The 60,948-nt window shown below is 42.3% G+C and overlaps 1 protein-coding gene, 2 long non-coding RNA genes and 1 pseudogene across 4 annotated transcripts; all 4 read right to left on the reverse strand.

Moving 5' to 3' along the window:
- Positions 1-18,915: 18,915 nt before the first annotated feature.
- LOC124035338 lies at positions 18,916-20,088 on the reverse strand. Its single transcript, XR_006838724.1, has 5 exons — positions 19,854-20,088; positions 19,644-19,696; positions 19,390-19,526; positions 19,100-19,237; positions 18,916-18,958 (listed from the first exon to the last, which is right to left on the reverse strand). It is a non-coding gene; the product is annotated as an uncharacterized LOC124035338 (long non-coding RNA).
- A 12,679-nt stretch (positions 20,089-32,767) lies between these two features.
- Positions 32,768-36,450, reverse strand: LOC124035878 (CD59 glycoprotein-like). The gene is made up of 4 exons (XM_046349692.1): positions 36,374-36,450; positions 34,159-34,240; positions 33,567-33,671; positions 32,768-33,478 (listed from the first exon to the last, which is right to left on the reverse strand). Exons 2-4 carry the CDS (start codon positions 34,211-34,213, stop codon positions 33,279-33,281), a joined length of 360 nt encoding a protein of 119 aa, XP_046205648.1. The 5' UTR covers positions 34,214-34,240; positions 36,374-36,450; the 3' UTR covers positions 32,768-33,278.
- Positions 36,451-41,783: 5,333 nt separating this feature from the next.
- On the reverse strand, positions 41,784-54,863 carry LOC124034869 (annotated as a pseudogene).
- Positions 54,864-55,704: 841 nt separating this feature from the next.
- LOC124035879 lies at positions 55,705-60,036 on the reverse strand. 2 transcript variants are annotated; one of them, XR_006838809.1, is made up of 4 exons: positions 59,864-60,036; positions 56,768-56,808; positions 56,393-56,584; positions 55,705-55,756 (listed from the first exon to the last, which is right to left on the reverse strand). It is a non-coding gene; the product is annotated as an uncharacterized LOC124035879 (long non-coding RNA). The 2 variants fall into 2 exon arrangements; XR_006838808.1 differs by lacking the exon at positions 55,705-55,756 and having other exon boundaries at positions 56,123-56,584; positions 59,864-60,033.
- Between the last annotated feature and the right edge of the window lie 912 nt (positions 60,037-60,948).

A 60,948-nucleotide genomic window follows, 5' to 3' on the forward strand; every position in this document is an offset into this window, starting at 1 on the left:
TTTGCTGATGACACCACAGTGGTAGGACTGATCACTGACAGCGATGAGGTGTAATGGTGTGAAATGGCTAGCTAGTTAGCGGTGAGCGGTAGTGGCATTTCAAATAGTGATGTCACTCGCTCTGAGACCTTGAAGTAATGGTTTCTCTTGCTCTGCAAGGGCAGGGGCTTTTGTGGAGTGATAGGTAACGATGCTTTGAGGGTGACTGTTGTCAATGTGTGCAGAGGGTCCCTGGTTCAAGCCCAGGTAGGGGCGAGGAGAGGGCCGGAAGCAACACTATTACAGAGGCAGCCTATAGTGAAGAGGTCCTTCTGTAGCTCAGTTGGTAGAGCATGGCGCTTGTAACGCCAGGGTAGTGGGTTCGATCCCCGGGACCACCCATACGTAGAATGTATGCACACATGACTGTAAGTCGCTTTGGATAAAAGCGTCTGCTAAATGGCATATATTATTATTATTATATTATATTATTATTATAAGAGGTCAGAGACCTGGCTGTGTGGTGCCAGAACAACAACTTCAGCAAGACATCGTGGACTACAGGAAACGGAGGGGCAAGCACGACGTCATCCACATCGATGGGGCTGTAGTGTAGCAGGTCGAGAGCTTCAAGTTCCTCTTTGTCTACATCACTAAGAAATTAACATGGTCCACACAGTTGTGAAGACAGCATGACAGCACCTCTTCCCCCTCAGGAGGGTGAAAAGATTTGACATGGGCCCTCAGATCCTTAAAGAAGTTCTACAGCTACACCATTGAAAGCATCTTGACTTGTTGCATCACCGCTTGGTACGGCAACTACAAGGCACCCGACCTCAAAGCGCAAGAGGGTGGTGAGTTCGGCCCAGTACCTTACTGCATTGTCCCTTTTTTGCACTAACTCTCTTGCACTGACTCTATGAAAACACTGGACTCTACTCGCACATACTTAGAAACCCAACTCACACACACACCTTTTTAGCACCAACTCTCCTGCACTGACTATAGAGTGGGGCAAAAAAGTATTTAGTCAGCCACCAATTGTGCAAGTTCTCCCACTCAACCATCACCCCCAGTCCCCTGTAAGCAATAAATAAATGGTATGGTAATAAGAATAATGTAATGACTGTCAAATAAATAACGAAACAAAACAAAAATGGGGGAATATAAGTATATCCATCCGAAGGTGTCAGTGATCAAACCTGGAAGTAAAAATATGCATCGCTCTGAGCACAGCCGGGATGAATTTAACGTTAAATGAGAGCTCTGACCGCCAGCCCTTGTTGAGCCCGTTTAATACGGTTTCACCCATTATGGTATAGTATGGATTCGAGTCCATCAGCAGACCCTAACACACAATGACAAGGCACTCAAATCTGTACGGGGGATTGGCATATATCCCTGGATAAACTTCTCTGCGTCCAAAACTGAGGAGAGCCAAATCTTCTCACCGGAAGGCGGGGTAATTCTTAGTCTTGCAGGGAAGAGCAAGGCTGGGCAAAGATGGAGTTTGTAGAGTTGGTCATGACATCTCTGTAGTCGGCGCGATGCTTTGCCACATCGGGCGCATAATCCTCATAGACACGGAATGGGTGCCCTTTATGTGACAGGTTGCCCCTCATTCGAGCTTTACGCAGGATAAGATCCTTGGTCTTGAAACTGTGACAACAAATGATTACTGGGCGAGGACGTTGGCCCGGTCCAGGCACTGGGACAAGGGAGCGATGTGCACGGTCCAGCTGGGCATCCGAAGCCAAAACATCCGATCCCATTGCATCCTTCAATAGCTTGGCGAAGAAGTCAGACCAACAACGCGAAGGTTATTACGTCTGGATCGGCCCTCCAGGTCCACCACTTTCACAAAAAGCCTCTGCACACTATCCTGCAATAACGTGCATAGCTTCTCTAACTCGTCGATCCTACCAGCGTTGAATTCAGAAGCTTTCTCAAGGTCCACAATACTCTGGCCATGCGAAGCAACCGTTCGAATGATGCTCTCGATTTTGGTGCCCAGTTCAGCAATAGTGGCCTTAAGATCCTCAGCTATAGCAACACGTAGCTCCCCCAAAGCCCGGGTAAGTTCTGTAAGTGTCACATTGTTGCATGTGCCTTCCGCCATGTCTGTCTCGTTGTTTAGTGGGGAGTAGGCCTCCGCTGTGGATTTATTGTCCTTTGGTCGCTTATTACTCGCCATTTTCATATAAAAAGTTACAATCTTGTATTAGAAAGAAACTTTTGTTGTAAAATGTGCCATAAAGTAGGTTAAATTAGATTATTTCGCAAAGAAGTTGCAGGAGCCTCTCACACACAGCCGTTCACTCCAACATGCTAGCTCCGCCCCACCAAATTATTGTATTTTTCTTGTCTATATTGAATACATAATTTAAACATTCACAATGTAGGTTGGGAAAAGTATGTGAACTCTTAAGGGATTTCTGCCCTAAGTTCATACAAAAGACGACAGGAAACTTCTTTGATCAGAGGTTAGTTTGTTTAATAAGGATTTCAAGCCGGATTGCAACCCGGAGTATACACTTACAGTAATTTGCAAGTAACACACTCAGTTCAAAACATGGTCCTTCCCCTCTTTATCCCCTACTGAGGTTCACCCCTCCCAGGGTGATGTCCCTTAACTTTAATACCATATAAGCTCATAATTAATAGTTTCTAATACAAAGATGTTAGATGTTGCAGTTACTTTCAAAGATGTTGCAGTTAGTTTCCCAATCCTTCTTCCTCCTATTGCTATCATGTGCTAGCAGATGTAAGACTGGAACATAGTATTAACAGGGGACAGCAGGTAGCCTAGTGGTTAGAGCATCAGGCCAGTAACCGCAAGAATGCAAGATCGAATCCCGAGCTTTCAAGGTAAAAATCTGTTGTTCTGCCCCTGAACAAGGCAGTTAACCCGCTGTTCTTAGGCCGTCATTGTAAATAAGAATTTGTTCTTAACTGACTTGCCTAGTGAAATAAAAGGTCAAATAAACAGGAACTGAAAGTATAGTTCACAAGCATATTACTTTTGTACAGTTGACCTCTTCATGCAGTTACAAAGTGTCTACCACTGATTCTTAACCTCAAGATTAAACAAAACATGAATCACTGTACTTTTGTAATTACAGGTGTTCCTATAATGGACAGATATTATAACATTTCTTTCAACCCCTAGGCTAATGACTTCTCCAAAAGCTCATTGGAGTCAGGAGTCAGCTAACCTGGAGTCCAATCAATAAGACGAGATTCGTTGACTTGACAAACTGGCAACAGACAAACAGAACACAGGTATAAACGCACAGGTTGATAATGAGGGAAATGGGCGACACCTGGAGGGGGATGGAGACCCCTAGCCTAGGGGTTCACATACTTTTTCCAACCTACACTGTGAATGTTTAAATGATGTATTCAATGTAGACAAGAAATATACAATCATTGGTGTTTTATTAGCTTAAGCACACTGTTTGTCTATTGGTGTGACTTAGATGAAGATCAGATCCGTCACACCCTGGTCTGTTTCACCGGTCTTTGTGATTGTCGCCCATCTCCCTCATTATCAACCTGTGCGTTTATACCTGTGTTCTGTTTGTCTGTTGCCAGTTTGTCAAGTCAAACAGCGTTTTGTTCTCAGCTCCTGCTTTTCCCAGGCTCTCTTTTTCTCGCCCTCCTGGTTTTGACCCCTGCCTGTCCTGACCCTGCCTGCCGACCTGTACCTTTGCCCCACCTCTGGATTATTGACCTCTGCCTACCCTGAGCCTGCATCCGTCCGGTACAGTTGCCCCACCTCTGGTTTACTGACCCCTGCCTGCCTTGACCTGTCTTTTGCCTGCCCCTGTTGGATTATTAAACCATTTGTAATTATGTGTCTGGATCTGGGTCTTACCTTCATACCTGATAAATTGGTCATCAAGTTTGATTTTATGTAGAACTCCAGGTAATTCCAAAGGGTTCACATACTTTTTCTTGTCACTGTATACACTCCTGTATGCCATATAACAGGAACCTATAATTCAGGGGGTGTACGGAATCACCATCGATCAAGCAAATACGAATCTAGTCTTTGACAAGATGACTATGTACATAAAATAACTAAATGTACATTTTTACAAGGCTTACCTCAACACCGGAAGATCAGGGTCTTCTTCTGAACTTATTGAAAACTGACTTCTGTCAGTTCTGCCTGTTCCCATATTCCACTGAAACCACTCTCCTGTCTCAGGACCTTTGTGTCCAGGCTTGGAGGTTGGAGCAACGAACCGCCCTTGCTGTCTCTGCCTGGCCGGTTCCCCTCTTTCCACTGGGATTCTCTGCCTCTAACCCTATTACAGGGGCTGAGTCACTGGCTTACTGGTGCTCTTTCATGCCGTCCCTAGGAGGGGTGCGTCACTTGAGTGGGTTGAGTCACTGATGTGATCTTCCTGTCTGGGTTGGCGCCCCCCCTTGGGTTGTGCTGTGGTGGAGATCTTTGTGGGCTATACTCGGCCTTGTCTCAGGATGGTAAGTTGGTGGTTGAAGATATCCCTCTAGTGGTGTGAGGGCTGTGCTTTGGCAAAGTGGGTGGGGTTATATCCTTCCTGTTTGGCCCTGTCCGGGGGTATCATCGGATAGGGCCACAGTGTCTCCTGACCCCTCCCGTCTCAGCCTCCAGTATTTATGCTGCAGTAGTTTGTGTGTCGGGGGGCTAGGGTCAGTTTGTTATATCTAGAGTACTTATCCTGTCCTATCCGGTGTCCTGTGTGAATTTAAGTATGCTCTCTCTAATTCGCTCTTTCTCTTGGAGGACCTGAGCCCTAGGACCATGCCTCAGGACTACCTGGCACGATGACTCCTTGCTGTCCCCAGTCCACCTGGCCGTGCTGCTCCAGTTTCAACTGTTCTGCCTGTGATTATTATTATTTGACCATGCTGGTCATTTATGAATTTGAACATCTTGGCCATGTTCTGTTATAATCTCCACCCGGCACAGCCAGAAGAGGACTGGACACCCCACATAGCCTGGTTCCTCTCTAGGTTTCTTCCTAGGTTTTAGCCTTTCTAGGGAGTTTTTCCTAGCCACCATGCTTATACACCTGCATTGCTTGCTGTTTGGGGTTTTAGGCTGGGTTTCTGTACAGCACTTTAAGATGTCAGCTGATGTACGAAGGGCTATATAAATACATTTGATTTGATTCACAACCTCTCCTTTGGGAATTCACCACCATAACTACTACAGCTATTTCTAAACTATCTTAAAGTAACATGTGGGTTTCTTCAGGGGGACTAAGGTTAGGAACACCTTTGAATGGTCTACAAAGCATGCCCTCAGGTAAAAGTAGGCTTTTTCAGAGAATGGTTGTATTGTTACTCCTCAGCATAATATGTTATCACAACTCTATTTAAAGTACATTCAAAACAAGCCGTCACGTCATTCTTGCTATTTGATGGGAACTAGCCTCTGTCCCCCTACATACCTCGTTTGCTCCTTCAGGCCCACAAAGACAAAAAAAGTTACCCCATTAACTGCTCCTCTGGGATTTGAACTCTCAAACCCTCACTTTGGGGAACAACCACCATTAACCATTACTCTACCAGACAGAGTCAAAATGTTAAGGGCTACTTAAAAATGCCCACAAAGACAGAGGTTGGGGAATGGTGTGGGGGCTTGCACTTCTTGGTTCAACCATTCCTCAAACTTCTGATGACTACAAGCATAGATTATGAATCTTCAAAACCTACACTATAGGATGGATGTTTAGGAATGGGGGACGAAATTCGAAAAGGTATGAGTTTCCAATTACCAGCAAATAGAACACCAGAAATGTTATACCATCATCTTATTATTGTACCTTTTTCCCTTAATTTGCCTACTATTGTTTCTAAGCTATCATAACATGTGTTTTTTTTCTCCATGGGTACCAGGTATCTGAACCCCTTTGAATGGTCTACAAAGCATGCCCCTAGGTAAAAGTAGCCATTTGCAGAGAAGGTTTGTATCAAATCCAAATTAAAGTTTGTTACACCATCACATAATCTGATGTGTCATTTCAATAGTGTTGTGATATGTTACAAGGTGACTGGATTCTTCGCCCTCTCTCTGACACCGCCTAGTACAGTGGGGCAAAAAAGTATTTAGTCAGCCACCAATTGTGCAAGTTCTCCTACTTAAAAAGATGAGAGGCCTGTAATCTATCATAGGTACACTTCAACTATGACAGACTAAATGAGGGGGGGGGGAATCCAGAAAATCACATTGTAGGATTTTTAATGAATTTATTTGCAAATTACAGTGGAAAATAAGTATTTGGTCAATAACAAAAAAAAGTTTCTCAATACTTTGTTATATACCCTTTGTTGACAATGATAGAGGTCAAATGTTTTCTGTAAGTCTTCACACAAGGTTGCTGGTATTTTGGCCCATTCCGCCATGCAGATCTCCTCTAGAGCAGTGATGTTTTGGGGCTGTTGCTGGGCAACACGGACTTTCAACTCCCTCCAAAGATTTTCTATGGGGTTGCGCACATCGGCTATGGAGAACATGATCAAACATTTGTACGGAACAGCTTCATGCTCACTTCAGTGTTGCTTTGCTCGAAGAGAGCATAAAAAGGCATTTCCACCTTACTCCTGCTTCGATTCTCTTTTGCTCGTCCTCCCATGTCTTTTTTTTTTTTTACCCTTGTCTGTTTTCTGGACTCCTTACCCCACCTGCCTGACCATTCTGCCTGCCCTCGAGGCTGCCTGCTACTCTATCTCCTGGACTCCGAACTGATTGACCTTTTGCCTGTGCACAACCATTCTCTTGCCTAGCCCTTTTGGCTTGTTTAATAAATATCAAAACTCTAACCATCTGCCTCCCGTGTCTGCATCTGGGTCTCGCCTTGTGCCCTTACACTAAATCTGTTTTTGCTTTGACATTGTTTGCTATTGTGTGTAGACTGATGAGAGAAAACCAATGTAAATCAATTGTAGAAGGCTGTAACGTAACAAAATGTTGAACATGTCAAGGGGTCCAAATACTTTCTGAAGCACTGTAAATATTGACAAGTCACCTTGTACCGAATATTTTTTAAACCATATAGGTAAATTCAGAAATGGTCATTTGAGACTAATACAGTCAGGATAGTATAACTTATCCCATCATACCCAAGACATTTAGCACAGTCTTTCAATACATTAGCTTAATGAAGAGTCAATGACTTTATACCATTATGGTAATTAAGGCTTTTTAATGTCACTGATGGTAAACACCAACTGTGTGCAAATTCCTTTTTCATCAATACAAAATGGTTAATGTTCTCTGTAGAAGTTGCAGAAAGGAAAATACCTACTGTAGGTATGTTGGCTTCCTGCCAATTGTTACTCAATTTTCTTTTAGGTAGTTTAAATTCCAAATTAAAACTAGCATGTGCATTTCTCTAATAACCTAGAGGTTCTTCAGTCAGACAAATGAAAACAAAACTAACAAAACATAAGCGAATGATAGTGGATTTCAGCGAACTTATGCCAACTCAACCATTCCCCATCTACACAGTTCAGTATTGCAATATGACATTATCAGGGTACACTGTTACTTTAATTACATTATATATTTTTTTAAACCTACAAGTAAAAGGATATAAAATGTACAAAAAGTACTGAGTAAAAATGGTTCATTTTAAAAATAGTCAATTTGTTACAATGTCAAATATCCTATTAACATTACAAAAAAGGACACTTAAATCAGTTACCTAATTTCTATCAGCATGTTAAATGCGCAACTAGAGGGAAACAAAATTGTAGACCACCTTTACTCTACACACAGAGATGCGTACAAAACTCTCCCTCGCCCTACACTTGGCAAATCTTACGATACTTAACCGGTATATACCCCCTGTATGTATGTATGCATGCATGCATGTATACATGTATCTATATTGTTTTTTTTACTGCTGCTCTTTAATTACTTGTTACTTTTATCTCGTCTGTCTGTTTTTTGTAACTGCACAGTTGTTTTGGAGCTCATAAGGAAGCATTTCACTGTATTCGGCACGTGACTAATAAAACTAGATTTGAATAGACAGTACAAGGCAAGCAGGGGTCAGTAACCAGAGGTGGGGCTACGGTACCAGACGGCAGGCAGGCTCGGGTTCTGGGTAGGCAGAGGTCAGAAACAGGAGATAAAGAGCTGTGAGATACGGGTTTAACGCTACTCCAGGTAAGACGATAGCGGCGGACAAACATCTCAGCAGTAGGTATGCCAACCTCTTCCTCCTGCTCGGGGAAGAGCGGAGGCTGATACCCCAGTGAACGGAGATAGGCCCATGGCAGAGCAGGGTAGGGTGTTGTGGGAAAACTCTAACCCACACCAGCTGCTGGCTCCAGGTGGTAGGGTTGGCGGAGACCAGGCAGCGCAGAGTAGTCTCTAGATCCTGGCCATTGGACTGGGGGTGGAACCCAGAGGACAGGCTGGCCAACGACCAAATGAGGGCGCAGAATGCCTTCCAGACCCGGGATGAGAACTGAGGCCCCCGGTCGAATACCATGTCCACGGGCAGTCCATGGATCCGGAGAGATTATATCTCTCTCTTCATTACTCAATGCCTAGGTTTACCTCCAGTGTACTCACATCCTACCTTACCTTTGTACACTATGCCATCGTGCCCAGAAACCTGCTCCTTTTACTCTCTGTTCTGAACGTGCTAGACAGCCAGTTCGTATAGTCTTTAGCCATACCCTTAGCCTACTTCTCCTCTGCTGATGTGGAGGTTAATCCAGATCCTGCAGTGCCTTGCTCCACTCCCACCACACAGGTGCTCTCATCTCATCTGTACGCTCTCGTTGGTCGCTTCATACTAGTCGTCAAATCCACTTGCTACAGATTATCTACAAGTCTCTGCTAGGTAAAGCCCCGCCTTATCTCAGCTCACTGGTCACCATAGCAGCACACGCTCCAGCAGGTATATCTCACTGGTCACACCCAAAGCAAATTCCTCCTTTGGTCATCTTTCCTTCCAGTTCTCTGCTGCCCATGACTGGAACAAATTGCAAAAACCTCTGAAGCTGGAGACTCGCATCTCCCTCACTAGCTTTAAGCACCAGCTGTCAGAGCAGCTTACAGATCACTGCACCTGTAAATAGCCCATCTATCTACCTACCTCATCCCCATACTGGTTTTTATTTATTTATTTTGCTCCTTTGCACCCCAGTATCTCTACCTGCACATTCATCTTCTGCCGATCTACCATTCCAGTGTTTAATTTCTATATTGTAATTACTTCGCCACCATGGTCTATTTATTTCTTAACTTACCTCATTTGCACTCACTGTGTGTGTGTGTGTGTGTGTGTGTGTGTGTGTGTGTGTGTGTGTATATATATATATATATATATATATATATAGACTGTTTTCTTTTGTACTACTGTATTATTGACTATGTTTTGTTTATTCCATGTGTAACTGTTGTTGTATGTGTCAAATTGCTACGCTTTATCTTAGCCAGGTCGCAGTTGCAAATGAGAACTTGTTCTCAACTAGCCTACCTGGTTAAATAAAGGTGAAATAAACCAATTAAAATGGCCCAGCCCATGGTGTAGCATGTCTCCCTGGCCGAGGGTAGTTTGGGGAGAGGAATGAAGTGGGCGGCTTTGGAAAACCGGTTGACCACAGCCAGGATGGCAGTGTTTCCCTCAGACAGGGGGGGGGGGGGGGGGGACTGTGACAAAATCCAAGGATATGTGGGAGCAAGGACAGTGGGGGTGACAGGCTAGCCTGGAGGAATTGGCCCACTCCAGGACCGCTGAGCGGACAGCGTCGGGCACGAACATCCGGTTATCTGAGGGTGGTAGCCGCGGGGTTATAGCGGTGAGACAAAGCATCTGACTTGACATTCTTGGACCCAAGCCAGTAGGAGAGGGAAAAGTTGAACTGGGTAAACAGCGCCCATCTCGCTTGCCTGGAGTTGAGGCAATTGGCGGTGCGGAGATACTCCAGATTTTTGTGGTCTGTCCACACAATGAACGGATGCTCTGCCCCTTCAAGCCTGTGCCTCCATTGCCATCTTCACCGCTAGAAGCTACCGATTCCACACATCATAATTCCTCTGTGGCGTTGAGGTGGTGGGAGAAGGCGGCCAGGGATGCAACTTCCAGTCCAGGACAGAACAGCCCCCACTCAAACATCAGAAGCCTCCACCACAAACTGACGGGAAGGGTCCGGATGAACCAGATCGGAGCTGTGGTGAATCGTGATTTTAGGTCCCAGAACACCTGGTCAGCGGCAGTGGACCACATGAACAGAACCTTTTGTAGAGGTGAGGGCAGACAGAGGAGAGGCGAGGATACTGTAATCCCAGATAAAGCGCCAATAAAAGTTGGCTAACCCCAAGAGGTGTTGCATTACATTACATTACATTACATTTAAGTCATTTAGCAGACGCTCTTATCCAGAGCGACTTACAAATTGATGCATTCACCTTATGACATCCAGTGGAACAGTCACTTTACAATAGTGCATCTAAATCTTAAAGGGGAGGGGTGAGAGGGATTACTTATCCTATCCTAGGTATTCCTTAAAGAGGTGGGGTTTCAGGTGTCTACATCCAGCTGCACCCTGGATGTAGGCCAATCCACCACCGCTTTCACCTTCTCGGGATACATCTGGACACTCCCAGCAGAGATGATATAGCCCAGAAAGGGAATGGTGGAGCCATGGAAATCGCTCCAGAAGGCGCTGGAGAAACTGCCGGACATGGAGAATGTGTTCTTGTGGGGAGCTGGAGAAGACAAGGATGTTATCAAGGAAGACGAAGACAAACTCGATTCAGCATGTCACGGATAACATCATTCACCAGAGCCTGGAACACGGCAGGGGAGTTTTGTGATGCCAAAGGGCCTGACCAGATATTCGTAGTGGGCGCTGGCCGTGTTAAAGGCGGTCTTCCACTTGTTCCCCTCTCGTATCCCCACCAGGTGGTAGGTGTTTTGAAGATCCAGCTTGGAGAATACAGTTTCCACCAGGAGTGGCTCGAACGCCGAGGAAATGAGTGGTAGCGGATATTGGTTCTTAACATCGTCATTGAGTCCCCTGTAGTCAATGCACGGGCGCAGTGTCTTGTCCTTCTCCACAATGAAGAAGCCTGCGCCAGTGGGAGAGGAAGGGGAATGGATAAATCCTGTAGCTAGAGAGTCCAATGTAGTTCTCCATAGCCTTCATCTCAGGTCCCGACAATGAGTAAAGACGTCCCCGGGGCGGAGTGGTACTAGGAAGGTCAATCCCGCAGTCATAGGGGCGGTGCGGTGGAAGGGAAGTGGGCCGGGACTTGCTGAAAACCTCCCAGAGGTCCTGGTACTCCGCCATAATTGCAGAGAGGTCCGGAACCACCGAGGACACAGGAATCATTACCTGGGCAGGTTGTGCCAAATTCAGACAATGGCCGTGGCAGAACGGACTCCAGCCCATGATTGCACTAGTAGACCAGTTGATGAGTGGATTGTGCTGTTGTGGCCAGGAGAATCCCAAAACCACAGGGATGATCAGCTCGGAAGCTAATGTGGCGGCCAAAAAGCTCTCGTCGACCCCAGTCAATGAGGACCCTGTCACATCTGCTCCTGCTACGCCCTCTGGTGTTCATCCGGTGTCTTCTTGACCTGCAGTTACTCCCCCCTGTACACTCTCCCTCTGTGTGATTGGAGACAGGTGTGCTGGAGTCAGCAGATCCCTACCAGCTGCAACTCGTTCCATAATCAAGACCTCTACAAATACTTAGTCCTGCCACTTCCACTCTGCCAGATCGTAATCTCTGCTCAGTCCGTTTATGATTCTAGCCAGTTATGATTACTCAAGATCATGATCCTCTGCTGTGCCAGTTTCCCTGCCTGACACAGTTTATCCTCTCATTGCAGTTACCGCTCTGTCTCTGGCTTCTGTTCCAAATCTCACCACCCAACTACCTTGCGTTGGATTTTACTCACCACTACCTTGGATTCCCCTCGGGACCTGTTAGCCTGTTCTACTCAGCCAACTCCAACCTCAGTCTCCATATTTTTTTCTGCAACTCATTCAGCTTCTCCAGATCGAAGTAACAAATATTTGTTTATTCATCCGAGTCTGCTCTTGGGTTCCTTTGTGTCGCTCCGCTTAACTTTAGAGATAGGGGGCAGCATTTCCACTTTTGGATAAATAGCATGCACAATTTCAACTTCCTGCTACTCATGCCAGGAATATATTATATGCATATGATTTAGGTGTGGATAGAAAACTCTGAAGTTTCTAAAACTGGTTCAATCATGTCTGTGACTATAACAGAACATATGTAGCAGGCAAAACCGGGGAAAAACTGTTCAGAATTATTATTATTTTTTCCCTCTGACCGTTCCCTCAGTTGTCTTTGCCAAGGGAAATTTGACAGCGCCCATTTTACAGTTCCTACGACTTCCACAGGATGTCAGTCTTTGGAATTGGGTTGAAGTTAATCATTGGTGCAAAGGACATCCTGGAACAACTTTACACTGTTGAGAGTTACGCAAGAGGGAAAAAGGGGCATGTTTTGTTTACTTGCTCTATCGAATACAGATTCCCCAGTCAACAATTTGATCGATTATTAACGTTTAAAAATACCTAAAGTTGTATTACAGAAGTAGTTTGAAATATTTTGGCAAAGTATATAGGCAACTTTTGAGATGTTTATTAGTGACGTTGTTTTGGAAAGCTGTTTTTTCCGGATCAAACCTGCTTTATAAATGGACATTTTGGGAATACATGGACGGAATTAAATAGGAAAAAAAGGACCAATTGTCATGTTTATGGAACATAATGGAGTGCCAACAAAGAAGCTCGTCAAAGGTAATGCATGTTTTATCTTTTATTTCAGCGTTGTGTAGCGCCTGCTAACGCTAGTTCTTTTGTTTACAACTGGTTCAGCTGGTTCAGGGGGGTGCATGCCATCAGATAATAGCTTCATGCTTTCGCCGAAAAGCATTTTTAAAATCTGACATGTTGGCTGGATTCACAACGAGTGTAGCTTTGAGTACCCTGCATGTGTGATTTAATGAAAGTTGAGTTTTATCGCGTTTTATTTGAATTTGGCGCTATGCATTTCCCGAGGCTATTGGCCACTTGAGACGCTAGCGTCTCACTATCCCTAAGAGGTTTTAACAGACCCGGAGAGATTTGGACTTGTTTCCCCACAGCAGAGTGACATGATGCGAGGAAGGGGAGCAGAAAAATTCTCCATATGGCCAACCAGAGTACTCGCTCCTGGTCTGGTCTGAGCCTGGTCTTTTACTGGAAAGGAGGACACAAAATTACCAAAAGTCCCTCAAGAGACAACTCCTTGTGCGGATCCTATTTTACCGTCCCACTGGTGACAGCCAAGCTAGTTCCATGGACTCGAAACAGTACGTCTGCCCTCTTCGGTGACTCAAGGAAGGAAGGTCGGGAACTCTCGGGTGCTCTCGGCCACGGGATCGTCGGGAACTTCCAGGATGACTGAGATGAGGTTGAATCCCTGAACGTGAGTGAAATCAAACTTCCCCGCAATCCCCCATCGATGTGCATGGTCTAAGAGATGAGAGCGAGTCAAGATCCGTGGTTAACTCCCAAGCAGGAAGCTTGTCCTTAACCTCCTCCGAGACACTGTGCAGGAACATGTCAAACAGTGCTTCCGGGTTCCGTGCACACTCCGCTGCCAGTGTGCAGAAATCCACTGCTTGGTCGGCCACCCTGCGGGCATCCTCCTGGAGCTGAATTAGCTTACAGGCAGCTTCTCTCCCGAATAATGGGGCATCAAAACCTCCTCTCCCACGAACCCCTCCAGGCTCACACATATGGCTTGCTGCTGTTGTCATATGGCGGTAGCCCAGGTGAGAGCCCTTCCAGACATAAACGTGATGAGGTAGGCTACTTTGGAGCAATCCGAGAGGAAGAGGTGGGCTGAAGCTCGAAAATGAGGGCACGCTAGGCTAAAAACGCCTGATAGGTGCTCGGCTCTCCATTAACTTTCTGGAGGAGGTAACCTGTGGTTCCCGGGAAGGTAGAGTGGCTGGTGGGATGGCGATACTAACCGGCGAGTGACTGAGGAGCAGTGGGGTTACCCCAGTGGCAGGCTGCCCTCCAGACAATCCGTGGAATTGATCTAGCAGCATGTCAAACGCCCAGTCACGGCAGGTCAGTAACTAGAGGTGGGGCTACGGTACCAGATGACAGGCAGAAGTCAGAAATCCAACGGGAGGCAAAGATCCAGGTCAACAGGCAAGCAGTGGTCAGGTAGGCAGAATGTTCAGGTGGGCAGGGTCAGGGGCTGGCAAGGGTCAAAACCAGGAGGGCGAGGAAGAGAGAAACTTAAAAAGCAGGAGCTGAGACAAAAACGCGGGTTGACCTGACAAACTGGCAACAGACAAAGAATACAGGTATAAATACACAGGGGATAATGGGTGACACCTGGAAGGGTGTCGAGACAAAGACATATGAAACAGATCAGGGTGTGATAATACCATCATCCTGATTTTTGTTTACAAGCTAAAATTAAAGCAGGAAGCACCAGTGACTGTCTATAAAGGTGGGCAGGCTAAAAATAAGTGGTCAGATGAAGCAAATGCTAAACTACAGGACTGCCCTTTCACACCTGGACAAAAGGATCACCTGTGTGAGAATGCTATTCATTGACTACAGCTCAGCGTTCAACACCATTGTTCCATTAAAGCTCATCACTAAGCTAAGGACACTGGGACTAAACACCTCCCTCTGGAACTGGATCCTTGACTTCTTGATGGGCCGCCCCAGCTGGTAAGGATAAGTAGCACATCCGCAACGCTTATCTTCATCAGAGGCCCCTCAGGGGTGCGTGCTCAGTCCCTTCATGTACTCTGTTCACTCATGACTGCACAGCCAGGTCCAACTAACACCATTATTAAGTTTGCTGATGACAAACAGTGGTAGGCCTGATCACCGACAACAATGAGATAACCTATAGGAAGTAGGTCAGAGACCTGACTGTGTGGAGGGAAGACAACCTCTCTCGAAACATGATCAAGACAAAGGAGATTGTTTTCTACAGGAAAAGGATGACCGAGCACTCCCCCATTCTCATCGATGGGGCTGTAGTGGAGCAGGTTGAGAGCTTCAAGTTCCTTGGTGTCCACGTCGCCAACAACTAACATGGTGCAAGCACACCAAGACAGTTGTGAAGAGGATGTGACAAAACCCATTCCCCCACAGGGGACTGAACAGATTTAGCATGGGTAATCGGATTTACAGTCCAATTAAGTGCAAAGAGTCAAATTCAACATTGCAAATGTGCAGCAGTAAGTCAGGCAAATAAGGCAGAATTTCAGCATGAGCTTTTAGATCATATCTTCCTGCTTGCCGTTCCATCAGTGGCTTCTGTTGAGTCGAATGGCAGCATTAAGAGCTTTAAATCGTGAGCATCCTGACAGGTTGCATGGTACTGCCTGGTATGGCAACTGCGACCTAACTAACTTCTAAATCGCCCTGGCTTTATACATCTACAGAAGTAAGACAGTTCCTGCTTCGATTGGCTGTTTAATAGCTTACTGATTCCATGAGCATCAAGCCTCATGCAACAGCAAAATGAATCAAACAGTGTGTTTAAGCATCAGACAAGCTCATTGCATATGTAATGGGTTTCTTCAAAAACATAGGGCGTATGTCTATATATTTAAACATTTAGACCAATCGATTGGTGGAAAGGACAGGAAGACTAACTCGACCAAGATTTTTTCCGTCTGGGACAGCCCTAAAATATACCTTCTACTGTAGTTGTAAATAGTTTACACCTCTGGAAATTATATCAATTTGACACAGTATCAACCCAATAGTAGCCTTGGTGTGCAGGTATTCAATTGTGGCAGGGTGAGCATATCCATTGTAAGGCAGGATTATCCATGTGTTGATTTTAAATGGTGATGGATATCCCAGCACAGGAGGTGTCGGATCAACTGGAGCACTCTGTGAAAGTACATGTCAACTAGGACATTGATTCCATTATATGATGTCACAGCTGAAAGGATAGCTCAGCAATCCACAATTTGGTTTGCTTAACTAGCCACTGCCATTCGATTCTAGATTAAATCATTGACAGACAATCCATTCAAGAGATTTAGCCATGAATGTGGCGAAGAGGGGAAATTGACAGTTTGGTGAAGAAATTACAATTAGCATTTGGCAGTGGCTTGTTAAAAGAACCTGAAGATTGAAGTCACTACCTGCTTTAAATGCAAGAAAACAATTTAAATGAGTGAAATTACTTATCCATCCCTTTAAGGTTCTAAACATATTCACTACAAAACTCATCAACCCCTTAGACCACAGTAATAGAAAGACCACAGCAATTGCCTACACTCTGACCATTGTTCATAGAGCAACGGAAATGTTTGGGCCCCTTCAAATATTGAAAAGGTAAAAATGCTTAGTGAATTGTCATGTCAACTGTGTGACAAGGAGTTGGAATGCTAACTGACCGGCCCTCAGGCTTGCTTTTGCGTAGCTTACGTGAATGTGTAAAATTATTCTCGCCCCCCCCCCCCCATCATCATCTGTTGCACAGAAACTGCAGTTGAGTTTCCTGTCAAGTTCTGAAAGAAAAAAGGAAGCATGTCTGCTATATCACATAATGCCTTAGGATGATATACTATATACAGTTGTCAAATACATGGTCACCCTTACAATTTTCTTAAATTATTGATTTCTTCTAAAAGATGAAAAAAATGTTTGTGAATTTGAGAAGTTTAGTCGAGCTTTGCGTCTTTCAGCAGTGGGGTCTTTAGGTTTACCAACAATCAAATTAACAATAAAAATAAAAATTACAACCTCCCTACAATCAAACATCAAACATGGGGAGGTTAAGTTATAGGTTAAGTTATAGGCTACTTTTTTTTTACCTTTATTTAACCAGGCAAGTCAGTTAAGAACATATTCTTATTTTCAATGACGGCCTGGGAACAGTGGGTTAACTGCCTGTTCAGGGGCAGAACGACAGATTTGTACCTTGTCAGCTCGGGGGTTTGAACTCGAGAATGTCATGGCCTGTTATACTTCCAACATTCATATACCTGCATAACACATGAATGGCTGCTGATTGAAAACGGCGTGCCTGAACAGAAATCAATGATAATTCTCTTCATAGCATACAACATTCATAACATGAACACAGGCTACCGGACCATAAATGTAAAAGTAGTCTCAACATTGACAGGTCAACATAACTTGTATGCCAGATATTGTAGAAATGGTCAAACAATATTTTTGCCTGACCATACAATAGATGTATGTACTCAGTGGCGGAAAAGTACTGGGGTGGAGAAATCAGAAGTAACATAGATAATTAAGATGTCTTATCTGCAGAATATGCTTATATGATTGAACTGTTGAACTCGTCATTAGAATGTCTCCTTTCCGACTCTGGTGTTGGCAGCTGCACTGCCTCCCTCATATGGGCCTCAGTCACCTGGGGGCCAGAGAGGGGAGAAGTTAGGCTTGTCTTTCACATGTCCCCTTTGCTATGCAGAATATCAGCTAGGAATATGGCAAAGGAGGTAAGAAGGAAACATTGTTTCCATATGTGAAATGTGTCTTTATTGTAAACCATGTGTGGCGTGAGTAATGGGGAACCAATCACTTGTCTCCACAGTGTGTGCATCAGTCACCTCCTCCTAGGGGAAGAGTTTTCACCTTGAACCAGGGGAGAGAAAACAAATTAACATATGTCCTAAGTTCTTAGTACTCAACAAAACAAGTTATTGGTATTGGGGCTTAAGGTCTGGCACAGGATGTGTGGGGTTAGTGTTTGGAACCATTGTACATCAGAGGTTGCACCTATGCTGAGATCGCTTCTGGGTTATATACTAACTTCACTCAGTGGGTTCTCACTATATCCACCTTGTGTGGGTATCCCTTGTCGATAAGTTACTTTGATAAAAAGTTACTTTGATAAAAAGTTACACTACCGTTCAAAAGTTTGGGGTGACTTAGAAAAGTGCTTGTTTTTGAAAGAAAGAGCTTTTGTCCATTAAAATAATATCAAATTGATCAGAAACACAGTGTAGACATTGTAAATGTTGTAAATTACTTTTGTTGCTGGAAACAGCAGATTTATTATGGAACATCTACATAGGCGTACATAGTACCATTATCAGAAAACCCATTTGGAATTATGTTAGCACAGTTGAAAACTGTTGTTCTGATTAAAGAAACAGGCCTTCTTTAGACTAGTTGAGTACCTGGAGCGTCGACATTTGTGGGTTAGATAACAGGCTCAAAATGGCCAGAAACAAAGAACTTTCTTCTGAAACTCATCAGTCTAATCTTGTTCTGAGAAATTAAGGCTATTCCATGTGAGAAATTGCCTAAAAACTGAAGATGTCTTACAACACTACTACTCCCATCACAGAACAGCACAAACTGCCTCTAACCAGAATAGAAAGAGTGGGGGGCCCCGGTACACAACTGAGCAAGAGGACAAGTACATTAGTGTGTCTAGTTTGAGAAAGACGCCTCACAAGTCCTCAACTGGCAGCTTCATTAAATATTACCCACAAAACACCTTTCTCAACATCAACAGTGAAGAGGAGACTCATTTCTGTCCTCTAGGCATTCAAAATGTAAGTACTTTCGGTGTCAGGGAAAATGTATGGAGTAAAAATATAATATCTTTAGGAATGTAGTAAAGTAAAACTGGTAAAAACAAAATAAACAGTAAAGTACAGATACCCCAAAAAACTACATTGACCATACCAGATGTGCTTCACCAGGTTCTCACACATATGGCTCTCCACGTTAGGGGAACCAGTAGGGTCGAGGACAATGGCAGAGTGGGTCCTGCAATTGCCATCCTAAACGCAAGCGGTAATGTCAAGTCAGTATATCAAAATGGCCTCAAACATAACATATTCAGGAATAGTACTGTCCAATCTCTCACTAAAATGGCCAATCTTGTGCAGTTTACCAAGAGTATCCAGTGGTAGTTTCCCACGTTGCAAACTCCAATCCAGCAACTGTGCTGCTCCAGACTGCTCTACAGGAATAGGAGTGACGATACATTTATACGGTGTGGCAGGCAATATTTTTTCAGGAAGGTGGCAGCTCTCCCTACATTGATGCCTCTAGCCTCTTATTTAGAACCATGACAAAAGCAACTATGCGGACATGCCTTTACCTTTGACAAGGTGATCTTGCGCATCGCCAGCCACCTTATCCCCATGCAGGATAATCCCTGCCACAAAGTGATCCACAATAAATCATCCCCCTCCACTTGAAGGTCAATCCTCTTCAGTTGGAATTAGAAGTCAATTACCTACAGCAGAATGACATATGGTTGGTCAAAGTTGACATGATGCCCAGGCAATACAGTCAGCTCAGTCAACAACTCTAATTGTACTTTATACGAACTGCACACATGGAAATGTCATACAATTCAACCATAACATGTGGGGGACCTTAACATACCTCCCCACTAAAGCCACTCATTGGGCTTCAACGTAAGGACGTCATGGAGGTGCAGGATGGCAAAGGATCCCTCCCAACAAAATTATTGCAGTTGCCCTGTCCACTCCATCCGACGACATTGCCCACACTTGCTTCACCTATACAAACAGATTTTGGGCATCAAAAATCGGGTCCAAACTGCCTGACAGTACAGATGTGATCAACGTGCAGTAGGAAAACATGCAGAATGTAACCAAAAGTCACATTCCACTTACTCTATTCTCCAATTCGTCATCCCTGCTGTGGTGTTTGTCAGACAGACAGGTGACTGTTGAATAAACGGGGACAGTTCAGTTTGGGACAGATCTGCATTTTGTGATTCCAGATATACATAAAACCCATGAGGACCACATGGCTTACTAAAACAGTCACCATTTTAACATACCCAAATAAGACATGTAACTAAATAGCAACATAAGACCAACCTGTTGATGAACGGTCAATTCTTCTTCCTGGTGTTTGGCTCCCATCTGGACATGCTCCTTGGTGGCACACTTATGGCCAGAGCGTTTTGCAGCCAGATGCCCTGTCCTCAGCTTTATTGGCATAGGGCGGTACACTTCCGCCAATGGCCAGTACAGCTGCCAGTCAGCGGACACACCTCTGGGAACTGTCAAATGCAGAGCAGGAGCACGTCTCCATTGGCAACAGAGTAACAACATGCTGCTTGTCTGAGAAGCCCTGGTAGAGGAACGATTTGGTGCTTGTCACCGGGAGGATACGTCCTTTTGACAAAATCATCCGGGCTAAGGCTGCCACTCCGATTTCTTCCATGACAACCTCTTCCTTGTGCCACACAGGACTGGATGCCTTCAGCAAAATACACCATGTCTTCCTCTGACATGTTGACATGTGGTAGGGGAAACTGGTGGTGAGCATTCACCTGGAAAATTGCTCATGGCACTCTGGGGTCAGGTAGAAATTCCCTAGGTTACAGTAGCCCCGCAGCACCTCCCTCAGGGCTTTGGTTTGGAGTTGGTAGAGTAGATAAACCACTGTCTACTCTGACCTTCCATCAAACCAATGCCTTGAGGACAGCATTGAAGCTCTCTGAGCAGTTGTTGGTAATTTCATCTGACTGGATGCCCAAGCTGTTGAGCACATATTGTGCACCCATGTCCATGGCGTCAGAGAGCAACTGATGGAAATAAGCCTCGAAATCAGGGCTCCAGTGGAGGCACACACTCTCCAGTGTGCATTCGTAGTCACTCCTTGATTTCGTGGCCAAGAGCTCTTTGATGGCCTGCTGGTAATCGGGCCACACCGTCGGCACCCTCTGACCCCATCTTCTGCGTCACATTGTTCGAGATGTGGTTCCAGCAATTGACTATCCTGGCTTGCTGCAGCACAGACTGGATTGTTCCCTCAATATCCACCTCATGGTCTGTGCAGAAGATTGAAGTTGATAGTTGGGGAATGAATGAAAGGATGGTGCGAAAGAACTCGGTTTTCCATGTGCCGGGTGGTGTGAATGAGGAATGCCAGGGGAAGGACGGGTACCTCTTGAAATGCTACATCACTGAAAACAAGGGGTGAAACAAAAATTGCAGAGGTCAAACGCTGTGTCAGTGAAAAATGTGTGTTCCTTGGTGTTTGCTTTTAATAACTGCCTTGGCCTCTTCAACCATTTATGGTGCTGCCACTACCAGAAGTGTTGCGGGTTGAGTCTCCATATGGGTGACAAATCCAGGGAGAATGTCACCCATCATATGTGTTGCCACCAACTCGTCCCGGTCCAAAACAGTGATGTCCCTTGCTCGACGAATTGTGTTCTTCACTTGTGCCAAGTTGGCGAGGTCGGTAATCTGGCATGAATGATGCATTTGGGGGTGGTGGTGGGTTACTGGTCATATCAGAGTATACTTTGCCAGGTGTTTCAGTCTTTCGTCGGGACATTTCATCTATAATTAAGGTAGCTGATCGGATTAAATCCCTTGCTTGCTGCTGTTGGCTGTTGCCGTGGGTTGGGGACATTGGTGTGCCTCTTCACCAAAGTAGTGAATTAGCACAGGAGTTTCAGGCTGGTGAAGCAACTCATACTCCCTTTTTTGGCGCCCTGGTGCTTCCTTTCCTGCATAGTACCGCACCCTTAGTTTTGGTGAACGGCGAGGAAGGCTGTGAGATCCCTTCTGAATCCATCTTTTTTGGTCCGCCTTCCAGTCCTCACATGAAGAGGAACTACCTGCAAACAGAAAAATGTATCCAGGCTTGGGTTGGAGTGGTGGGAGGTGGGATACCTTAGCGGGATCAAACGTTTCAGCTGCTTGTGCTGGTGTTAAAGGTAGCAGCCGCGTGGTGTATACTTGCTGGGGTAGTGATTGAGGGGCCCTGGGGATAGTGAATGGGAAATCTGGGAGATGGAGTGGGGTTGTGCATTGGCCATCCTTCCCTTACTCCACACGTCGTATAGTTGACGGCGATATCTGAGGGCGTTAGACCTTTCCAGTTCAATGACAATCACAGAAAATAATCAATTTTCTTGATGGTCGCTCGCTGCTGCAACTTCCTCTGGTGAGAGGCCTAGCCTTTCAACAACTGAGGCAATGTCATCAAGTTGGGGCCCTCTTTCTCTTTGGCATTCTGACAAGGAAATTTACATTGGTATAAGTATTGAGATTACACTTAGGACAAGTTTAAGACAGTTAACTAACTATATGGAATGTTGTGGAAAAATATCGCGAAGTGCGTCAAATAGTTTACTAAGCCAGACTCTGGTACATTCAGAATGAAATTGAGCTGTTTCATTCTACATAAATTACATCATTTTGAATCAAATCTGCATGCAGAATTTGACATTGAAGTTAAAGGAAATGGATTTAAAGTTAATTCTATTCTTTGAAAAAAATACCACCATAATCAATGATCATTTCTAAATACATGACTTGCCAAATCATGTCTAAGCAATGATTACTTCCAGGGAGGATGGAATTACGCTATCATTCATAACCAGTGGGCTGCAGGTATAAGCGACATAAAGCAGTAGCTAGGGGGCCAGCTACCAATATTATTAGGATTAATTTTTTTAAAGAATTCAGTCACTATTGTATTAGAGTAGTAAAATACACAAGGTGAAATTTAAATTTGGTTATGAATCAGCAGTTGGTTATCAAATAAAAAGTTTGTCACATACACAGTAATACCTAACAAAACATTTGTTTCTAGCTCCCACAATGCAGTAATACCTAACAATAGAAAACAATCTTAAAAATGTATATAATAAATCTCAGAACAAGTTGTGCAAGTCACATGTCAGCTACAAAAATGTAGATTGTCGAGCCAGTTGTCTAAACTTCTTATAATAATGGCCCAACAACGATTTTGTTAAGTCACTCTCACTCAGATATGGTTAACATACATAAGTCTTGACAAAACAGTATAGAATTGCAGGAAATTCCCTGTAATACTGCTCCATGGCAAACTGAGTCTAATTGCATGAAATGTATTCTATTTCTCTCCACTGTCGGGGGGGGGGCTAAAATGTTTTGCCAGCGAGGTGGGGGGGCACCCCAACAAAATCTCAGTTAGGGCCCCCAAAAGGCATGTTAAGATAACCTAACCTCATTGCAACTCCCCTCCAAGTCTCCGACCACTACCTTGTATCCTTTTCCCTCTCGCTCTCATCCAACACTTCCCACACTGCCCCTACTCGGATGGTATCGCGCCGTCCCAACCTTCGCTCTCTCTCCCCCGCTACTCTCTCCTCTTCCATCCTATCATCTCTTCCCTCTGCTCAAACCTTCTCCAACCTATCTCCTGATTCTGCCTCCTCAACCCTCCTCTCCTCCCTTTCTGCATCCTTTGACTCTCTATGTCCCCTATCTTCCAGGCCGGCTCGGTCCTCCCCTCCCGCTCCGTGGCTTGACGACTCAATGCGAGCTCACAGAACAGGGCTCCGGAAGGCCGAGCGGAAATGGAGGAAAACTCGCCTCCCTGCGGACCTGGCATCCTTTCACTCCCTCCTCTCTACATTTTCCTCCTCTGTCTCTGCTGCTAAAGCCACTTTCTACCACTCTAAATTCCAAGCATCTGCCTCTAACCCTAGGAAGCTCTTTGCCACATTCTCCTCCCTCCTGAATCCTCCTCCCCCTCCCCCCCTCCTCCCTCTCTGCAGATGACTTCGTCAACCATTTTGAAAAGAAGATCGACGACATCCGATCCTCGTTTGCTAAGTCAAACAACACCGCTGGTTCTGCTCACACTGCCCTACCCTGTGCTCTGACCTCTTTCTCCCTCTCTCTCCAGATGAAATCTCGCGTCTTGTGACGGCCGGCCGCCCAACAACCTGCCCGCTCGACCCTATCCCCTCCTCTCTTCTCCAGACCATTTCCGGAGACCTTCTCCCTTACCTCACCTCGCTCATCAACTTATCCCTGACCGCTGGCTACGTCCCTTCCGTCTTCAAGAGAGCGAGAGTTGCACCCCTTCTGAAAAAACCTACACTCGATCCCTCCGATGTCAACAACTACAGACCAGTATCCCTTCTTTCTTTTCTCTCCAAAACTCTTGAACGTGCCGTCCTTGGTCAGCTCTCCCGCTATCTCTCTCAGAATGACCTTCTTGATCCAAATCAGTCAGGTTTCAAGACTAGTCATTCAACTGAGACTGCTCTTCTCTGTATCACGGAGGCGCTCCGCACCGCTAAAGCTAACTCTCTCTCCTCTGCTCTTATCCTTCTAGACCTATCGGCTGCCTTCGATACTGTGAACCATCAGATCCTCCTCTCCACCCTCTCCGAGTTGGGCATCTCCGGCGCGGCCCACGCTTGGATTGCGTCCTACCTGACAGGTCGCTCCTACCAGGTGGCGTGGCGAGAATCTGTCTCCTCACCACGCGCTCTCACCACTGGTGTCCCCCAGGGCTCTGTTCTAGGCCCTCTCCTATTCTCGCTATACACCAAGTCACTTGGCTCTGTCATAACCTCACATGGTCTCTCCTATCATTGCTATGCAGACGACACACAATTAATCTTCTCCTTTCCCCCTTCTGATGACCAGGTGGCGAATCGCATCTCTGCATGTCTGGCAGACATATCAGTGTGGATGACGGATCACCACCTCAAGCTGAACTTCGGCAAGACTGAGCTGCTCTTCCTCCCGGGGAAGGACTGCCCGTTCCATGATCTCGCCATCACGGTTGACAACTCCATTGTGTCCTCCTCCCAGAGCGCTAAGAACCTTGGCGTGATCCTGGACAACAAACTGTCGTTCTCAACTAACATCAAGGCGGTGGCCCGTTCCTGTAGGTTCATGCTCTACAACATCCGCAGAGTACGACCCTGCCTCACACAGGAAGCGGCGCAGGTCCTAATCCAGGCACTTGTCATCTCCCGTCTGGATTACTGCAACTCGCTGTTGGCTGGGCTCCCTGCCTGTGCCATTAAACCCCTACAACTCATCCAGAACGCCGCAGCCCGTCTAGTGTTCAACCTTCCCAAGTTCTCTCACGTCACCCCGCTCCTCCGCTCTCTCCACTGGCTTCCAGTTGAAGCTCGCATCCGCTACAAGACCATGGTGCTTGCCTACGGAGCTGTGAGGGGAACGGCAGCTCAGTACCTCCAGGCTCTGATCAGGCCCTACACCCAAATAAGGGCACTGCGTTCATCCACCTCTGGCCTGCTCGCCTCCCTACCACTGAGGAGGTGCAGTTCCCGCTCAGCTCAGTCAGAACTGTTCGCTTCTCTGGCTCCCCAATGGTGGAACAGACTCCCTCACGACGCCAGGACAGCGGAGTCAATCACCACCTTCCGGAGACACCTGAAACCCCACCTCTTTAAGGAATACCTAGGATAGGATAAAGTAATCCTTCTCACCCCCCCTCCCCCCCTTAAAATATTTAGATGCACTATTGTAAAGTGGTTGTTCCACTGGATGTCATAAGGTGAATGCACCAATTTGTAAGTCGCTCTGGATAAGAGCGTCTGCTAAATGACTTAAATGTATGTAAATGTAAGATCTAAATATGGACAGAGGAGGACGTGGGACTTCATCCACAAATCATCTCAGAGTAATTGTTGATCTAGGATGTGTATGAGTCTATAATCTTATTCTTGTTGTAAACTGCAAAACTGATCCGAGAAGAACACTTCTACTCTGAGACACTTGATACGTAAGGCCCCAGGTTAGATTGAATGTTGACACTTGGCCCCTGGGGTTGAGTGGGGTCATATGGGTATCAAACTTCATGCTAATGAATTTACCTGGAGTAGGAGTGATGAGTTATTGCTGACGTGGATGACGCAGAGGCTCAAGTGTCTCTACTGTACGAGATATCTGTGGAATGGTACAGACAGTATACAGGTCAGAGGTCAAAAGTCTATTATATGCAAATAACACGATTGAGTTGTCGAGCTGACAATAGTGGCTCGCTCAATCTTTACATATACCCCTCCTTTCTTCCTCCCTAAATGTAATCACTGATTATAAATAACTAGAAGGGTTAAACCCATGTAGTGGAGCCCTTGGTTTGACTTGCCCAATCCTGTCTAAGCAGTGACCGCTTCATTGAGGGAGGAAGGAGTTGTGCAGTAATTAGTGCCAAACTTCTCAGTTCTCCCAAAGTGCACCCATTCAATTCTCAGCATGTAGAGGAAATATGGTGCAAACTCATTTTAGCCTAGCATATGCCAATCTAAAGCTTTTACATTTATGGAAAATAGTGAATAATATTATGTGCGCCCATCTGGAGAAGTGAGTGTTTGATGTTATTAAACTAAATTGAAATCATGATCATTAATTATTTCATAGACAGACATCCGACCAAATTATTGAAAAATATTTACAGGCCACTCAAAACTACAAATTAAGAAGACTATAAATGAAATGCTTCACCCACATTCAAAGTATGTCGACATGAACAAATATAGAGATGTGCAGAAAATATGTCATTTCAGTTGTCATTGATTGGCATTTCCCCTCATCTCAATTCACATGTCATGGCTACATCTTGTTGAACCTTTCAATTTAACTGCATAATAGACCAGCCAACATGGGACAAGTGCTGGGGGGGGGGGGGAACAGTCACATGCTAGATCAAATAGTGAAATACCAACAAAGTTTGGCATGATGTCATCCAGAATGTGGAAATTTAAGGCCATGTGCAAGGGGTCAAAGGTTACAATTGGGCAGAATGGGTAGTATCACCAATAACCAGAGACTGGATGCATTATTAGCATATTTGTATACAGTTATGCTTAAAGACATACATACACATGCACAGAAAAGACCCAGTTCATTTTTCACCCGTTAGATGGAATTTCTCTACCCCAAACTGTCAGTTTTAGTAGTTCATGAAGGTCTTCGGACAGGAAAGTTGTGGTTAGTTAATGGCCCACTTTCACCAAAATGGAGAAATGGCTTGTTTTTTGTATAAAAACAAAAAGTTACCTTTTCTGATAGGGTCTACTAGATCATAGGAGAATGGTCTTTAGTAGTACTGCAGACCACCAAGGTAGCAGACCCACTTTCAACATTTCTGTGTATTTCCATAACTGTAAAGGCAAAAAACTATTAGGGTAATGCATGCATGCATGCATGCACCCATATGGTGTTCGTCACCCCATCATTTCATATAGCCTGGATGACTGACTGACTGCAACAACCCTTTCTCAAACAGTTTGTCAGTTTGTCAACAGTGGGTGATCTAATATCCATTCAAACACAGGAATAGTCACAGAATTAGAGCAATACTATTTCAATTCCTATTGTGCCCCAAGGCCCTCAACCTACCACAGGATTTTCAAATTCAAGATATGTAATTTAAGGCACACGACACTCAAATAAAATTGCGAAATGTTTTCATTAAACTATTTTTGAAATGTGAAGATCAATCTAAAATGTAAGACTTGAGGGTCACGTCCTTTCACGTCATTTAGATGGTTGATGTGAATGCGCTGGCTTTGAAGGAGTCTGGTTGATGCACAATGGGACATGACATTGGCATGTGTGTGTTAAAATTATCTTTATATGAATTTTGGCATGTCTTGTGTAAAATGTGATGCTAGAACAAATAACCCTTACCAGTCACAGCGGTGTCAATGAATTGTTGGAGGCACGTTCCACGTTGCAGACGACTTTTAAGGCGAGTCGAGACTGATTTAGATTAACCTCGATTTATAAATAACCGCTTAATATGATTTGCAGCTCAATAATTCAGTCACAATTCACCCTTGTGCGATCACAGTCTTGACGCTCTTGAACACGGCAAAGGCGTCAATCTATGATTTCAAGCACTTATAACGAGCACGTGGTCCTTCTGTAGCTCAGTTGGTAGAGCATGGCGTTTGTAACGCCAGGATAGTGGGTTCGATCCCCGGGACCACCCATACGTAGAATGTATGCACACATGACTGTAAGTCGCTTTGGATAAAAGCGTCAGCTAAATGGCATATATTACCTAGACGACAGACACCTGTGTAGCATTGACGACATTTCAACTTGCAACAATGTGTGGTCAATTAGACATTAACGACCAGGAATGACTAGACACCTTGTAAATACTTGACTTGACCCTTTTGTGTAGTCTTAACATTCTGTTTAATCCCCTGTTTACTCAAAAATGACTCACCTTCACTGAACCCTGAAAATAAAGCAGCTTAATTGAATTGTAAAGGCCAAATCTATTATGCATGAAGAAACAACCAGTCATGCATCAAACTTTATGAATATCTGGGTTTTCCAGAAAGACTGCATTTAGTCAGTGGACACCACTTTTTTTTTATTACAACACACCTGTCATAATTGTTTTCTTCACTAAAGTAGAGGTTTCTTATCATTGCTAAAAGGTACTGCATAGGTATAAACATGTTTTTTTTTCAAGAGATAGCACTTGTATAGTGTAAAAACAATAACAGTCTTGAACTTTTTGGGCAACATAGTGATATGAAAGTCCATGGATAATAAGAGCACCTCCTCCCAGCTGCCCACTGCACTGAGGCTAGGAAACACTGTCACTACCGATAAATCCACAATAATTGAGAATTTCAATAAGCATTTTTCTACGGGTGGCCATGCTTTCCACCTGGCTACCCCTACTCCAATCAACAGCCCTGCGCTCCCCACAGCAACTCTGAAAGAGCTGCAAAATCTGGACCCCTTACTAATCAGCCAGGCTAGACAATCTGGAACCTCTCTTTCTAAAATCTGCCGAAATTGCTGCAACCCCTATTACTACCATGTTAAGACCTCTCTTTCGTATCGTCTGGGTAAGAGCGTCTGCTAAATGACTTAAATGTAAATGTAATGTAAATGTCTGAGATTCCCATAGATTGGAAAGCTGCCGCGGTCATCCCCCTCTTCAAAGGGGGAGACACTCTAGACTCAAACTGCTACAGACCTATATCTATTCTACCCTGCCTTTCTAAGGTCTTTGAAAGCCAAGTTAACAAACAGATTACCGACCACTTCGAATCTCACCGTACCTTCTCCGCTATGCAATCTGGTTTCAGAGTTGGTCATGGATACACCTCAGCCATGCTCAAGGTCCAAAACGATATCATAACCGCCATCGATAAGAGACATTACTGTGCAGCCGTATTCATCGACCTGGCTAAGGTGTCACGACTTCAGCTGAAGTCGGTCCCTCTCCTTGTTCGGCGGCGTTCGGGGGTCGACGTCACCGGCCTTCTACCCACCGCCGATCCACTTTTCATTTTCCATTTGTTTTGTCTTTGTTTTACACACCTGATTTCAATCCCACAATTACTGTTCCATTATTTAACCCTCTGTTCCCCCATGGATTTTTGTGAGTGATTGTTTATTGTATTTTCGGTCTGTCATGGTGTGCGTGTATTTGTTACTTTGTATATTTGACATTTTGAGTTGATTACTCATATCTGCTGTCCTGCGCCTGACTCTCTACACCAGCTATACATAGGACCCATTACATAAGGCTTTCGACTCTGTCAATCATAACATTCTTATTGGCAGACTCAACAGCCTTGGTTTCTCAAATGATTGCCTCGCTTGGTTCACCAATTACTTACATGCTGCCATCCTGCCCTGGTTGTCATATGGTGACAAGGACCATGTTATTTAGCTGTTCTTTGAAAAAAATGTATCTCTTTCACATTGGGCGATTTCTTCTTCATCTGAAGATGATGCATTGTACTCTGGGTTGTATTATTCTCCTTCAGATTACTCTTCCAAATCATTGTTCTCTTGATCCTCCAGGACAGTTGAAAAAAGCATATCTACGACCTGTTGGGGACTGAAACGTGAAAGAGAGCAAAGAGAGAACTGGAGGGACTGTAATCTGCGGCACCTTTATAGCCTCTGACTGCATTCTCCACTAGTAAACAATGAATGGTTTTATTTCAGACCAATAGACTTAGTTTATTTTGTCTGAATTTTTTTACATTTTGTCTGTGACTCGTCTGGGGTCGTGGAGGGGAGATGTTGCACATGCACAAGAAAGTTCTAGTTTTGTCTGAGTTAAATCAGTAGCACACAATCTAAAGTTCTCATTGTGTGTTTGTGTGTGTGAGAGAGAGTCTTTGTGGTTTTTGTGTTGTGTAAATGATTGTATAAATGCTGTGTGAAAAATGACCATAAGACAATCTTTGTACTCTGGTGGTGTACAGTTTTCATGGAAATATTAACAAAGGCAACGTTTCACTTTTTCTAATGTTGGGGTCACTCTAGGAAAAGTAATCAAATATAAAGTTGAGAAAACATGATTTAGGGGGTTTTCTCTGCTGTTAAACATAGTGGATCATTTGTTTTACCCTTAAGACAACACAAGGGTTAAGAGGCAGGGTTGGGGTGAATTCCATTTCACTCATCAATTCAGGAAGTACAATGAAATTCCAATTGACAACATCTTCAATGCTGTCAATAAGGATTTAAAAAAATAGGAATTGGAATTAGGTTTACTTTCTGAATTGAGCGGAATTAAAATGGTATTGAAACCAATCTGGCAGGAATACAACCCTTGGCTGCAAAAGCCAACTTTTACCTGGGCGCATGCTTTGTAGACCATTCAAAGGGGTTCCGATACCTGGTCCCCATGAAAAAACCCACATGTTATGATAGCTTAGAAACAGTAGTAGGTAAATGAAGGGAAAAAGGTACAATAATAAGATGATGGAATAACATTTCTAGCGTCTATTTGCTGGTAATTGGAAACGCGTACCTTTCGAGTTTCGTCCCCCATTCCTAAACACATCCATCCTATAGTGTAGGTTTTGAAGATTCATAATCTATGCTTGTAGTCATCAGAAGAAGATTGAGGAACGGTTGGTGGATCCAAAAGGTACAAGCCCCCACACCATTCTCCAACCTCTGAAATGTTGTCTTTGGTGTGGGCATTTTCAAGTATCCCTTAACATTTTGATTCTGTCTTGTAGAGTAGTGGTTATGGTGGTTAAAGGAGGTTTTGAAAGTTCAAATCACAACCCCCACCTGTGGACGTCGGGCCCTCATACCACCCCAGAAACCACCCTGTTTCTGACCGTTTGAGCAGACACATTCACATTTGTGGCCTGCTGGAGGTAATTTTGCAGGGCTCTGGCAGTGCTCCTCCTTGCACAAAGGCGGAGGTAGCGGTCCTGCTGCTGGGTTGTTGCCCTCCTCCACATCTCCTGATGTACTGGTCTGTCTCCTGGTAGCGCCTCCATGCTCTGGACACTACGCTGACAGACACAGCAAACCTTCTTGCCACAGCTCGCATTGATGTTCCATCCTGGATGACCTGCACTATGAGACTCCGTCTCATGTTACCACTCGAGTGACAGCACCTCCAGCAGTCAAAAGTGACCAAAACATCAGCCAGGAAGCATAGGAACTGAGAAGTGGTCTGTGGTCACCACCTGCAGAACCACTCCTTTAATGGGTGTGTCTTGCTAATTGCCTATAATTTCCACCTGTTGTCTATTCCATTAGCACAACAGCATGTGAAATTTGTCAATCAGTGTTGCTTCCTAAGTGGACAGTTTCATTTCACAGAAGTGTGATTGACTTGGAGTTACATTGTGTTGTTTAAGTGTTCCCTTTATTTTTTTGAGCAGTGTATAAAGGATGAGGCTATAGAGTGGCTATGCAGACTTAGTCTGCATTGGAAAGTTTAAACCCACCTTCAAGGTCTTTACATGTTTAATTTTCGGGTTTCGTGTAGTTCGGGTTCAGATCGTTTGTTTATACTAGGTGAGATTGAAGATGCCGATGCGACCACTCGCTCCAACCCGGAAGAACTGTTCATTTTTACATTCGTATTCAGTCTGGATATTGGTTGGGTTAAGTGCAATGGCAGGTAACAGACTATGTACATGGAACATTAGAGGGAGCCAAAATCCCATGAAAAGGAAGAAGGTACTGTCTTTTTGAAAAAAAGATTTTGCAAGAAACTCATTTGGATGATAAGGAGCATCTGAAATTACAACAAGGGAGGTTTGGTCAAGTGTTTTTCTCATCATTTACATCCAGAAGTAGAGGTGTAGCAATTCTTGTGAAAAATAACTTACCCCTTAAAGTGTTGAATTGTGTGAAAGATCCATTAATAACAAAATGACCAAATGTTACTTTACAAGGGCAGAACATTTCCATAATGAATATTTACTTCCCCCCCTGCCCATCCCCCTGATTTCCTCACTAAGGTATTCATAGACTTCTCAGAATTAAACTCAGACACTGCAGTGATTTTAATTGTTTGTTGAATCCCCTTATTGAAAAGTTTCCCAGCAGTATAGCTTCACTCTCTCCTCAAGCTAAGTCACTTAAAGCTATTTTTGATCTGGGGTATTCTGATGTTTGGGGAACCTTTCATCCCTCCAACAGTTAACTTTTTTCTCTGCACCTCATGGATGTCAGACTAGAATAGATTACTTTTTTATGCCCAGGACATCTTTGCAGTCTGTTTTATCCGCTAGGATATGAAGCATAATCATATCTGATCATGCGGAGGTGATCCTGGACATAACTTAATGGGGCATCCAATCTGTCAAGACATTGGAGGTTGAATATAACCATTTACATCATATTTTATTACAGAGTTTAACTTCTTCAGGGTAGGAGGCAGTATTTAGAAGTTTGGATGACTGAGGTGCCCAAAGTAAACTACCTGTTACTCAGGCCCAGGAGCTAGGATATGCGTATCATTGGTAGTATTGGATAGAAAACAAAATAAATGTCTGAGCATAACAGAACTGATATAGCACTGATTATAATGGCTGTCTATGGGAATATATAAGGGATACCTCCCAGATTGCAGTCCCTAAGGCTTCCAGCAGATGTCAGTCTTTAGAAAGTGTTTCAGGCTTGTTTGAAAAAAATTGCAGTGAAGGCATTGTATGTGGACAAATGTCTCTCCCAAAATGATCAACATTTAGTTCCAAATTCCACATCATGAATTCCACAGTATTTGCATTTTTAATTATACAATCAATACTTTATCCACTCAATCACAGACCCACAAACATTTCTCAAATTATCCCTTACATTTAAGCACATCATAGTAACTTTGGGTCAACAACTATAGACAACCTATTGGAGCAATACTTGGTCATAATTCTGAGCAAACCCCCTTAGATGGAAATTGTTAGTCTATTTTACAAGCCTCAAAATAGGATTGGTTGAATGATATACCTTTTCCAAACTCATGACCTGTGAGCACGTTTCCTATTTTCAGCCCTTGGGCTGAAGCACAAAGCATTGGTAATCAACAAATAGGTTATCATAGAATGCTTTAAAATCCAATTAAGTGCAAAGTGTCAAATTCAATATGTGCAGCAGTAAGTCAGGCAAATAAGGCAGAATTTCAGCATGAGCTTTTAGATCATATCTTCCTGCTTGCCGTTCCATCAGTGGCTTCTGAGTCGAATGGCAGCATTAGAGCTTCTAAGATGTAAGTGTGAGGAGAGGTTACTGCATACACCACCACATCACTGCCAATGAGGCAAGAAGGCCCAGCAAGGGCTTGCCAGTGCCAATGGATGTGGCTCCATTGCATAGGTCACTGGTGCAACAATCGAAGGTAAATTTTGGTACAGATGGAAACATCTGGGCCAATCGATTGAAGTCGCAGTCAGAGACCTTGATGCACTGCCGAGTTGTCTGTCCCCCTGTGCCAAATAACATACAAGTTACAGGGTAATGCAGAGAAATGGGAGGATTTTCATAATTTGATTCAGATTACACATTTTACGGCACCTCTCTCAGCTAGTGTCAGGCAGGCATCCTCATCAACACGGCAGTCCTGTGTAGTTGTGCAGCTCCCGGTGTCATCCTTGCATTTGACACAGCGGATGGCAGAGCCTGAGAAAACCAGGTGAGACACTTAGCCCTTCACATGACTCAAATCATTCCACTACCATTTTGATTAGCTACTGTGACTTGGTCAAATGTGAAATGCTCCATCCTTGATTGCGATACAGTTTTAGAAAACTTGAATATCATCCAAAAATAACTTTACATATACAAATGTCCACTCATGTTTTTGTTTCGGAAGCTTTTGTTTCCTCCTGAGTTTTCATTAGCTCAGGAAGTGCAATGCAAAATACTTCTGTGAGAATCTGTTAAAACGGCACACAGTAAATATATATTTTTGTATTTGTAAAATCATTTTTGGGTGCTATGAACGTAGAGTGCGGTTTCCAAAAATGTATTGTATGCAGTGATTAACGGTTAGACAGAGCATTGTAAATGTGAACCATGTGGCTATATGACCTTCAATTTTCAAGCGCAAGGCGAGACGCAACAGTATCAAAGAAGCAACTTTAATGGCAGAAAAATGATTACTTACCCAATCCAAATATTGCAAAACAGAACACTAAGCATATCCCAGGATAATTATTCATGATTTGGATTTCTGCTGACTGTCACGTCTGGATAAAAAGAGACAATAATCATTTAAAACTATAATCCCTAGTTGCTAAATCCATTTTTGGGCTTGTAAATTAATGATATATACCCATACATTTTTGAAGAATAACTTCAATGCCTCAAGGTTATTTCAACTGTTGTATCCCATCAAAGCCCAAAATATAAACTTGTTTTAACCATGTTTTGAGGCTATCATTTTGATAGCAGTTTATGAATTAGAGAGTTACATTTCTCCAGGCCCATCCCTCAGCGTTTTACCAAAACAGGGTGACTTATTGTTTCAACGAAGGACAGGCTTTAACTAGTGATGGGGGTAAAAACCTATACAGTTTCATATCGGGATATGTTTGACGCTATATCATATCGACAATATCGCAATATACAGTTTGCGCTAGTTGGCTGTACCTACACCAACACTGCTGTTAATCTTTCATAGTTTGTTCTCCATCTTTTTTAAATAGGGAGCCTTTGTTTTCAGCACTTGTATTTCCCTGACTGATCCAAACTAGTCCTCATGGCTCTTGTCCCTAGGCAGCAGACATATGGGGAGATATGTTTGAAACATCGAATCACAATACATATATTGGCACCGGCTAAGTAGTGTGACAATGGGTGAGTTCGTAAAGTCACTCTGGCCATCTACTCCGATTTCAGAGCACTCTCGTCTGAATATGCCAGAGCGCAGAATAACTGATGAATTTACAAAAACTCAACACCCGTTGAATAAGACCGGTGTAGGTAAACGTTGGCCAAAAAAGCATAATTAAATTGTTGCCGGCAGCAAAGTTGCAGTCACCAACGTTCTGGATAACATGAAAACAGCACAACCAGCTCTACAAGGGCGAGTAAAATGGTCAGAGTGAAGTCTTCTCTCATTTGTGTCTGGAAGTAGCTAGCCAACGTTAGCCAATTAGCTCGGGTGCTTGACTGCCGTTGAGGTCAGAACGGTCGGATCAACCCTACTCCTCGGCCAGAGCGTCCAGTGTGCGTTCTGAATGCTCCTAGGGCAAAACTCTAAATCTACGAATTGACAATGTGACAACGCTCTGAATTTACGAACGCACAGTTCTGGCACTTCATATTTAATTTACGAACACACCAAATCGTGAGATCACTGGAAAATCACATGACTAGGTCAAATCCAACGACACCACTTTCCGGATTACGTCCAAACGCATTCCTCAATGAAAGACATGACACATTTTTAAACAGTGCTTTTTTTCCTGATAAAAATGAGTTCATTTCATCCGCCGTGGAGCCCAGTTTTATAATATTACCATATGTCCAAGCTGCCTGCCATAGTTTAAGTAATCACGAAAAAAACACCTTATTTTAAGGCCTTTTTCACGCTGCCATCTCCTATTAGTTAAAGCCTTCAGAACGTTCTATTCCCAGTCTACTGTTCTACTTCACAATGCTTGCTTTGCTATTGTTGGCAATGAGACCTACCCACGTTGTTTGTAGTTAAAATGTAAAACAAATTACTAATGGAATTTCCTATAGGGAAATCTAGGTATGTCTGTCTCTCGCAATGTGTATATTTAGAAAACAAATTGGACAGTTTAATCATGAGAATCCCCTCTAATTATTTAAGGCTGGGCAGTGTATTACGCTGTCAAACGCTAGACCAGAATGTTGCCATTTGCTAACTACTTCTCGTTATGCAGACATAAGCACACCACTGAGGTGCGGATATTTACTTTCTACACAAGTTGGTATTATTTAGTTTCGTCCTAAGAACAGATTGTGGTAAAATAAAAAGGGATACATATTTTGGTGCCATTTAGGTTCATTGAAATTCTATGCATCACTCCAGTCAAAACAGGGTCTGCGAACGTTCCATTCGTTTGCTATGGGTTAGCGTTCCACCTTAGCCAACGTTATTTTGCCATTTTCCAGCTATATCTCTCTATATGCATCTGCCGTGGCTTTGGTTTACAGTAACCTGACCAACACGGTAATTAGTGATGTCCCAAAGAGTCCAGACTTGGTCAACTGGCAGGACTAAGGTTACGTTAGCTACATTAGCTGTGTAGCTAAAGCTATGCTAGATAGCCAACCCCACACCACATTAACTCAAATAGTTACGTTAGTTCATACAGTGAACATTTTTAAGGAAATAGGTCTTGACTTACCCTGATTCCTCGAACAACGAAAGCAAAATGGCGAGCAAGTGCTTAGGAACTCGGAAATATCAACCATGGCCCCTCCCTTTCAGATAAATAAACTGCCAACTGCTGGGGAACGTAGTTTGTGATGACACCAACCTATTAAGTAAATGCAGTATTCTTTAAGGTGTGGTGTTATATTCAGGGTACAACAATTTACATTTCATAATACTGTATGACGAAGCATTAATAATTTAATGACTGATTAATTCCTTAATTCCAAATACAGCCTGGTTCGAATCCAGGCTTTATCACAACCGGCTGTGATGGGGAGTCCCATAAGGCGGCACACAATTGGCCCAGCGTCGTCCGGGTTTGGCTGGTGGAGGCCATCATTGTAAATAAGAATTTGTTCTTAACTGACTTGCCTAGTTAAATAAAGGTTAGATTTTAAAAAATACAATAATTGACACATGACATGAGAGATACCAAGTTGGAGGTTGAAGTGCATTTCAAATTGGCCAACTATTTGAACTGAAACTCTTACCTTCAGGTAGACTAACTGATTACCCCACAACTGTCTACACCAGTTTGTTTCAGAAAATGAATGTCAGGGCAAAATTTAACAGCTGGGTTTAACAATGCATCCTTGGAATGTGCTATATTCATTGGAATAGATAACTAAATGAACTGAATTGAGAACTGTAATGCAGTTGTCATAGACTGAATACTAGTCATAAGTAAGACCAACTTACTGCACCCTACTTTACATTAGTTATCATGACATGAATGGGTGAAATGAGGCTATTGGTTTACACCAGTAGGCCAACACAACTCAACAGATGAACAAAGGAACATTGGTCAGGCTACAACAGAGGCCACTTTTTTATTATTTTTAAAAATCTTTATAGGCAAGTCAGTTATAATACATAACACACATCTTCCTGGCAACATTGTCAAAGATAAAACATCTCTGAAAAAACTGAATTTGCTCTGCTAAGCCAGGGTATTTTCACAGTTGAAGTTTACATACACCTTAGCCAAATACATTTAAAATCAGTTTCTCACAATTCCTGACATTTAATCCTAGTAAAAATCCCCTGTCATAGGTCAGTTAGAATCACCACTTTATTTTAAGAATGTGAAATGTCAGAATAATAGTAAAGAGAGAATGATTGATTTCAGGTTTTATTACTTTCATCACATTCCCAGTGGGTCAGAAGTTTACAGACACTCAATTAGTATTCGGTAGCATTGCCTTTAAATTGTTTAACTTGGGTCAAATGTTTCAGGTACCCTTCCACAATAAGTTGGGTGAATTTTGGCCCATTCCTACTGACAGAGCTGGTGTAACTGAGTCAGGTTTGTAGTTCTCCTTGCTCGCACACACTTTTCAGTTCTGCCCACAGATTTTCAATAGGATTGAGGTCAGGGCTTTGTGATGGCCACTCAAATACCTCGACTTTGTTGTCCTTAAGCCATTTTGCAACAACTTTGGAGGTACATTTGGGGTCATTGTCCATTTGGAAGACCCATTTGCGACCAAGCATTAACTTCCCGACCGATGTCTTGAGAAGTTGCTTCAATACATCCACATAATTGTCCTTCCTCAATATGCTATCTATTTTGTGAAGTGCACCAGTCCCTCCTGCAGCAAAGCACCCCCACGCTTCACGGTTGGGATGTTCTTCAAAAGCCTATCCCTTTTTCCTCCAAACATAACAATGGTCATTATGGCCAAACAGTTCTATTTTTGTTTCATCTGACATTTCTTCAAAAAGTACGATCTTTGTCCCCATGTGCAGTTGCAAACCGTTGGACTGGCTTTTTTATGGTGGTTTTGGAGCAGTGGCTTCTTCCTTGCTGACCGGCCTTTCAGGTTGCGTTTCGATATTGGCCTCATTTTACTGTGGATAAAGATACTTTTGAACCCGTTTCCTCCAGCATCTTCACAAGGTCCTTTGCTGCTGTTCTGGGATTGATTTGCACTTTTCGCACCAAAGTACGTTCATCTCTAGGAGACAGAACACGTCTCCTTCCTGAGTGGTTTGATGGCTGCGTGGTCCCATGGTGTTTATTCTTGCGTACTATTGTTTGTACAGATGAACGTGGTACCTTCAGGCGTTTGGAAATTGCTCCCAAGGATGAACCAGACTTGTGGAGGTCTACAATTTTTTGTTTTCTAAGGTCTTGGCTGGTTTCTTTGGATTTTCTCATGATGTCAAGCAAAGAGGCACTGAGTTTGAAAGTAGGCCTTGAAATACATCCACAGGTACACCTCAAATGATGTCAATTAGCCAATCAGAAGCTTCTAAAGCCATGACATAATTTTCTGGAATTTCCCAAGCTGTTTAAAGGCACAGTCAACTTAGTGTATGTAAACTTCTGGAATTATAAGTGAAATAATCTGTCTGTCTAAACAATTGTTGGAAAAATTACTTGTGACATGCACAAAGTAGATGTCCTAACAGACTTGCCAAAACTATAGTTTGTTGACAATAAACTTGTGGAGTGGTTGAAAAACAAGTTTTAATGACTCCAACCTAAGTGTATGTAAACTTCTGACTTCAACTGTACATGCTGAGATGAGTGATACACTTGTACTCAAAGCTGAGATAATGTCCATCTAATGACCTGAAATTGCATCAGAAAGCATTATAAAACATATACACTTCCCGCCATATTTACTTAGACAATCAAGCAACATTTTTTAAATGTGGCTCTTATTTAAGATCATACGTTTAATGAGGCGACAGCACAGAATATCCTTTTATTTTAATACATCTCTTTGACTGTTTAGAAATTAAATAACCTTATGCATCTTTTTTTAAATTGACTTTTATTGTATCAAAGTAGTCAATAGTTTAGTATTTGTCCCATATTCCTAGCATGCAATGAATACATCAAGCTTGTGATGACATAGTCATATGAAAAAGTTTGGGCACCCCTGACAATTTCCATGATTTCCATTTATAAATAATTGGGTGTTTGGATCAACACTTTCATTTTGATCAAATAACTGATGGACACAGTAATATTTCAGTAGTGAAATGAGGTTTATTGAATTAACAGAAAATGTGCAATATGCATCAAAACAAAATTAGACAGGTGCATAAATTTGGGCACCCCAATATAAAAATCACATAAATATTTAGTAGAGCCTCCTTTCGTGAAAATAACAGCCTCTAGACACTTTCCATAGCCTCTAATGAGTGTCTGGACTCTGGATGAAGGTTGCAAGTTCAAACCCCCGAGTTGACAAGGTACAAATCTGTCATTAACTGCCCCTGATCAGGCAGTTAACCCACTGTACCTAGGCTGTCATTGAAAATAAGAATTTGTTCTTAACTGACTTGCCTAGTTAAATAAAAAAATAAAAACATTTTGGACCATTCCTCCAGCCCCGGCGTAACTTCAACTTTGTGACTGATTCTTCAACATTTTCCCAATAATCTGCTGATATTGAGTGGAATCCATGCGACCCTCAACTTTAACAAGATTCCCAGTACCGGCACTGGCCACACAGCCCCACAGCATGATGGAACCCCCACCAAATTTTACTGTGGGTAGTAAGTGTTTTTCTTGGAACGCTGTGTTCTTTTGCTGCCATGCATAACGTCCCTTGTTATGACCAAATAACTCAATCTTTGTTTCATCAGTCCACAGCATCTCATTCCAAAATGAAGCTGGCTTGTCCAAATGTGCATTTGCATATCTCAAGCAACTCTGTGGCGTGTGTACAGAAAAGGCTCCATCCGCATCACTCTCCCATACAGCTTCTCCTTGTGCAAAGTACGCAGAATTGTTGAACCGTGCAGTGACACCCTCTGCAGCAAGATGATGTTGTAGGTCTTTGGAGGTGGTCTGTGGGCTGTTTTTGACCGTTCGCACCATCCTTCGCCTCTCCGATATTTTACTTGGCCTGCCACTTCTGGCTTTAACAAGAACTGTGCCTGTGGTCTTCCATTTCCTCACTATGTTCCACAGTGGACACTGACAGCTTAAATCTCTGCAATAGCTTTTTGTAGCCTTCCTCTAAACCATAATGTTGAACAATCTTGAGAGCTGTTTTGATGCCCCCATGTTGCCACTCTTCAGAGAGTCAAAAAGAACAACTTGCAATTGGCCACCTTAAATATATTTTCTCATGATTGGATGCACTTGTCTATGAAGTTCAAGGCTTAATGAGCTCACCAAACCAATTGTGTGTTCCAATTAATCAGTGCTAAGTAGTTACAGGTATTCAAATCAACAGAATGACAAGGGTGCCCACATTTGTGCATTGCCTATTTTTCACATCTGATTTAATTTCATACAACTTAGAAAATTAGTATTCACAGTCCTGAGTTAATACATGTTAAAATCACCTTTGGCAGTGATTACAGCTGTGAGTCTTTCTGGGTGAGTCTCTAAGAACTTTGCACACCTGGATTGTATAATATTTGCAGATTATTTTTTAAACTCTTTGTGCACTGTCAATTTGGTCATTGATCATTGCTAGACAGCCATTTTCAAGTCTTGCCATAGATTATCAAGCCTATTTAAGTCAAAGCTGTAACTAGGACACTCAGGAATATTCAATGTCATCTTGATAATCAACTCCAGTGTATATTTGGCCTTGTGTTTTAGGTTATTGTCCTGTTGAAATGTTGGAAAGCAGACAACCAGGTTTTCCTCAATGATTTTGCCTGTGCTTAGCTCTATCTATGCCATTTCTTTTTATCCTAAAAAAACTTCCTAGTCCTTGCCGATGAGAAGCACACCCAAAACATGTTGCAGCCACCACCATGCTTGAAAATATGAGAGTGGTACTCAGTGATGTGTTGTGTATGTACAAAACATAATGCATTGTATTCAGGACATAAAGTGAATTTCTTTGTCAAATTTTTGCAGTTTTAGTTTAGTGTGTTATTGCAAACAGGATGCATGTTTTGGAATACTTGTTATTCTTTACAAGCTTCCTTCTTTTAACTCTTGTCAATTAGGTTAGTATTGTGTAGTAACGATGCTGAACAAAAATATAAACGCATGTAAAGTGTTGGTCCCATGTTTCATGAGCTGAAATAAAAGATCCCAGAAATGTGTATTATAAATTACATTTCTATAAATTATTTATCTTGAAATGTGTGCACAAATATGTTACCTCCCTGTTAGTGAGCATTTCTCATTTGTCAAGATATTCCATCCACCTGACAGGTGTAGCATATCAAGGTGCTGATTAAACAGCATTATCATCACACATGGGCACCTTGTGCTGGGGAAAATAAAAGGCCACTCTAAAATGTGCAGTTGTCACACAACACAATGTCTCAAGTTGAAGGAGCATGCAATTAGCATGCTGACTGCAGGAATGTCCACCAGAGCTGTTGCCAGATCATTTTAGATTAATTTCTTTACCATAAACCGCCTCCAACGTCATTTTAGAGTATTTTTCAAGTCCAACCAGCCTCACAACCGTAGATCTCATGTAACCACACCAGCCCAGGACATCCACATCCAGTTTCTTCACCTGCGGGATCATCTGAGACCAGCCACCCAGACAGCTGATGAAACTGAGGATTTTTACTGTCTGGGTCCATTCATTACTGCAGCCCTGCTCAGTCATGTGAAATTCATCGATTAGAGCCTAATGAGATGTCCTTATAAGAAGTGTAACTCAGTAAATCTCTTAAATTGTTGCATTTATATTTTTGTTCAGTATATCTTGTTGATCCATCCTCAGTTGTTTCCTATGACAGCCATTAAACTAAGTGTTTAAGTGACCATTGGCCTCATGGTGCAATCCCTGAGCAGTTTCCTTCCTCTCCGGCAACTGAGTAAGGAAGGACGCCTGTATCTTTGTGACTGGGTGTATTGATACACCATCCACAGTTTAATTAATAAATTAACCATACTCAAAGGGATATTCAATGTCTGCTTCTTTTTTTTCTTCCTCCCCCATCTCCCTTCTTTGTGAGGCATTGGGAAAACCTCCCTGGTCTTTGTGGTTGAATCTGTGTTTGACATTCACTGCTCGACCGAGGGACCTTACAAATAATTGTATGTGTGGGGTACAGAGATCAGGTAGCCATTCAAAAATCATGTTAAACACTATTGCACACAGTGAGTCCATGCAACTTGTGACTTGTTAAGCAAATTACTTACAAATTTACCCCTGACCCCATTTAGGTTTACCATAAAGGGGTTGAATACTTATTGACTCATGTCAGCTTTTCATTAACTTGCAAACATTTCTAAAAACATAATTCAACTTTGACATGATGTGGTATGTGTAGGCCAGGGACACAAAAACTCAAATTAATCAATTTTAAATTCAGGATGTAACACAAAATGTGGAAAAAGTAAATGGGTGTGAATACTTTCTGAAAGCACTGTACATTAAGTGCATTAATTTGTAAACGGCAAAACAGATATGTATGGAAATACCCTCAAAAAAGGTGACATTCTGTACTGTTGCCTCAAACATTTGATCTCAAATTCAAAATGCTGGAGGATAGAGCCAAAGGTACTAATTTTAGCGTCGATGTCCAAATAAATACGGAGGGGTGTGATGCTCTGGCTCATTGTTCAAACATTCAGATTTATATGAGAAACTGCACACTGATTGGCTGCTTTACTAAACAGATGGGTTTTTCTGCAGACTTTCAAATAATCATAATCACATTACAATGAATAAAGATACTGATCCATTAAATGCATTAATGCATGACAGAGACAAGCCCACGTTAAAATGTTCCTGTATATCTATACGGCATCCAATGTACAGTAGCTCAACAGCTTTCATGTGGGCTTCTCTTTGTCATTGTTGTTAGCGTATCCAAACAGCCCAGCTTTTATGTGTTTCCATATAATTCCTTGGTTTTTGTTGGGTTTGAAAACCACTGGCAGTGACCATCTCTGATTAAGAGCATCATAGTTATAAATGTTTAACACCACTGCAGAAACAGCTGCAATGTAAAATAAATGTCCTTTTTGATGATGCGTTAACGACCTACCTACAGTGGACCTGAAGAGTTGGCGTGGCTTTTCATAGGATTTAGATAGAGCACCAATCTGCACTTAAGTTCAAGGCACTAGGCAGTCAGCTAGAGAATGAACAATGTTACTATTGAAAAAGAGGTGTACAACCCTGCTCTCAATAGTCAATGTCCAGTTACAGATTGCGCCATTGTTGAAAAAAATAAACAATGGTGAGATCTTGGATTTGCATGGGAGGGCATATTGCAAAGGCTGTGGTAGTATCTCATCTAGCTATCAGCTACAGCTTTACAAATAACAAAAACAAACTTCACTCTTATGGAACTGTGAAAGTCCTTCCCAGCCCCTTTCCCAATTGAGTCCCGTGGTGAGAAAAGTGTGTAAAATGTGGCGTGGACATCGTCCCCCTGGGGCTGCCATGTTTATGCCTCAAAGCTCACCCTCATTATAGTCATCAGTGTCTGACGAGTTGTCTTTGTTAAAAGAGGCACTAGAAACATCCCTTGCTGATACCTGCTGATGGGGGGGAGCAAATATTAAACTAAATTAAATTAAAAGTTTTTGTTTTAAAACTTTACCATTTGTTGTATTACCAAAAATGGGGACAAATAAAAAGACCAACAAAATCACTGACTTATCAAGTCTCTTAAAACTGAATCCAATTGTCACTTATCACTATCTCAAAAACACTTACCGACCGACCGTACAGTTGACTCACGGAATGGAGGGCAAACCATGTGAAAGCAGGGGATGCAGACGTCGAAGATCTCCTCATTCTTGAGGCGGTGTAATGGCCTTCCATGTACTCAGAGGTAGCAGAGAAGGTTGTGCAGCTGGCGTACTCATGTACTTTAACCGGAGTCATCACCGGGAATTCTCCTGCAGACAATGTCAAGAGATTAGTATATATTTTGCAAAAGTTACTCATGAAATGTTTTCACTTTTTAAAATATGGTATGGTATGATGGCTGCGTGGTCCCACGGTGTTTATACTTGTGTACTATTGTTTGTACAGATGAACGTGGTACCTTCAGGCATTTGGAAATTGCTCCCAAGGATGAACCTGACTTGTGGAGGTCTACAATTTTTTTTCTGAGTTCTTGGCTGATTTTATTTTCCCATGATGTCAAGCGGGTGGGTCCCAAAGACAGTCAACTTAGTGTATGTAAACTTCTGACCCACTGGAATTGTGATACAGTGAATTATAAGTGAAATAATCTGTCAAAACAATTGTTGGAAAAATGACTTGTGTCATGTACAAAGTAGATGTCCTAACCAACTTGCCAAAATTATAGTTTGTTAACAAGAAATTTGTGGAGTGGTTGAAAAATGAGTTTTAATGACTCCAACCTAAGTGTATGTAAACTTCTGACTTCAACTGTATGATGAAAATTACATTAGTAATCCGTTAGCTGTAAATCATTCTTAGATCGTAACAGGTTTTTGTCCACTGCTACCAAAAGGAGACAACTGAGAATGAAACATTACGCTAAGTCCACAGAATCATCTCTAGTCTAGTCACCTACCGACAACGCCTGGCCCACGGACCTCCTCCACATTCACATTAGCATTGGTGATCTTCCAATAACGACAAGCATTCTCAGCGAGGTCATCATTTGCCATTTCAATCCTGAGGGTAAAATTTAATGTATAAGGTTAGGGAAGTTATGACAGCTGTATTATGATCCATTTACCCATATCATTTTAATCATTACCAGGAGCTGAAATCAGTAGAGAAAATAGTGGTACCTGATCCGGTAGGTGAAGAAAGAATGTGGAGGATCCACTGAGCTGAGCTCCGGTAAGAATGAGGTACACTGAAACAGTAATATCCCGTGGCGGAAACACACTGCTTATCATGGACGTACCTGTGAATAGGGACAAAGCTTAAACCTTCAAAATCCTTTGGAAGCCTTGATTTGAATGCATGTTAACTACATATTAGTGGTATCCCCACCAAAAAAAAAAAAAAAAACTTGGGTCGACCAAGAGTTGTCTGTTCTTTGAAAAAAAAAAGGTAAACATTATTTTTCTATATATAGCCACATCCTATGTGTTTTAATCAAATCAACTACAGTGCATTCGGAAAGTATTCAGACCCCTTGACTCTTTCTACATTTTGTTACTTCTAGACTTTTAAAAATGATAAAAATAAGAATTTTTCCTCAATCTACACACAATACCCCACGACAATGAAAAAAAAAACGGTTTAGACATTTTAGTAAATGTATTAAAAATAACAAATACCTTATTTACATAACTATTCAGACCTTTTGATATGAGACTCAAAATTGAGCTCAGGAGCATCCTGTTTCCATTGATCATTCTTGAGATGTTTCTATAACTTGATTGGAGTCAACCTGTGGTAAATTCAATTGATTGGACATGATTTGGAAAAGGCACACACCTCTCTATACAAGGTCCCACAGTTGACAGTGCATGTCAGATCAAAAACCAAGCCACGAGGTCAAAGGAATTGTCTGTAGATCTCCGAGACAGGATTGTGTCGAGGCACAGATCTGGGGAAGTGTACCAAAAATGTTCTGCCGCATTGAAGGTCCCCAAGAACACAGTGGCTTCCATCATTCTTAAATGGAATACGTTTTGAACAAGCTGGCCGCTTGGCCAAAATGAGCAATTGGGGGAGAAGGGAGGTGACCAAGAACTCAATGGTCACTCTGACAGAGTTCCAGTGTTCCTCTGTGGAGATGGGAGAACCTCCCAGAAGGACAACCATCTCTGCAGCACTCCACCAATCAGGCCTTTATGGTAGAGTGGCCAGACAGAAGCCACTCCTCAGTAAAAGGCACATGACAGCCCACTTGGAGTTTGCCAAAAGGCACCTAAAGACTCTCAGACCATTAGAAATATGCCAAGCGTCACATCTGGGGGGGGGTTCAGCCTAAGTAAGTTACAGTATTAAGACTAAACAGGATTCGCTCTTAGACCTTCAGCTCAATGACGGTTATACAAGGCTGCTACATTAAGCTTATAAATTATAATGACATTACTGATCCAAGATGGCGTAGCAGTCAGACGTCTTTGTTCTTCGTCTTGTATATGTCCCATGTTTATATATTTTAATATATTTTTCTTAGCAAATCTTTTATATTTTTCTAAACCTCAACTTCAAAATACTCTCCTGCAACCCGCCTCACCCAATGTGGTGTGAATCTGTCTCTTCTAAATTATTCGTATTGTGGGATTCTGTATTTTACATTATAGCCATTACCATATATATATGATGAAATATTATCTGATGTTGGCTGTGTGAGGTATCTGCATTGTGCACTTCAGCATCATCATGAGATTAAACAACTGCTTGCTACATCTACTTGCCTGTTTGTGTGTGTGACAAGAACTGAGTGAATATGATGTGACCTGCATGTTGCAAAACTGTAGATAACAGCCCAGCAGATGCTTTGTCCCTGTGTTTGTATGTAACAATATTGAGCACATGGTGTGACTTGCTGTATCTTACAAAGGTGTGGTTAATTAGGTATGGGGGGGTGGTCATCACGAGGTTTAACTGAGATGGAAAAATACTGAACAACACAATAGCAGGAACTGAGCAACTGTTATAATTACGCTGCGATACCAGAACAGTAAGAATCTATACATCGACGGAGGGAGGACTCCAAGAAGCACCAAGAGGCGGGGACCCGCCTGAGCGCCTGCGATAGGCTGAACCACGCTCAGCCTCTACTGTGATTGTTCCAACCTGTCTGTTGGCCTATCACAATATAAGAACACTTTACGTACATCCTGTCAGTTCCCTGTTCTGCCCTGCATGGTATTACAGTGAGCCCGTATATACGAAAGTTGCATTTGCCATTTATTACTTAGCTAATAAAAAATACATAGTGTACAATCGGTGACTCATTGTTATATTTATCCTAATACCAGATTCGAATTTACACAACTCTAACAGTATCCACCTCCGAACCGGTATTCCCCAACAGAAGCTAGCCAGATAACTAGCTAACAGTCAGCTAACCACTGCTAGCGGTCATCAGCTAACCTTTTGCTCAGAAAGCTCTCGCCAGTTTGTACAACGCGATTCAAAAGAGCACACCGGACCTATTTTCTCTCCATATCCCCAGTTTCCTACCGCAAGCTCTGAACCTCTTCACCTGGATAACCACAGCTAGCTAGCTGCAATCCGAGTGACTATTCCTGGTTTAAAAATTCTTAGGGATAGGGGGCAGTATTTTCACGTCCAGATGAAAAGCGTGCCCAAAGTAAACTGCCTGTTACTCAGGGCCAGAAGCCAGGATATGCATATAATTAGTATATTTGGATAGAAAACACTGTTAGAATAAATGTCTGTGAGTATAACAGAACTGATTTGGCAGGCGAAACCCCGAGCACAATCCATCCAGGGAAAAAAGTTTGAGGTCATGGTGTTTTCCAATGCTTTTCTATGGGAAACCTGATTTATTAGGGCCCAGATTGCAGTTTGTGGTGGTTAATTTCCTTACTATCAAATGAGGAGAGACAAACTTATCACACAAGCCAGAGTTATACTTAAAATAAATCTTTAATAATAAGAGCAATAATAGCAATGATTTTCAATGATTCACCATTTCTAATGATCCGTTGAGAGTGATAAAATTAAAGTACAAAGGTCTTTTATAGCCAAGATACACCCCTTTCAACCTACATGACAAACAACAGATACATAAAATGGTCACAAGGTTAAGACTCCAAACTAGAACCATCTCTCCCTGGTACGGTATAGAGCAGAAACATTAACTCATGTTCTCTGGAATGCGCTTTAGGTTTTATCACCCAAAGACAACGTAAATCTCCTCTGTCCGTGTTATCTCATAGAGGCCCATCCTCAGTAGAAGACACACACAATGGTTAACAGAATACTCTATTCTGTCGAATAAAACAACCATTATAATGCAATACAAACATTATAACATAATCTTGCAATTTCCCTGACAAGTTCCTATGACTTCCACTAGATGTCAAAAGTCTTTAGAAATTGTTCAATGTTTTTCTTTTGAAAAATGAAGTAGTGCTATTCTTTCTACGTGTCACTCAGAAGGTCTCTAGTATTTTGTTGCGCGTGAACAGGAGCGCGCTCCGTGTCGTTTTTCTTCGGTATTGGAAACTGTTGATCACATCTTAAATTTGATAGATTATTTACATTTTAGGATACCTGAGGTTGGATTAGGAACGTTGTTTGAAATGTTTGGACAAAGTTCACAGGTAACTTATTATAAGTACTTTGTAGTCATGTTGGAACTGGTGTATTTTTTTAAATCAAACACGCCAAATAAATTGACATTTTGGGGATATAAAGAAGGAATTTATCGAACAAAACGACCATTCTTTGTGTCACAGACATTTGAGATTGCAAAAAGATGAAGATCTTCAAAGGTAAGGCATTTATTATATGGCTATTTCTGACTTTCGTGTTGCACCTGCCTGGTTGAAATATGTTTTTCATGATTTTGTATGCGGGGCGCTGTCCTCAGATAATTGCATGGTGTGCTTTCGCCGTAAAGCCTTTTTGAAATCTGACACAGCGGCTGGATTAACAAGTTAAGATTTATTTTGATGTATTACACACATTTTCATGAATGTTGAATATTTATATTTCTGTAGTTTAAATTTGGTGCTCTGCAATTTCACTGGATGTTGTCAAATCTATCCCGCTAACGGGATTCGAGCAGGATTCGAGCTTAAGGGATCCCTAAGAGATTTTAACGTCACGTCCCTGTCCGGAAGCTAGCACCAATCAGCCTGGAGCTAGCCCATGCTAGGCCCATATCCCGGCTAGCAGGAGAAGCCCAACAGCGACTCCTGGGCTATAATACCCTTTTTGCCAACTGGCCCGGACCCCCTTCTACTGCCGGTACGGGGCATGGAACCCCACCGATCCTTCACGACTGGACTACAGACGAAAGCTGCTCAAATTGGCTCTGCGGCTAGAACTGCCAAAGGGGGCGGAGTTGCAATATACTGCAGAGATAGCCTGCAGAGTTCTGTCTTACTATCCAGGTTTGTACCCAAACAATTTGAGATTCTACTTTTAAAAATCCACCTTTCCAGAAACAAGTCTCTCACCGTTGCCGCTTGCTATAGGCCACCCTCTGCCCCCTGCTGTGCCTTGGACACCATATGTGAACTGATTGCCCCCCTATCTATCTTCAGAGTTCATGCTGCTAGGTGACCTAAACTGGGACATGCTTAAGACCCCGGGCCATCCTACAATCTAAACTTGATGCCCTCAATCTCACACAAATTCTCAATGAACCCACCAGGTACAACCCCAAATCTGTAAACACAGGCACCCGCATAGATATCATCCTCCCCAACTTGCCCTCCAAATATACCTCTGCTGTTTTCAAGATCTCAGCAATCACTAACTCATTGACTGCATCCGTAATGGGCCCGTGGTCAAGCGACCACCCCATCATTGTCAAACGCTCCCTAAAACACTTCAGCGAGCAGGCCTTTCTTATCGACTTGGTCCGGGTATCCTGGAAGGATATTGACCTCATCCTGTCAGTAGTGGATGCCTGGTCATTCTTTAAAAATGCCTTCCTCACCATCTTAAATAAGCATGTCCTATTCAAAAGTTGTAGAACCAGGAACAGATTTAGCCCGTGGTTCTCTCCAGACCCAACTGCCCTTGACCAGCACAAAAACATCCTGTGGCATTCTGCATTAGCATCGAATAGCCCGTGATATGCAACTTTTCAGGGACGTTAGGAACCAATACACACAGGCAGTTAGGAAAGCTAAGGCTAGCTTTTTCAAGCAGAAATTTGCAACTCAAAAAAGTCCTGGGACACTGTAAAGTCCATGGAGAGTAAGAGCACATCCTCCCAGCTGCCCACTGCACTGAGGCTAGGAAACACTGTCACCACCAATAAATCCACTATAATTGAGAATTTCAATAATACTTTTTCTATGGCTGGCCATGCTTTCCACCTGGCTACCCCTACCCCGGTCAAAAGCCCTGCACTCCCCACAGCAACTCGCCCAAGCCTCCCAAATTTCTCCTTCACCCAAATCCAGATAGCTGATGTTCTGAAAGAGCTGCAAAATCTGGACACCTACAAATCAGCCGGGCGAGACAATCTGGACCCTCTCTTTCGAAAATTATCTGCCAAAATTGTTGCAACCCCTATTACTAGCCTGTTTCAACCTCATGTCGTTTGAGATTCCCAAAGATTGGAAAGCTGCCGTGGTCATCCCCCTCTTCAAAGGGGGAGACACTCTAGACCCAAACTGCTACAGACCTATATCTATCCTACCCTGCCTTCCTAAGGTCTTCGAAAGCCAAGTTAACAAACAGATTACCGACCATTTCGAATCTCACCGTACATTCGCCGCTATGCAATCTGGTTGCAGAGCTGGTCATGGGTGCACCTCAACCACGCTTAAGGTCCTAAATGATATCATAACCGCCATCGATAAGAGACATTACTGTGCAGCCGTATTCATTGACCTGGCCAAGGCTTTCGACGGCCAATCACCCGATTCTTATTGGCAGACAACTGCCTTGGTTTCTCAAATGATTGCCTCGCCTGGTTTACCAACTACTTCTCTGATAGAGTTCAGTGTGTCAAATTGGTGTGTCCGGACCTCTGGCAGTCTATGGGGGTACCACAGGGTTAAATTCTCGGGCCGACTCTCTCTTCTCTGTATACGTCAATGATGTCGCTCTTGCTGATTCTCTGATCCACCTCTATGCAGACGACACCATTCTGTATACTTCTGGCCCTTCGTTAGACACTGTTAGCTAACCTCCAGACGAGTTTCAATGCCATACAACTTTCCTTCCGTGGCCTCCAACTGCTCTTAAATGCAAGTAAAACTAAATGCATGCTCTTCAACCGATCACTGCCCGCACCTGCCCGCCAATCCAGCATCATTACTCTGGACGGCTCTGACTTAGAATATGTTGACAACTACAAATACTTAGGTGTCTGCTTAGACTGTAAACTCTCCTTCCAGACTCACATTAAGCATCTCCAATCCAAAATTAAATCTAGAATTGCCTTCCTATTTCGCAACAAAACATCCTTCACTCATGCTGCCAAACATTGCCTTATCTCCCTTATCTTACCTCATTTGCACTCACTGCATATATACTTTTTGTTTAATTTTTTTCCTACTGTATGTTTGTTTATTCCATGTGTTACTCTGGGTTGTTGTATTTGTCGAACTGCTATGCTTTATCTTGGCCAGGTCGCAAATGCAAATGAGAACTTGTCCTCAACTAGCCTACCTGGTTAAATAAAGGTGAAATAAAAAATAAATTACTTATGATCATCATAATAACGACATCAAACAAATGTAGTATTATTATAATAATATTTTTCTGACAATTTGGAGTACTGTAGACATCAAATCGATTATAAATAATACAGGAGAGGCTGTTCTAACAAAATAAAGTGTAAAGCCTTTATTACAGCAAAGCAAAGATTTTAAAAAGCTGAATTTGTGAAATTGTTTACTTGACATGTCGTTGCATGGGGCGGCAGCGTAGCGTAGCTCTAACTAGTAACTGAAAGGTTGCAAGGTTAAATCCCGAGCTGACAAAGTACAAATCTGTCCCTGAAAAAATCTGCCCCTGAACAAGGCAGTTAACCCACTGTTCCTAGGCAGTCATTGAAAATAAGAACTTGTTCTTAACTCACTTGCCTAGTTAAATAAAGGTAATATAAAATTTTTAATTAAATTTGAAAAATTACGCTTGGTGCTCATGGAATCAGTAGGCTATTAAACAAATACTCAAACAGGCAACAGAAGCAGGATCTGTCTTATTTCTGTAGATAGAGGAGCAGCCAAAAGTTTGGACACACCTCCTCAATCATTTTAATATGTAAAGAACAATTGTAGAATAATTGTTTAGACATCAAAACTATGAAATAACACATTTGGAATCATGTAGTAATGAAAAAAAAGAAACAAATGTATGTTGTATTTCAGAATCTTCAAAGTAGCCACCTTAAAAGCTTTGTACACTCTAGGCATTTTCTCAACCAGCTTCAAGGTAGTCACCTGGAATGCATTTCAATTAACAGGTGTATCTTAATTTGTGTAATTTATTTCCTTCTTAATGCATTTGAGCCAATCAGTTGTGTTGTGACATTGAAGGGTTGGTATACAGAAGACCAAGTCCATATTATGGCAAGAACAGCTCAAATGAGCAAAGAGAAACAACAGCCCATCATTACTTTAACACATGGAAGTCAGTCAATGCGTAAAATTAAGAACTTTGAAAGTTTCTTCAAGTGCAATCGCAAAAACCATCAACTGCTATAATGACACTGGCTCTTATGAGGACCGCCACAGGAAAGGAAGACAGTTACCTCGTCTGCAGAAGAAAAGTTGAATTACTGCAAAGAAACCACTACTAAAGGAAACCAATAATATGAAGACTTACTTGGGACAAGAAACATGAGCAATTGACAGACTGGTGGAAATATGTCCTTTTGTCTGATGAGTCCAAATTTGAGATTTTTGGATCCAACTGCGGTGGTTTCCACCGTGAAGCATGGAGGAGGTGGTGTGATGGTGCTTTGCTGGTGACACTGTCTGTGATTTATTTAGAATTCAAGGCACACTTAACCAGCATGGCTACCACAGCATTCTGCAGCGATAAGCCATCCCATCTGGTTTAGGCTTACTGTGACTATCATTTGTTTTTCAACAGGACAATGACCCAACACACCTCCAGGCTGTGTAAGGGCTATTTGACCAAGAAGGAGAGTGATGAAGTGCTGCATCAGATGACCAGCCCTCTCTACAAATCACCCGACCTCAACCCAATTGAGATGGTTAGAGATGAGTTGGACCACAGAGTGAAGGAAAAGCAGCCAACAAGTGCACAGCACATGCGGGAACGCCTTCAAAACTGTTGGAAAAGCATTCCAAGTGAAGCATGTTGCGAGAAAGCCAAGAGTGTGCAAAGCTGTCATCAAGACAAATGATGGCTACTTTAAGATTCTCAAATATAAAATATATATTTTGATTTAACACTTTTTTGGTTACTACATGATTCCATATCTGTTATTTCATAGTTGTGATGCCTTCACTATTATTCTACAATGTAGAGATATATATATTTTATTTTTTTGCCTGTGCTCGACTAAAGAAATCTCAGTCAGCCCTACTACATATTGTAGAGTATTGCCATCATGACACAGAAACTACGACCTCCCTGCATGTGCCATTTAGGTATTTCAGAAAGGGAAAGTTAATGGAGGTTACCTGGAGGTCTGATCCCCGATGATGGGGTATTCTCCTGTTACCACATTATGGACATACGAGGTAAACCACTCAGTAAAGCTGGACCCTAAGGTGAGAAATTAGAGTGAGAGGAAGAAAAATAATGAGTAAATGAGACACTGCATAAGTTCAAATCCATTTATGTTGAGGAACTAACATTGAATATCAACAAATAATATTTTAGCAAATAATCCAGACTTTCATTTTTTTTTAAAATTCCATTAATGAAGTGCTATGTTGCAATACAGCAGTTTATATTTCACATCTCCCATCATGCAGTTAGTCCACAACCTCAAGAATGGGAGCAATGCCAGAATCCTCTGTACCTTGAAGAATTCCTGGACTTACATAATAACCTAGTTGTTAAGCATCCAAATAAAAGTTGCTTTTAAGTTTGCTTAACTTGCAGTGAGATGTCGCCATGAAACATTTTCACACAACCTAACTGAATATTTTTTATAATGTTTTATGTAATGTTAGAGTTGTGTAAATTCGAATCTGGTATCAGGATAAATATAACAATGAGTCACCGATTGTATACTACGTATTTTTTATTAGCTAAGTAATAAATGGCAAATGCAACTTTCGTATATACGGGCTCACTGTAATACCACGCAGGGCAGAACAGGGAACTGACAGGATGTATGTAAACAGTGTTCTTATACTGTGATAGGCCAACAGACGGGTTGGAACAATGTCTATCACAGTAGAGTCTGGGCGTGGTTTAAACTTACTCAGCCTATCGCAGGCGCTCAGGCAGGTCCCCGCCTCTTGGCGTTTCTTGGAGTCCTCCCTCCGTCGATGAAAAGATTCCTACTGTTCTGGTATCACCCCCTAGTTATAACAGTTGCTCAGTTCCTGCTATTGTGTTGTTCAGTATTTTTCCATCTCAGTTAAACCTTGTGATGACCACCCCCCCTATCCCTGCGTAACCGCAACTTTGTAAGATACAGCAAGTCACACCATGTGCTCAATATTGTTACATACAAACACAAGGACAAAGCATCTGCTGGGCTGTTATCTACAGTTTTGCAACATGCAGGTCACACCATGTTACTCAGTTGTCACACACACAAACAGGCAAGTAGCAAGCAGTTGTTTAATCTCATAATGATGCTCCAGTGCACAAATGCAGATACCTCACACAACCAACATCAGATAATATTTAATCATATATATGCTAATGGCTATAATGTAAAATACAGAATCCTACAGTAACAAACTAATATCTCACCATACCTGTGATGAACATGTCAATTGCAGATGGATCTTGTGCCATTTGATCCTATAATAGAAACATTTACAACAATCCTATTAGTCATCCATTAGTGTAAAGTACTTAAGTAAAATAATTTAAAGTTGTTTTTTGGGGCACTTGTACCATTTATATTTTTTATAACATTTACTCAAGTACATTCCTATTCACACTTATTCACACTTATCAAGAGAACATCCTTGGTCAGGCCTACTGCCTGATCTGGCGGACTCACTAAACACAAATGTTTGTTTGTAAATTATGTCTGCGTGTTGGAGTGTGACCCGGACTATCCATAAATAAAATTTAAAAAATAGAAAATCGTACAGTCTGGTTTTCTTAATATAAGGAATGTGAAATTATTTTAACTTTTATTTTTGATACTTAAGTATATTTAAAATCAAAGACTTGTATACTTTTACTGGGTGACTTTTACGCGAGTCATTGTATATTAAGGTATCTTTACTTTAACTCAAGTATTACAATTGGGTACTTTTTCCACTACCGCCATTAGTTAATTTCCATTATTCAACATTTTCTCCTGCCTGTGGTGAGATACCATAGCTAGAAAAGGGCTGCCCCCAGTGGCAAAGAGTTGTCCTTGCTCCAATTTATGAAACGTAAACACTGGAAGCTGTTTGCAATTGACGTGGTGAGAAAGCTAGAAAATGGCTCCCTCCAGATGCAGTGAGTTGTATCTGTGAAAAATAACTTTCAGTATTTAGCTTTCGCCAAACCCACTGGCTCCAGGTCATCTACAAGACTCTGCTAGGTAAAGTCCCCCCTTATCTCAGCTCGCTGGTCACCATAGCAGCACTCACCTGTAGCACGTGCTCCAGCAGGTATATCTCTCTGGTCACCTCCAAAACCAATTCTTCCTTTGGCCGCCTCTCCTTCCAGTTCTCTGCTGCCAATGACTGGAACGAACTACAAAAATCTCTGAAACTGGAAACACTTATCTCCCTCACTAGCTTTAAGCACCAGCTGTCAGAGCAGCTCACAGATTACTGCACCTGTACATAGCCCATCTATAATTTAGCCCAAACAACTACCTCTTCCCCTACTGTATTTATTTATTTTGCACCCCATTATTTCTCTCTACTTTGCACATTCTTCCACTGCATATCTACCATTCCAGTGTTTTACTTGCTATATTGTATTTACTTCGCCACCATGGACATTTTTGCCTTTACCTCCCTTATCACACCTCATTTGCTCACATTGTATATAGATTCATTTTTCTACTGTATTATTATGTGTTTTACTCCATGTGTATCTCTGTGTTGTTGTATGCGTCAAACTGCTTTGCTTTATCTTGGCCAGGTCGCAATTGTAAATGAGAACTTGTTCTCAACTTGCCTACTTGGTTAAATAAAGGTGAAATAAAAAATTTAAACTAAGTTATATAAAGCTCAAATTAAGGAGTTGTTTATCATTACAAAGCGATGCTACAGACTTTCTTATTATTTTCATCCTTAACCTGTGTGTGAGGATAAAAGGCCGTCTCCCTGTTGTAATGGGGGCGGGGGCTGAGGTCTCATATGGAAACTGACCGGGCAGTGGTAGAAGATCTCGCTGCGGTGCCCTCCAGGGCCATGTATTGGCTGAGGCCTGTGTGGAAGCAGAAGGTGAGGGGCAAACACGGCCTCATGCCCTTGCGCTGCTTAAAGCCACCTGCTGCCGTTTCATTATCCAGCAGGTCCTCTGAGCAGTAGTGGTTAGACAGGGCCCTGCTTCCCATTAAACTGAAAGAAAATAGGGGTAGATAAAGTATACTTGTGGTAAAATTATTATGTCAATTTGTTAGTGTAAATTCATCTTATTCAGCTCAGCAGCACAAAAACATTATCATAGCCAGGAACAACCAGCTTCTGCCCATTGTGTATCCGGTATGAGCACCGGTAGTCATTTGAAATCTTGTAACCCACCTGCGCCTCAATGCCATCCAGCTCTTCTTCCTTTGATCCCTCTGCTCAGGGGAAATCATAAAAAAATATTTAAATTAAGTATGGATTTTATTTTTGTAAGTCGCTCTGGATAAGAGCGTCTGCTAAATGACTTAAATGTAAATGTAATGTAAATGTAATTTTCTATCCATTACATTTGGAAATCCATCAACATATTGGTTGAGGGTTTTATGATAATAAGGCCTAATCGTTCCATCTCACTGCTATCAAATCCCCTAAAGTGAAAGAAAGGATGGGCTCCAAAGTGGCGCAGCGGTCTAAGTCACTGCATCTCATAGCTTGAAGCATCACTACAGACCCCCTGAATCGAATCCAGGCTGTATCACAACCGGCCGTGATTGGGAGTCCCATGGGGCGGCACACAATTGACCTAGCGTTGTCCGGGTAGGCCGTCATTGTAGAAGTCTTTGCTAGGTAAAGCCCTGCCTTATCTCAGCTCACTGTTTACCATAGCAAAACCCACCCATAGCACATGCTCCAGCAGGTATATTGCACTTGTCATCCCCAATGCCAACACTTACTTTGGCCGCCTTTCCTTCCAGTTCTCTGCTGCCAATGACTGGAACGAATTGCAAAAATCTCTGAAGCTGGAGTCTTATATCTCCCTCTCTAACTTTAAGCATCAGCTGTCAGAGCAGCTTATCGATCACCGTACCTGTACACAGCCAATCTGTAAATAGCACACAACCTCATCCCCATATTATTACTTACCCTCTTGCACCCCAGTATCTCCACTTGCACATCATCATCTGCACATCTATCACTGCAGTATTAATGCTAAATGGTCATTATTTCACCTCTATGGCCTATTTATTGCCTACCTCCTTACTCTTCTACATTTGCACACACTGTACATAGATTTTTCTATTTTTATTTTCTATTGTGTTATTAACTGTATGTTTGTTTATGGGTAACTCTGTGTTGTTGTTTTTGGTCGCACTGCTTTGCTTTATCTTTATCTAAATGATAACTTGTTCTCAACTGAACTACCTGATTAATTAAAGGTGAAATAACATACAAAAACAAAAAAAACAAAAAATGTTCTTAACTGACTTGCCTAGTTAAATAAAGATCAAATACTAAAAAATAAAAACACACCCTGTAACTCTTCTGATGTCAAGTCTCGCACACTCAGATACTTCTCTGCAGCTGCCACCACAACCTCAATTTTCTGCGACTTACATGCCATCCCTGCAGTACAGTTGATAACCATTGCAATAAATGCTGCTAAAAATCCAATCTTACTGAAACATATATTACTTGTTGGCCTATCCCTCTGTACTGGTACAGATCTACTACTCATACTACTCATCTCAAGATCCCTCCCCCTTGATCCATCTTCCTCTACTTTCTTCACTGCCTCGGCATATGACAACTTTAAAATAAAGCATCGCGAAGCCCGAGGTGGGTGTTGACGCGATGTGATTTCTGCACAGTGCTCTGATTGTCAAAGTGAAAAAATTCAATGAAGCGCAGGTAAACGGCGGGAGTAACTTCTGTACTACTCTAACCCTGGAAAACTCAACCTGCCTCTCTCGCACGGTACATTTCTGATCCCCAGCCCCATGGGCACCCCTACAATTAACACATACCACTACTTTCCCCAATGCTACACATTCCCTTGTCTAATGCACTTCTGCGCATTTCTGACACCTAGGAACCTCCCTCCTATACGCTGCTGCCACATGCCCATAAGCTTGACATCTGTAGCAATGTAATGTATTTGGTACAAAAGCTCGTACAGGATAACTTATATATCTTAACATCACTTTGTCGGGCAAAGACTCAACATCAACAGATGTTCTCAACAGAACAGACAATGACTGTCCTCACCTTGCACGCACATTTCCATTGGACCATTGCATTCCACCTTTCCTGTTTCTCAGCCAGGTGCAACTTTCCTAAACTGCATACATTAAGTGTATCGTTTGCATAAATATAAACAATATTTTTTATTGTTTATATTAAAGTTAAAGCTGCAATATGTCACTTTTTGGGCTATGACCAAATTCCATAGAAAAGTGAGTTGTAGATCTGTCATGCCATCTTTAAAGCAAGTACAAGAAGCGGTAGATATGTTCTATGCATGCTATTTCTATGCTTCCCCTTCCTAAATTTAGTTTGAGTCTTTTACTTTTGTATACCAGGTTCAAACAGCTGAAAACACAATATTGTTGGTTATTGAAAATGTATTTCACAGCTGTTTAGATTGTACAATGATTCTCAACACTATGCATTGCTTGAAAAAAAAACTATGCATTGCTTGGTTTGTCACACAAACAAAAAAATTGCAACCAGGAAATGGCGGCGCGATAACTGCATACTGCACCTTTAAGTTCCAAACGTTTCTAAAATTGTATCTCCTGCTGGGCTCTTTTTGTTGAGACAGCGTCGGAGTGTCTGCAAAATCTCCCCAGGCAGCTTTGTGAATAGACACTGTATAATGTTTAATAACATTTCCCGTCTAATCTGAATGGGACAGCGGATTAGTAACGTTAGTTAGCTACAACAACAAGGATTCTAAAACCAAAACAAACTATTATGCTGCATTCATATCCAAGTGGGAAGGTGGTATTTACCCGTTGGTGGCATTCAAACTCTTTGAACTCGCTGAAAAACATTGTACATTATAAATGCTGTTATCGAGGTTATTTCTTAGTAGGTGACGTCAGAGATCAGCATGAGGGAGATGTCGGAGAACATGAATAATAGACACGTTTCTTTATGTAACTACTAAATACCACCTTCCCACTTGGTTATGAACGCAGCATTAGCCTGCATTAGCCTTTTATGCAAGAAATATTCCTGAAACTGTCAAATTAAATAAGACCCATGACCAAACAACCAGGAAAGATTACAACATGTCATGCGATAGCATGCTAGCTAGTAAATAAAAGTTTATTATTTGCCTTGCTAGCCAACAAATAAAATTAGATTTGAACAACATATTGAGAACGTTAGCTATATCTAGCTACTGTGGCTAAGCATAGTTTTATTACACAGCATAATGGTATTTTGTGCACAGGCATTTATCCATCTGAAGCGAGTTATACATACCTGATCAAAGCTCTAAAGTCAAGAAAGAATAACATTAACAGCAAAGGATCGGAGGACAAATTGTTCAAGTTTAGCTCCATGGACAGTGCCATTTTGGAACCTGGAGTTTTGATTATTATAGCTGGTAGTGCAGTGTTCATGCTATGTATGCTTGCTTGTTCAAGCCACCTGTTAAAGCAGGATTTTTTTAAATTATCATTTTCAAATCAAATTTGATTTGTCACATGCGCCGAATACAACAGGTATTACAGTGAAATGCTTACTTACAAGCCCTTAACCATCAATGCAGTTTTAAGAAAATACCTAAAAATAAAAGTAACAAATAGTTAAAGAGTAGCAGTAAAATAACAATAGTGAGGCTATGTACAGGGGGTACCGGTACAGAGTCCATGTGGCTTGGGGGTAGAAGCTGTTTAGAAGCCTCTTGGACCAAGACTTGCCATGTGTTAGCAGAAAGAACAGTCTATGACTTGGGTGGCTGGAGTCTTTGACTATTTTTACCATGTTTTGAGGCTATATAGTGTTTGTTTACATTTACTTTGTTTATTTACAAACTTTGGAGTAAAACAATCTTATATTTTGGGTTCTGATGGGATACTACAGTTGTACTAAGCTCACGAGGCATTTATAAATTGTATTCTTCAAAAATCAATGGGTACATATCATTAAGTTACACATCCAAAAATTAGTGTAGCAACTGTATGTTGCCCCTTAAAACTGCTTACAATTTAGGCCATCCTCAAGATGGCATCAAAGATTAGGCCTATATTCTACATGGGGTTATCCTTCAATTCACATCCATGAAAGAGTATTGTCTTAAAAGGGACTTCCCTCACTGTCTGAAATAATAATACTGTACTTATTTATTTAACCTTTATTTAACTAGACAAGTTAGTTAACAACAAATTCTTATTTACAATGACGGACTACCAAAAGGAAAAAGGCCTCCTGCGGGTTTAACTCATCCCTGACCGCTGGCTACGTCCCTTCCGTCTTCAAGAGAGCGAGAGTTGCACCCCTTCTGAAAAAACCTACACTCGATCCCTCCGATGTCAACAATTACAGACCAGTATCCCTTCTTTCTT

The sequence above is a fragment of the Oncorhynchus gorbuscha genome, linkage group LG05 (genome assembly GCF_021184085.1).
Source record: "Oncorhynchus gorbuscha isolate QuinsamMale2020 ecotype Even-year linkage group LG05, OgorEven_v1.0, whole genome shotgun sequence".
NCBI lineage: Eukaryota > Metazoa > Chordata > Actinopteri > Salmoniformes > Salmonidae > Oncorhynchus > Oncorhynchus gorbuscha.

Bases quoted from the DNA above. Each gene is read 5' to 3' on its own strand.
- LOC124035878 (XM_046349692.1), bottom strand. From the start codon at position 34,213: ATGAATAATTATCCTGGGATATGCTTAGTGTTCTGTTTTGCAATATTT. The intron at 33,672-34,158 runs GTAAGTAATCAT...TGGTTTTCTCAG, and splicing joins TTTTGCAATATTTGGATTGG to GCTCTGCCATCCGCTGTGTC. The intron at 33,479-33,566 runs GTGCCGTAAAAT...TATTTGGCACAG, and splicing joins CCTGACACTAGCTGAGAGAG to GGGGACAGACAACTCGGCAG.